At 42.2% G+C, this 66,277-nt stretch overlaps 2 protein-coding genes across 10 annotated transcripts in view; both read right to left on the bottom strand.

Moving 5' to 3' along the window:
* The window catches only part of KIF3A (kinesin family member 3A), a 75,681-nt gene extending 72,623 nt beyond the window's left edge, over window positions 1–3,058 (bottom strand). For 2 of the 3 annotated variants that reach the window (XM_069103858.1, XM_069103856.1), the window contains exon 1: window positions 2,272–2,620. In XM_069103858.1, the coding sequence (XP_068959959.1) occupies window positions 2,272–2,616 (345 nt within the window). In that variant the 5' untranslated portion in view covers window positions 2,617–2,620. Of the gene's footprint in view, window positions 1–2,271; window positions 2,621–2,667 lie in introns of those variants that run through there. The other variant, XM_069103857.1, reaches the window with a different exon arrangement.
* Window positions 3,059–22,310: 19,252 nt separating this feature from the next.
* Window positions 22,311–58,381, bottom strand: SEPTIN8 (septin 8). Of its 7 annotated transcripts, XM_069103852.1 has the most exons (11): window positions 58,020–58,381; window positions 45,569–45,790; window positions 44,592–44,706; window positions 42,487–42,682; window positions 40,946–41,132; window positions 39,162–39,323; window positions 38,626–38,722; window positions 37,372–37,540; window positions 36,808–36,940; window positions 36,346–36,536; window positions 22,311–23,639 (listed from the first exon to the last, which is right to left on the bottom strand). In XM_069103852.1, the coding sequence occupies exons 3-11, from the start codon at window positions 44,695–44,697 to the stop codon at window positions 23,516–23,518; spliced, it is 1,365 nt and encodes a 454-aa protein (XP_068959953.1). In that variant the 5' UTR covers window positions 44,698–44,706; window positions 45,569–45,790; window positions 58,020–58,381; the 3' UTR covers window positions 22,311–23,515. The 7 variants fall into 7 exon arrangements, with proteins under 7 accessions (XP_068959953.1, XP_068959952.1, XP_068959951.1 ...); XM_069103851.1 differs by lacking the exon at window positions 45,569–45,790; XM_069103850.1 differs by lacking the exons at window positions 45,569–45,790; window positions 58,020–58,381 and adding an exon at window positions 44,837–44,856 and having other exon boundaries at window positions 40,946–41,126.
* Window positions 58,382–66,277: the final 7,896 nt, after the last annotated feature.

Raw genomic sequence — 66,277 nt, 5'->3', positions numbered from 1 at the left:
TATATATATATATATATATATATATATATATATATATATACACATATATATATACATACTCTCAGAAGTTCTACTACAAAATTTTCTTTATTCATCTCTGAATAAAATTCCTCTCACACTCCTATCAGCAGAAATCTCAAACCTTCTACTCTTTCCACAAGTCTCCAAATCTGCACTTGCCACTCCAAATGAGAACTTCTCTTCCTACTCCTTGAAAAGATGAAGTTCACACATCTAAGCTCCTCCCCATTTCTAAACCTCTACATCACTGCCTGTTCTCTACTTTTCTGTTCTAGTCTTGGAAAGATACATTGCTTCTTCTTGTCATCAGTCTCCTTTACTGGGTCATCAACCTTGTCCCATACCCTACACTAGTGTGTGTGATATCTGTTATACATGCACATATAAAAGTAAATACAAAATATATCTTCCTGATTCTGCACTGCAATAGTTCCTCTCATCTCATCCACAGTAACAAACAATATGTAGCACATTGCTTTTTCTCTTTCATTGAAGGGTTGACATCGAACAACAACTCTGACATTGTCGCAGCTTTCAGGCTTCTCTGATTTATTGATCTAATAACCAAAATAAGACCAAAAAAATCAGCTCTCCATTCATTAAATCATGCTTCCCTAAAACCACTGGATCATCCCAGATAGTTCTCCATTTAGTTTCACATTATGCAAATTCCACTCCCAGGCCAAAACTCCACAGTGGCCCAGGTTTCCTACAGGCAAGTTACAGCAGCTTGCTGCCAGGCCAAGGTGTCAGGGATCCTTGATTCAGTCTCTGGGCTACTAGGCCTCAGGCACTGAAGCACCTCTGGCTGCTGTGGCTGAAGAGACAGAGGGGCTACATGGGTCTCCAGGAAAGTATAGGGAGGTCTGAGGAAGGGTCTATTTATATTAAGTGAGAACTGACTGTAGTTGGGACCTTACAGGCCATCTAGTTCAATTCTCTCATTTTACAGATGAGAAAACAGAGGCCCAGAGAAATCAAATAACTTGTCCAAGGTCATACAGGTAAATGATAGAGACAGTCACTGAATTAAGATTCTGCGACTCCAAGTTTTGTTCTACAAGCTCAATGCTCTAATGCATCTTGCTTCCTCCACCTTCTCCCACAGCAAATACTGCAAATTTCAAAAAGCATGTGGAATTAGATTCCTTAGTTTCCTCCACTTATTAACCCCTTATTAAGAATTCAGGTTTTTTCTCATGCCATGCATATAAAGCAGAAGAGTTATTCCATATTATACAATATCCATAAGTCATTTTCGTGGCCCCCCCCTCCTAGAAAATTGTAAATGTTCTATTTCAGGAAAAACCAAGAGTACTCTTAAAATTAAGGAAAAACAATAATTGTTCACATTAAAATAGAGCATTAATGTCTTCAAAGTGCTTGATATACAGTTTCTCAATTAGGACTACACTAAAATTCTTGGTTACTGAATTTTTAGGAATCAAGAGCCTGCAGTGAGCAGAATTTCATTCCTCCAGCTGAATCAAGCTATATATGATTAAAGCTGATGCAGCATCTATCCTAAACTGAACACTTTTACTATGTTGTGAAATACCAAGTTGCAGAAGGTACAATGAAAAGAATCCTGCAAGCTACCAGAGTTTTAACCCTAGTTATGCCACTGACGAGCTGTGTGATCTTAGACAAATCACTACACCTCTAGCTTCCTCATCAGTAAAATGAGAGGAGTGGACTTCCCAACTAGTGATCTATGAGACGAAAATCATAGGAAATTTAAACAGTACCATTCTATGACATACTCTTTTAGCAAATAACTGATTGGAAGTTAAAGAACAATAATAACTACAGTTCCTTAGATAAAGGAGCAATAACAATCTTAAAGGGAACGGGGACTTAAGTAATTTGGGGCCATGGCAGCATCTGGATCATCTTACTCCACATAATACAATGAAATCCTCAAAGAAGGTACACTGGTTCTTAAAGTCAGACGGCAGCAGAAAGTGGCTTTGACCTCGAGATTCTGGGAACGTCCAGGCCCTTCCCTAATGGAGGGCTGGGCCGGGTTCCTCCCCGCCCCCCTCCGCCCAGCCCAGCCCGGCACCACCACCCGGGGGTGACCAGGGTCATCTCCAGCATCCCTAAGGGCAGGAGGACTGGATGGGAAACCTTGGGGCGGGACGACAAAGAGGCCGAGGCCAGAGCCGGCCCTACTCCAGGTTGCGAGCCCAACCGAACCTCCCTTCCTCAAGAAAGCCGGGCTGGGTTCGCCCTACCCTGAGGAGGCACCTGGGCTGGGCTGGGCCTGTCCCATCTACGATGGAAGCTGCAGCTGGACCTGGGGATGGGGCTCTTTCGTCCTTCCCGGAGGAGCCCCCCAAGGAAGCGGCTGCTGCGGCAGCAACCGCCGCCGCCCCGCCCGGCCCTCTCCCATCCTTCCCGGAGGACGTTCTTGAGGAAGATGCCGCTGGGGCCGGGTCTCTCCCGGCCCTCCCAGAGGGGTCCCCGGAGAAAGCCGCCTCCGAGGCCCAGGCCTGGGCAGGGGCAGGGGCCGGGGCCTGGGCAGGGGCCGGGGCTTGGCAAGGACCTTGGCCGCCCCTCCCTGGGAAGGCCCTCCCCGCTCGGTGGCTCCATGGCAACGGCCGGGGCCGCCGGACGGGGCGGGGCGAGGATTCGGCTTCTTACCGGCATCTTGGCTCCGACTGAGCCGCGCGGGGTGGCCGGTTCCAACGCCCCTCCGCGCAGCTGAGCGAGACCTCAAGCTCCCGGGCAGAGTCCGGTCCCAGGCGCTCCTCCCTCCGCTGCCAGGCCACAGGCTGCCGAGGCGAGGCGGTGGCCAGGACGCGCGTGCGCAGTCTAGGCTTCCTTCTCCCCGCCAGACCTTCCCACGTCCCTCTGCATGCACCTGCGCATCCGGCTCTCGCTCTCTCTCCTTCTCCTTCTTTATCTTTCCTTTCCTTTTTTAACAAATAAAAATATAAAATAAAGGACCTCCCTCCTCCCCAGACATTCCCCCACCGGCTGGTCTCCTAGGACGCCCCGCGTCGTCCTGCACCCGAGGCGCGGTGCGTCTTTGCCGCCACCTGGTGGGCGCTGGCCTGTGGCCGGGTGGGCGGGGTCCCCGTGCGCGTGGGGGGCGGGGCCGCGAGAGCCTCCCGGGGTGTCCGTCTGTGCCGCGGTGCCGCAGCCTCCCCTGCGCCCTTCTCGGGGGTCTCTGTCGCCTTTTGGTCGGTTCTAGCCACGGCCGGGAGGACGGACCGGCGGGCAGAAGAGAGGAGGGCCGGGACGGGGGTGTGGTCCCGGGGACTTGAGGTCCTGTGGGACCGACAGCCCCAAGAAGCCCGAAGAGCCTGAGGAGAGATGGGGCGGCCAGGGGAGGGACAGCTCCGGTGGGTGCGGCCGGAGGAGACCCGGGTCTGACGAAGCCCTCGGGAGTGGGTGGGGTGAGCGGGGAGGCCTTCCTGGACCCGCGGAGAGGGCGCTCTAAGGACTGCCCTGAAGGGGGCGCCCCACACACCCCCCTCTCCCCTCCCCCACTGCACCCTTTCCCCCACTTCAGCCTTCCCTTCTCCAGCATAGGCCCTACCTGCCCAGCAGCCCGGTCTTCCTTGGACTGCACAGCTACCCTCCTGTTTCTGCATAGCGGAGGAGAAAATTGGGGGTCAAAATGGAGCCTCTCCCTAAGAAACCCCTAGAATTTCAGGGTTCGTGCTTGGTTTTGTGGCTTGTGCCAAGGTTGCAAGACTCCCCAGTGCTGGAGGTTCCTGAAAGAGCTCCCTCAAGTCAGTTCACACCGCAGTAGCGTCTGGCTTTATTCCATTTAAAAATTTTTATTACTATATTTTTATTTTATTGCTTTTTTATTCTGAACTTAAAACACCGAAAAAAGAGAACGTTTACACGTCAGAACACTGAGATTTTCACCTATCTCCTTGGGTTGTTCTCAGGATAAAATGAGATAATTTTTGTAAAGCTCTAAGGTTATATAAATACTAGTTATTATTATTATGCAGCTCGGTCTCATAATGCTTGCATCCCAGTTGCTCTTGCTGACTCCAGACACAGAGCCCTGCAGGCTACATTTGGCCTAGGTCTGGTTGTTGTAGGAGACTGCTGCTTTGTCAACCTGCACTGACACTGACTTTGCTGGCAGCCTCCTTTCCTATTGCCGGTGAGTCTCAGGCTGACTTTATGCACTTCTGGAGAACATGCCATTTGTCCTAGTTTCTGTTTGAATTAACTGATTATTATTCACCTTTTTTAGGTTTTACAAGAGTAAGTATAGGGGAGCTGATCTGCCTGCCACCTATTCAAGGCAACCATCTTGGATGGAAGCCTTATTCCATTTTAAGTAATAAGAGATCAGAAAACGTGTTTTACTGTGGGTAACACTCTACTATAATAATTAGCTTGTTTTAAGCTTAGGAGGCTGTACAATGGTCCCTAAGGTTTCCTTTTCTGAAGCTTTAGGGAGTTTATTTTTGATGAAAAAATTTAGGTTCATTCATACACATAGACAGAGGTTGGCATCTCTGCATCACCTTACACTCATATCTATTTCTAGTTAGTCTCTAGCCCCTTTGTAATTGAGACAAATCTCAATTTACTGAAAACATTTGGGTAGCAAAACTGCAGGTTATATTATGATGTCTATAGATAGAAAGGCTTTGGGAGGGGAAGCTAGGGAAAGAGTCAATATTCTCAGCCTGCATCCTCCTCTCCTAAAGATACCCATAGAACTGATATCTCCTCTGTCTGCTACTGTTGTCTTCCCTTTGGTTCTTGCTTGCTCTGACGTCTTGAATCCAGACACAGAATCTCTTCCTTTTCCCATTCTGAGATAGTTGCTTCCTTACATACAAATGGCTGACCCAAGACTCTAACCTAATAGCTTTATGTCAAGGAGGTGTACATTCTCACTGCTCACATTCAGTTCTGATTTATTCAGTGAAGAAGTATTTTGAATGACTCAAAGTACTAAAGCCAAATAGAATGGTTTCAACCCACCCTTACACATGAAATCCTTCATCTATTTCCAACCTCCCTTTCCCATTGTCATCCAGTTAAAGGTATATACCCTACATAATTAAAGTGAAGAAAGGAGTGTGTAGGAGCAAAGGCTGAATTCACTTTTGTCAGTGGTAGCTTTCTATTATTTAAAGGCCAGGTTTCAGTTTGGCACTACAGTAGAAGCTTGGGGACTGAGGATAAACTGACACTGGATGATGTGTACTAAAAACCAAGTTAGTACTTGAATACAGTATCCTTTATTGAAACATGGGTTCATAAATCAGATGATTCCAAACCACACTTCCTTAAATGATAAAATATTTATACATGGAACTGATAGTGCAAAGGTTTATATCCCTGAATTTAAAGAGGGTAATATTTTACACTTTTTCATATAGTGAAGAAGCAGCCTATAAACCCTTAATCTGGTTTAAAAGAATAGGTTTATTGAGCCAAGATTATAAACTGATTCTCTTAGCATCTTAAGATCATAGATTTAGAGCTAGAAGAGTTCTTAGAAGTGGTCTAGTCTTATGCTCTCATTTTACAGATAAGGAAATTGAGAATCAACAGCTTTCCCAAGATCACATAGGTAGTACCAGAATCAGAATTTGAACCCAGGTCTTCCGTGCAAGGAAGCAGAACTCAGCAATGTGCTCCATCGAACACTGGAAGCCAAAGCTGGAGACAGGGCCAACTCACAGCCTGGCCTCCAGAATCAGAGAATGTACAAGAAGTCCAAGACCTTCAAACTGTTCTTTCTACTGTAATCTGATCAATGACCAGGTGAATTAGGTGACCAACTTCCCAGTCATTTCCACACAATTCTGCTAGAACTCCTACCATCATGCTCAAATTCCCTCACTGGAACTTTGGACTCTATCCCTGGGACACAGATTCTGATATTTGAACTTTTGACTTACCTTGCCCAGAACCAGGGGTCTATAACACATCCTAGTCATCATAACATCAAGGTGTACCTCCTCAAGCCTCCCCCCTTTCTAGTTCCCTTTTATGGATTACATTAGAATGCAAACTCCTTGAGGGCAGAGACTGACTTGCTAGCATGTATTTACATCCCCTAAACTTAGCACAATGATTGACCACCAATTAAGTGTTTAATTAATATGGGCCGCTAGTGGTGCAGTAGATAGAGAGCCAGGCCTGGAGGCAGGAATACTCATTTTCAGGAGTTCAAATCTTGCCTCAGATACTAGCTGTGAGGCCCTGGGCAAAGTCACTTAACCCTGTTTGCCCCAGTATCCTCATTTGTAAAATGAGTTGGAAAAGAAAATGACAAGCCACTCCAGTATATTTGCCAAGAAAGTCCCACATGGGGTCACAAAGTTGGACATGACTCAACAACTATCTATCAAATATGCAATGCCATCTCTCCATCTCACTAGAACGCACCTCTTGTGGATTACAGAACATTACTCAGACTTTTACTTCTTGGGTTGTTATTTGTTTTTGGTTTTGTCTAGATCGATCATAGACCTAGAGCTAGAGGAAACCTTGAAGTCCTGCTAGTCCGGCCCCATTATTTTAAAGATAAGGAAATAGAGGTCCAGGGTAAATAAGTGATTTGCCCAAGGTCATGTGGGAAGGAAACATCAGAGGCATGTTTTGAACCCATCTTGACTGTAATGATTTTTAAATTCTTATTGGCCTCAGTGAAGATTTGAAGGGTGATTCTTGTTCTTCAGAATTTACTTGAACATAAGGGCAGTTTTCCCTCATATTCTCTTATGTTTTTTTCCTCTTTTCCACCTTCCCCCTCCAATATATTTTTATATAGAAGGGGATAAAGAAAGAGAAAGAATCTGTTCACCTCTCACAATCTATAATTGGAGTGTTCTGTTCCTACTCCTCTATTCCTCCTATCTCTATTAATCTGGTCTCCAACTCTATTTCTAATATTTTCTTCATTTCTTTTTTTATCACCATTTATGATCAATTCTCTGAAGTTGAAGTTTTGTTTGTTCATGATTATTCCCTCTGCAATTCTGTTTTCCTTAAACTCCCCTCTCTCATTTTCCCACCTATTTTACTCTTGGGTTAATATATTTTCCACACTAAATTTCTGTAGTAAGTCTGAATGTTCAGCCCATTTTTATATGCTTCAGATAGAGGTATGAGATGCTTATTTCCCCACACCTTCCTCCAAGTTTGTATTCTCTTCACACTCCCCACTTACATGAAATAAGTTGTTCTTCCTTCTTCCCCATTTCTTCCATAGCATGTTTTCCCCCTTCCTTTTTACTTATTTTTTTTAAAAACAACAAAATCAAACAAACCCCAGATCCAGGCCCAGTGTTTATCTTATTTCCCACATTCTGTGACTTTTGAAGACATTAGAATTCTGAAGGGACTCTTATTGCTTCTTTTTCCAATATAATCAAAGTACTTCCATCATTTATCTCCTTCTAATTATTAAATGTATTTACTTTTCTGGATTATCTGGACTCTTGTGTTTGCATTTCCAAGTTTTTACTCAGCATCTCTATTCTATTAAAAATCCATATTTTCCCTTATAGGATCATACTTAGTTTTGCAGTGTTGTTATTCTAAGCTGCGGGATGTGTTATTCTGAGATTTTCTCTTCTTTAATTACTGCTAAATTTCATATGGCAGCTAGGTGGCGCAGTGGATAAAGTGCCAGGTCTGCAGTAAGAAAAACCTGAATTTCAAAACCAACCTCAAATACTTACTAGCTGTGTGACCATGGGCAAGTCACTTAATCCTGTTTGCTTCAGTTTCCTCATCTGTTAAATGAACTGGAAGAAGAAATGGTGAACCACTCTAGTAATCTTTGCCAAAAAAACCCAAAAGGGGTCATGAAGAGTTAGACTCAACTGAAAAAATGACTAAACAAGAAGTCATGGGTGGGTCTGACTATGGTTCATTGTCCCTTGAACTCTTTCCTTCTGGCTGCTTGTATTATTTTTTCTTTAATTAGGAAACTCTTGATTTGGGCTATGATAGTCCTATGTGGTTTCAGTTTGACATTTCAGACAGTGATTGGTAGATTTTTTATTTTTCACTCTGCTTCTAATGGCTCTAGGTGATTTTCTTCTATGATTTCTCGAAATATGGGTTCCAGATTTATGTTTGTTCATGGTTTTCAAGGATTCCTTAAGGATATTCCTCAAGGATACTTAAGTTATCTCTCCTCAACCTGTTTTCTTGGGTCAGTTATTTATGATAATAAACATCTTACATTTTCTGTTTTTTCGTACTTTTGCCTTTGCTATAATATTCCTTGCTGTCATGGAATAATCAATTTATATTTATTACATTCTATTCTTTAGGAAAGAAGTTGGTACTGTTCTATTCTATTGCCATGACAGGTCCAGCTGAGATGCTTTCCAGAGAAGTTGCAGTTCTTGGGCTTCTGGCACAGCCTTTATCTAAAGGCCAGGCAATGAATTGGCCCCATCTCTTGCTTTGACTTCTAGTGTTCTATGGGGCACACTGTTAAGCTTTACTTCCCTTAACAGTTATCTGTAGGGGGCTGGTCTGTCATTACTTCAGTTCTGACAGGCAAGAGCTAAGATCTGGCTTTAGGTTCCATTATTAGACCTGGCACTGACTTATAACACTACTCTTATTCAAAGCCCTGGTACATTTCAGGGCTGTTTATGGAAACTCATGGGAATTAGCACTGGCTACCCTTCCTCTACTAGATTCCTGCCATGTTATTGGAATTGGAGAAGATTATCTGACTCAACCCTATCTCTGCCTCAGCTACTTCTGAGTTTACTTGAACTAGTGCTGGCTTACCTGGTTAGCCTCTACCCTCATCTGGCCACATGTGTGCAATTTTGGACCAGATGGAAGAACTTCTAAATTTTTTGAAATTTCTTTATAATTGGTTTTTCTGGGGCCATTTTCAGATATTTGTTGGGGTTCCTATGGGAGATCTGGGCTTCTCTATAACTTTTCACATCAAGTCTTAACTCCAGTCATCTTAACCCCGCTTATCTCTTTTTAACCATGATTATTTTTACTGTTGCTTTGTTTGATATCATTATTACCAACCCTGCTTTTTTGTATTTGCCTAAGTCATGATAAATTCTACCCTGGCCCATCATTTTTGTTTCAAGTATTTTTATTGCAAACAACATATTGTTGGATTCTGTTTGTAATTCATTCTTCTGCCTTCCTCTCTTTGTTCACACATAAATATGAGTTCATTCCATTTATGGTTAAGATTGTTATTCGTGTTCTTCCCCTTTCTAGTATCCTATTATAATTTTTCTTCTTTTTGCTCTCTTTATAAAGAAAAAGCTCAGGAAAGATAGGGAATGGAATCAGTACTAGCAACTTGTAGCTGGAGTACCTGGATCATACTTCCCTGACCTTCCTCTTTTTGATCAGATCAATGGGTCCCTTACTTTTTCTCCTTTAAATCACCAGCTTTCTGAAGTTGAAGTTTGTTTTACTTAATAATCTTCCTTCCCATTCTTTACTTTCTCTCTTAGTCACCTCCCTTCTCCTTGTCCACGTCAATTTCCATGTTGATTTGAGTGTATTTCTACACTAGAACTCTGTGTATGTTCAACACTCCTCAGCTACTAAACATTTATTACATTCCTACTCTATGCCAGGCACTGGGCTGGAGATACAAAAAGAGGCAAAAGACAGTCCCTACAAGGAGCTCACAATCTAATGGGGCGGGGGACACAAGCAAACAAATATGTACAAACAAGCTATATAGAGGAAGAATAGGAAATAAAAGAGGGAAGGCACTTAAAATTAAGAGGGATCAGGAAAATTTTCTGTAGAAGATAGGATTTTCATTAGGTCTTAAAAGAATACAGGGAAGTCAGTAGATAGGAATGAGAAAGGAGAGCATCATAGGCATGGGGGACAGTCAGAGAAAATGCCTGAAGCTAAGAGGTGGAATGTCTTATTTGTGGAAGAGCAAGGAGGCTGGTGTCACTGGATCAAAGTATACGTGGAAAGGAATAAGGTATAAAAAGACTGAAAAAGTGGAAGGGTCTCTAGGTCAAGGGTGAGGAACCTGCAGCCTCGAGGCCACAGATTTGTTCTGTGAAATTAGAATGCAGTCAAAGGGCTGCACTTGAGGACCTAGAAGGTCACATGTGGCCTTGAGTCTGCAGGTTCCCCATCCCTGGTCTAGGTTGCCAAACAGATGATTTTGTATTTGATCCTGGATGTGACAGGGAACCATTGGAGCTTATTGAATAGGGGGACAGTATGGTTTTAGGACACACCTGTGTTTTAGGAAAATCACTTTGGTGGCTGAATAAAGAATGAATTAGAGTGGGGAGAGACTTGAGTCAGGCAAACCCAGCAGGTAGTCGCAATAGTCTAAGGGCAAAGTGATGGGGACATCCACCAGGCTGATAGCAGTCAGTATCAGAGGGAGAGAAGGATTCTATTAGAGAGATGCTGCAAGGGTGAAGTTGACTGGCCTTGGCCACAGATTGGATTTGAGGGAAGAGAGAGATAGGAATGAGGGATGAAGGATGACACCTGGGTTGTAGGTCTGAGGGTAGTGTTGCCCTCAGCAACAACAGGGAAGTTAGGAGTAGGGGGTGGGGTGTTAGGGGAAAAGATAATGAATTCAGTTTTTTTATATGTTAAGTTTAAGATATCTACTGAACATCTAGTTCCAGATGTCCAAAAAGTAGTTGCAGATATGATATTCAAGGTCAGCAGAGAGATTAGGGCATGATAGATAGATCTGAGAATCATCACTTCCTGTAGCCTTTCCATGCTTCCCCATATTCATCACATTCATCATTTCTTACAGCACATTAGGATTCCATTACATTCATGTACCACAATTTGTTTAGCCATTTTCTAATCAGTGGGCTTTTACCTTGTTTCTAGTTATTTGCTACCATTAGCAGTGCTGCTATACATATCTTGGTGTATATGGAACATTTAATATTGTCAGTGATCTCCCTGGGATATATATCTAATAGAGGAATCACTGGGTCAGAGGGTATGCGCATTTTGGTGATTTTTTTGGCATAATTTCAAATTGCTTTCCAAAATGGTTGTACTGATTCACAATTCCACCAATAACACATTAGTGTACCTATCTTTATAAAACCTCTACAACCTTCATTATTTCAGACTTTTGTCATATTTTTACAGTTTACTAGGCAAGAGGTAAAGTGTCAGGGTTGTTTTGATTTTTATTCTTCTTACTATTAATGATGTGAAGCATTCTTTCATATGGTTGTTAATAGTTTGCAATTTTTATTCTGAGTACTATTTGTTCATGTTCTTGGACTACTTACCAGGTAATTTCCCAAAGGTCTTTGCCACCATTATCAATCATATCCAGGAGAGGATCCAAATCAAAGAGGGATTCCCTATGGGTGATGAAATACTCCAAATGCAAGACTTACACAAACTGATGCTGAATGAAGTGAGCAGAACGACAAGAACATTGTACACGTAACAGCAACATTATACGATGGCCAGCTTTGATAGACTTAGCTCTTCTCAGCGATGCAATGACCTGAGACAACTCCAAAAGACTCATAATGGAAAATGCTATCTACATGCAGGGAAAGAATTATGGAGTCTGAATGTAAATTGAAGAATAGCATTTTCACTTTTTTTGTTTTTTGTTTTTCATGACTTTTCCCTTTTGTTCTGTTTCTTCTTTCACAACCTGACTAGTATAGAAATATGTTTAACATGATTGCACATGTATAGCCTATATCAGTTTGTTTACCATCTTGGGGATGGGGGGAAGGAGAGAGAAAAAATTTGGGACTCAAAATCTTATAAAAGTGAATGTTGGAAACTATATTTACATGTAATTGGGAAAAATAAAATACTATTAAGTAGGAAAAAGAAGGCTGTTTTATTATGTGTAATATCTAAGAATGATGGGTATTACTGTATTTATAATGTAATATCTGATTATTTTTCTTTATAATGTTCTTGGTTGTATATGGCTGTACATGATAAATGAAAGGCAGAATGTATTGGGTAGATAAACTTGTATGTAAAAGGTTGCTGGCCTCTGTGGTTGTTGGCCTTGAAACCCATCTGATTCAAGACTGACTTTACTTATGGAAATGAGCCCTAGCTGAAAACCATCTAAGAGAGGAAGCTCAATAGTTGAGAACCATGACTTTACTATGGCATATGAATGGTATTCTTGTTGGAATGTGATGGATTTTCTTTTTATAAAAATAAATGTCAAATTTAATGAAGAATAATTGCAAATGGACAATGAGCTAAGCTCTTAATTGAATTGAATAAATTTTAAAAATTTAACTTAAAAAAATTTTTAACTTGGCAAATACCAGTTAAATAGCATTTCCATATATAAGAAAGAGAGGGTTATACATGAAACTGTGATTCTAGTTACCTTGATTTTCCTTTAATAATACATTCAACATGTAACTTTAAAAACTATCATAATTCTCTTATTTCCTTCTGATTCTCTTCTGTATACTTAAAAAATCCTTCAATGACCCTCTTTTCTTTCTTTCTTTTTTATTTATGATAACCTTATATATAGTTCCTCTTTCTCACCTCTCCTCACCTCTCCAAAAAATGAAGGAAGAAAAAAATTTAAAAACCCTTGTAATTGATATGTAGTTAAGCAAAACAAATTCCCACATTGGCAAAGTCTGAGTCCATTAATCCTGTCAGGAGGTAAGTACGATGATTTCCCATCAATCATCTAGAATTGTGATTGGTTATTGTATTGATAAGAGTTCTTAGATCTTTTAAGGCTATTTTTCTTTTTAATACTATCATTATTGTATAAAGTGTTCTCTGGGTTCTGTTTACTTTGCTCTGAATGAAGTGATGCTAGTCTTTCCAGGTAGCAAAATAATGTTCCATTACATTCATATACCACAATTTGTTCATCACCTTTAAGAAATTGTACAGTGTTTTTAATGATGCCAAGCAATTCTCTGAATTGGGGTCTCGTCTTTAAAAAAAAATTTTTTTTACAACAAATGAAAATCCATTTTTTTCTCTCCCACCTGTCTTCCTTCCCATTAAAAAAGAAAAAAAAATTCTTATTACAAATACGTATAGGCAAACAAAACAAATTCCCACATTAGGCACGTCCAAAAAAAAATGTGTCTCAATCTGTATATAGTCCATAACCTCTCTGTTAAGAAGTATGTAGCAGGGGCGGCCAGGTGGCTCAGCAAGTAAGAGCACAGGCTCCAGTGTCAGGATGACCTGGATCAAATCCGGGCTCAGATACTCAGCACCACACCCAGAAATAACTGGCCGTGTAACCTTGAGCAAGTTACTTAACCCCGATTGCTTTTAAAAAAAAAGTATGTAGCATATGTCATCATAAGTCTTTTGCAATTGTGACTGGTCACTGGGTTGATTGGAGTACTTAAGTTTTTCCAAGTTATTTGTCTTTATGATGTTGTTATTGTATAAACTATTCTAGTTCTGCTTACTTCATTCTGTATCAGTTCATATAAGTCTTCCCAGGTTTCTCTGAAATCCTTCCCTTTATCACTTCTTACAAGCACAATAGTATTCTGTTACGTTCATATATTATTACTTGTTCAGCCATTCCCCAATTAATGGGCACCCCTTTAGTTTCTCATTCTTTATCACCACAAATAGAGATGCTATGAATATTTTTTCTACATATGGGTCCTTTTCCTCTTTCACTGATCTCTTTGGAGTATAGACCTAGTAATAGTATCACTAGGCCAAAGGGTATTCAGTTGAATAACTTTTTGGATATAGTTCCAATGGGTTTTCCAGAATGGCTATACCAGTTAGCATCTCCACCAACAGTGCATGAATGTAAATATTTTCCTACAACTTCTCCAGCACTTGTCATTTTCTTTTTTGTCAACAATGACAATTTGATAGCTGTGAGATGATGCTTTAGAATTGCTTTAATTTCTCTACTGCTGATTAAAAGCACAGGAATCAAATATGCAGCCAATAGTCATATGTAAGCCACAACACTCTTGAATTAGGCCTGAATAAAATTAAATTATAGCTCCTGTCTGATTTTAATGTGTTGATTCATTTATATATATATATAATATGCATGTGTGTTTTTATCCATGTGTCCCAAAAGGTTCCTTAAGTACTGTTTAATGGTTCCATTTCTATGAGCTTATCACCACTGATTTAGAGCATTTTTTCATATAGTTATTGATATTCTAGATTTCTTCCTCTGCAAGTTGCTAGTTCAAATCCTTTGACCATTTATCAATTGGGGAATGACTTATTCTCAGAAATTTCAGTTTCCTATGTATCTCAGAAACTCATTGCAGAGATTCCCCGTCTCCCCGCCCCCTTCCCCATTTACCTGCTTCTCCTCTAACTTTAGCTACATTGGTCTTGTTTGTGCAAGACTCTTAAATTTCATGTTTAAAAAATGGTCTCTTTTGACATCTCTATCCCTTGTTTGGTCATGAACTCTTTCCCTATTCATAGATCAGATAGGCAATTTCTTCCTTGCTCTTCCAACTTGTTTATATCACTCTTTATGTCTAAAATCATTCCTCATTTGTAACTTATTTTGGCATATAGTGTTAGATATTGGTCTGCCAGATTGCTTTCTAGTTTTCCTGGCTTAATTCAATAACTGGGATCTTAGGGATTATCAAACACTATGCCACCAAGCTCATTTGTGTCTGAATAACTAATCTGCGTAACTAATCTATTCCATTTTTAATCTCTTGCTTAAGCAGTATCTATTTTGATGATTGCTGAAAATGTAGCATAGCTTGAGATGTGCTAACTTACCTTCTTTCCTTTTTTTTTAATTAATTCCCATAAGATGAACTTTTGTTCTTCCATATGAGTTTTATTATTTTTCTAGCTCTATAAAGTAATCCTTTGGTAGTTTGATTGGGTATGATACTAAATAAGTAAATTCATTGAGTTAGTATTATTTATTTAGATCTGCCTTTATTTGTGTGATGAACGTTTTGTTCCTGTGTATGTTTTCTGTATATAGTTCTGTAAGCGTTGTGGCAGAGTCCTAGACTCCCAAATATTTTATACATTCTGTAGTTATTTTAAATGGAATTTCTCTATCTCTTACTTTTGGTTTTCATAAATACAAAAATGCCAATTGTTTGGGTTTACTATATATCCTGCAATTTTGCTGACATAAATTTTTTCAAATTATCATCCTTTGACTTCAAATTCAGTGATCTTCTGCACCAAATCTTCTGTACTACTGCACCAAATGTATGAAAGCTCTCTTAGAGCTCTTAGGCAATGTTTCTTAGTAGACAGTACCAGACTTGGGGTCAGGGAGACATAGGGTCAAATCCCACTTAAACTCAGTTTGAATTCTGCCCCATCAAACCCAATAAGTAGACAAATTCTGTCCAGCCACATGAAAGAAAGGGAGAGGTTGAGATGGGGATGGTGATATGTGGAGAAATAGTTAGTTATGGTCTTTTATCATTTCCCTCTTATCTTAACTCTGGACTCTGTTGTGCCTCACATACCAGTTCATAACTATAAGATCACTTCAGCTCTGGAACTCATACTCATTTGTAAGCCCTGCCTGCCCCTGGGGCCCCTCCCTCAGCCATCTCCCACCAGTCTGTAGAGTTCCAACATGCTGCAAGGTACCCTCCCCCCACTCCCAGCTTCCTTTTGTACATTGATTTCCCCTTTCCTTACAATTAGATTGCAAATTCCTTGAGGACAGGGACTTTCTTTTCCATATTTGTATCCTCTGTACTTAACTTAGCCTGGCACATAGTTTTCTCTTAATAAATGTTTATTGACTGAGTGGTGCATTGTTTTGTCATCTTTAATGAAATTGTTTTTATGATTTGTCCTTTGACCCACCCATTCTTTTGGATCAAGTAATTTAGTCTCCAATTAGTTTTTAGTAATTTCTTCAGTAGCCCTTCAATGAATATTATTTCATTGCATTGTAGTCCATAAAAGATGCATTTAACATTTCTCCTTATTCTTCATTTATTTGTGAAGTCATTTTGACTAAACACAAGATCAGTTTTTGTAAAGTTGGCATGCACAGCTGAGAAGTATGTATGCTACTTTCAATTCTCATTCAATAATTTCAAGTGATCTATCATATTTAACTTTTCTAAAATTCTGTTCAGGTCTTTTTACTTTATCTTTTTTTGGAGGGGATAAGGCAAGGCAATTGGGGTTAAGTGACATATCCAAGGTCACATAGCTAGTAAGTATGTCAGGTGTCTGAGGCTGGATTTGAACTCAGGTCCTCCCAACTCCAGGGCCAGTGCTCTATTCACTGCACCACCTAGCTGCCCCTACTTCATTTACCTTTTGGTTAGATTTATCTTGGTCTAAAATAAGCCCAAAAGGGATACTTGATTTAGACATAAAGGACAATATCATAAGCAAATTAGTGAAGCATCCAAGAAATTACCTGTCGGATATATGAATCAGGGAAGGGTTCACGACCAAACAAGAGGTAGAGAGGTTCACAGGAGGTAAAATGGATATTTTTGATTACATAAAATTAAAGTTTTTGCACAAACAAAACCAATGCATCTAAAATGAGAAGAAAAGCAGTAAACTGAGGGGAAAATTTTTTACAGCAAATTTCTTTAATTAAGGTCTTATTTTTAATATATAAGGAACTGAATCAAATTTGCTCCCCCCAAAAATCCCATGCTCCAATTGATAAATGGTCAAAGGAGAGGCAATTTTCAGAGGAAAAAAATCCAAGCTATAAATAGCCATATGAAAAAATGCTCTAAATTACTAGTAATGAGAGAAATGCAAATTAAAACAACTCTCACGTACCACCTCACACCAATCAGATTGTCTAAGATGACAAAAATGAGAAATGTCAAGTGTTAGAGGAGCAATGGGAAAACAGGTACACTAATGCACTATAACTAGTCCAACCATTCTGGAAAGCAATTTGGAAACATGCCCCAAAACTTATTAAACTGTACATATTCATTGACCCAGTGATTTTGTTACTAGATCTACACCCCAAAGAGATCAAAGAAAGAGGAAAAGGACCCATATGTGCAAAAAAATATTTATAGTTGCTCTTTGTGTAGTGGCAAAGAATTGGAAATTAAATGGATACTCATCAATTAGAGAATGGTTGAACAAGTTATGGCATATGAACTTGATGGAATACTATTATGCTATGAGAAATGATGGCAAAGGTTTCAGGAAAGCCTGGGAAGACTTGTATAAACTGATGCAAAGTGAAATGAGCAGAACCAAGAGAACAATTTATAAAATAGAAATATTGTGAAGATAATCAACTTCGAAAGACTGCTCTAATCAACACAGTGACCAAGGACTCATGATGAAACATGCTCTTTACCTTCAGAGCACATGGACTAAGAGTCCAAATTAAAGCATATTTTCTTTCTTTTTTTTTTAGACATGGCTAATGAAGGGATTTGACTGTACATATCTGTAATGGGTTTTGTTTTTCTTTCTTTCTCAGAAGAAGGAAAGAAAGGAGTTAGAGAATTTGAAACTGAAAATAAAATTAAGCAAAAAACAACAACAACAAAACAGAAGGACTAGAATTCAGATTCTAAGTAAGTATAATGCCCTTTAAAAATTATCATGGTCTGAGGAGGGTAAATTAAGGCTTTCCACTATTTTAGTTTTACTATTTCTCCCTGAAACTCATTTAACTTTTCCTTTAAGTTTTCAGATGCTATGCCATTTAGTTTGTATAAATTTAATATTGATATTTATTATCTATGGTACTTTTCAGCAAAATGAATTTTCCCTGATTATCTTTTAAGTCTATTTTTCCTGTTGCTTTGAGATCATAATTGCTACCCTTGCTTTTTTTTTTCTTCAGCTGTAGCATAATAGATTTTTTTTTCTAACCTCTTATTTGAACTGTGTTCATTTTTCTATTTTCAAATGCATTTCTTATCATGTTTCTGGAGTTTGCTTTCTAATACATACTACTATTCTCTTCCATTTTATGGGTGATTTTATTCCATTCACATTCAGCTATGTTTGATGATTGTATATTGTTTCCAATGCTATTCTTTTATTCTTTGTTTTCTATCCCCACTTTATAAAGGGTGGTAAAGGAAGAGCTGCTCAACACCAGTGCTCTCGATTTAATGCAATCTGCTCCCTAAACCCTCCCCCCTCTGGCTTACCTGGAGCCCAATCACAAGTTCTTATCCTTTCTTTTCAACTCCTCTTTGTGTTCTATCCTCCTCAGTTTGTCTTGCTTGATTTCCTTCCTCTTATTCTGTCCTTTCTTCCTTCTCTCTTTTTCCTCCTGAGAGAAATTTATTTCTGAACCTAACTGTGTGTTTGTGTATTTTTTCCTCCTTTTGCCAGTACAGATGAAAATGAGATGCAAGTGGCACTTGCTCCCCCCTTTCTTCCTTGTTTATATGGTCTGCAAATACCTGCACATCCTGATTATGAGATAATTTCCCCCACTGGTCCTGTTCCTACCCTCCCCTATCTGCGTTCCTCGTCCCCTCCCTTTCTTCAAGATCATCCAAACATAACAAAACCACCTCCAGCTCTTCTGTCATTCAACTTCCTCTATAATGCCTGATGCTAATAGGGTTCTGAGGGGACATGTATCATTTCCCCATATAATAATATAAACAGTTTATCTTTGTTTAGTCCCTAATGATATCTTGCTTATGATTGTTTACTTTTCAATGTTTTTCTTGACTCCTATTTTTATTTTATAATTTTAAAGTTTCTACATAACTCTTGTCGTTTCATCAAGAATGCTTGAAATTCCTCTATTTCATTAAAGATCCATTTCTACCACATACATCTCTTCTCCCCCCACCCCTTTATATATACTTATATATATAAGTATATTATATATATTTATATATTATATTTATAGATATAAATATATATTATATATACTTATAATATATATATTTATATGTATACTTATAATATATATTTATATATATTATACTCAGCTTTGCTGGGTACATTATTCCTGTTAGTGTAAGGATATATTTTTTACCTTTTGGAAAATTGTAGTCTAAGCTCTAGTAGTATAGTAGTAGCTTATGTAGTAGCAGCTTGTGTGGTCCTTACTGTGTCTCCTCAGTACTTGAATTCTTTTTTTTTTCTGTTTGTAGTCTTTTTTTTTTCCTTGACTTGGAAGTTTTGGGTTTTAACTCTAGTGTTACAGGGAGTTTTATTCATGGTTTTCTTTAAAGAAGTGAGTGTTTTTTCTTTATTTTCACTTTGTCCCCAGGTTGTCCTAAGAAACCTAGGCAGCTATCTTGAAACGTCTTGGATTTTTTTTCCTCATGGGTGTAAGTACTAGGCAATACAGTTACTTTTAAATTCTCTCTCCTCAATATTTTCCAGAGCAATTGTTTTTCCTTACACTACCTTACATTTTATTTTTTTTTTCAGTCTTTTGTCCTTGGTTTTTGTTTTTGTTTTGTTTGTTTTTTGCTATCTCGTGGAGTCATTAACTTCTATTTGGTCACCCAATTTTCAAGCAGTTTGTTGCTTGGGTAAGGTTTTGTACTTCTTTTTTCAAACTATTAATTCTCTTAACAATCCTTTCTTTTATAGGGCTCATTTCTTTTCCAATTTTTTACTCCAGAGCTCTCATTTTATTTAAAACTCTTCTTGTATAAGCTCTTATTTTATCTCTTACAAGAATTCTAATTGGACTAGTGTCCAAGTTTGTGTTTTCCTTTGAGGATTTTGCTTATAGATGTTTTGGACTCATTCTCTTTTGTAGGAGTTTGTGAGTTGAGTGTCAAGTGTCACCATAATAGCTTTTTATGATGGGATTCTTTTTTTATTTGCTCATTCTTCCACCTTATCTATGAACTTAGGACCCTTTTTTTTTAAAAGAGGCAATGTATATTTCTAGAAGAAATGTCTAGGCCATGCTTGTGTTCTTTTTGGTCCTATTACTGCTTTCTAGAGATAATGAATCTGTGTTATTCCAGGATCTTAGAGACGTCTCAGGCTGGGGACCTGGAAGCTTTAAGTGCTCTAAAAGTGGTCTGATGCAGGCCAAAGCCTGAGTACTGTTCTCCTGGTCTGAGCTTTGCAAATTCCTGACCTGGGTTTGGGTCTGAGCAACAAAACTGTGGGATTACCTCTGGTTGAAGTTCCAGTAGACTGCTGCTAGACTCAGCCACTATCAGTTAGCTGGAAAGCTTTGCATGTTCAGAGTTCCCTTTGTTCTGAGATTCATGTCCTGGATATTCCACTACAGACCAGGACTTAGAATTCAGATCCTACTCCTGGGGTTTGGACCACAAAGCTAGTCTTCTCTTCTGTATCTGTTCTTTGTTTAGCACATAGCCTAGGACCAGAGATCACTCTTTGCCCTCAAACCTTCCATAGGCACAGGTCCCCTTCTCAGTTTTACATGAGATCTGTGACCCAGAATTGGGCAGTGACAGAGCTGCCAGTTGTCAATTGTTCCTGCTCCCTGAACAAAGTTAGTTCCCCATGTATGGGTCTAGGACCTTTTCTTGTCCTGGTGAACAACCACAGGAAGTAAGTTCCCTCGTTCAGTCCCTATAGTGGAAATGGGGGTTGCTCCTGGCAAGATGCTACATCAGTATCCATCAACCTTTTTATGTTTCTGTATTGAATTAGGCTGGGAAAATTACTTATTTTGATTTTTTTTCTCCCAATGAGGTCTCTGTCTGGCATGTTTTTTATATTGGAATAGTTGTGTAGAAAAACTCAGTTACATTATCTTGCTACTCTGCCATATTATTTGGTCCTTTTTGCTATGAAATTTCAAAACAGGTGATATGTATCATTGCATTACCATAATTTTTTTCACTCCAAATAAATGATTTTGGCATCTGAAGGCAAATATCCTTAGTATTTTTAATGTTAGAAAAAAGAACAAATAAAATGAGAAAAAATATGGAGAACCTACTTTAGGTCCTTTTGGGGGAGAAGACTGAACTCTCTCTGTACCAGGAAGAAGAGCAGAGAGGTGGGGCATCATTTCTAGAAAGATCAACAAGAACATATATATATATGTATATAAATTTTTTTTTTCTTTTTGGAGGGCAATTGGGGTTAAGTGACTTGCCCGGGATCACACGGCTAGTTTTTGTGTTAAGTGTCTGAGGTCAGATTTGAACTCGGGTCCTCATGACTCCAGGGCCGGTGCTCTATTCACTGTGCCACTTAGCAGCCCCAAGAACATATATTTTTTTACACCTGGCTGAAGTTCCAGTAGACCACTGCTAGACTCAGCCACTGTCAGTCAGCTTGAAAGCTCTGCATGTTCAGAGTGACAGAATTTCAGGCTCCTCTTTTTTCTAGGGTTCTTTCCCTGGTTATTTCACTTACATGCTTCAGAATAGGGGGTGAGAAGTCTTTTTGGTCCCAGAAAATACAGGGATTTGAGGCATACTAATTGTCTTTTGCTTCCTCATGTGAAGGGTACAAATGATGGCCTACCAGTATCCCTGCCCTGAGTAATCTAAGGCAAGGAAATTGAAAACCCAGAGTCCCCTTTTTCTCAGGAACCAGTGCTCTTTTGCCTTCTGTCTCTGCTTTGCTCCCTGCACTGTTCACATCTCCACACAAGTTCCAGTCCACCTGCTCTTTCAACATCCCAATCCTCCCTTCCTTTCATATGGCTGGGTAGGATGAGTTTCTGCTGCTGTGTGTGGGTTGTGGGTGTGAGGAGGCAGAATTCAGACTGAGCCTAGGTAGGACTGGAAACCACATCTCCCTGACTCCAAGTCCAGAACTCTATCCACTATGAAACTGCATAAGAGCTCTAAGAAAACTTTCAAACATATGGTATTGTAGAAGATTTGGAGGTAAAGGACCTAGATTTGGATCTTGGCTCTCATACTTACTATTCTCTTGACTTTGGCCACTTAATGTCTGTGTGCCTTATTTCCTCACCTGTAAAATGAAGGGGTTAGACTAGATCACCTCTGATTCTCTTTGGCTCTAAATCTGTGACCCTACAAAACTATGAAGACAATCACTGCAAAGTCAAGATAATTTAATATCTGCTGGAGGTATCCCATAACTTTAAAGGAGATGGTATAGCCAAATTTTGAAGACCTCTATTTGCTGAAAGAAAAGGTAGGACTGGTGTCTCGCCATGAATGACCTGCTATTCAGAACTTTGATTTGGTTCAAAGAGGAAACCAGATGCTGTATGTAGTTGAAGGATTGCATATCTGTCAAAGGGTAGATCTACCCATTAACCAAGACCAATTTTGGTATTTCTTTTTAAGAAAGTTTAAGGATGACTAGGCAGGGGCAAGGGAAAGAAGAAAACAAGTCTAGATATATTAAAAGAACTAGACTCCCTTTGCACATGCATTTAAAAAGGAAATAAAAGCAAATCACGACATCCCCAGTTAGGAATCTGTCTTTTTTTATTTTCATCTCTTTACAAGTAATACCACTCATGATGATATTTATTATGTATCATCATTGTACTCCTACAGAGCTTCTGAGAATTCAGAAGGTCATCCTAGGAAGTCTTCCCTAGGATCTTTTTTTACAGCAGCACAGGTGGACTTCTTATTCCCTGTAGGCAAGGGAATTTGGGGGGTTCTAGGTTGGTTTGTTTGGGTTTAAGCAGCTATTTACCAAGTAAGACTACAGATGCACAACAAAGGGTCTGTCTGCACATGAATTAAACTATCTGCATGTCTTATGAAGAATATAACAGTGGAAAATAGACCTTAAATATACCAATATTCAAAATATTATTCAATCAGAATCCCACTTTTAAAAGATGATTACATTAACTTTACAAATATTTTAGACGGCACTATAATGATAGTTTTTCTCTCATTTTTAAAATACACACTGCAAAAATATTTCTACTTTTCCATTCTAATAATACTGTACATAAAAAGCTATCAGATTGCTATAATTTACACACACATTCTCTCAGCTGTCTTTTTACTCACCCATATGTTTAACCTTTATTCAGGCTTTAGATCATACTGATCTGGCACTTAAAATAAAAAAGGTAGTGGTTTTTGTGTTTGGTTTTTTTTAAAAAAGAGGAATGATAGTCTTCCTTAGGGAAATGATTTGTTAGTAAGGCAAAATTATGCAACATGAATAGAACAGAAAAAGTCTATGACATGATGATGAATGATAAGTTACCAGGAGCAATTTCTTTTCAGGAAAGGGTCACAACCAAGCTAAGAAGTTTCTTGCCATGTGAAAATGACATACATAATTTTTCTTTTAGCTTGACAGCTCCTGTTGCTATTCAGCAATCTTAGCATTTCAGGATTGTGAGTTTATAAGTTTGTTAGAAAGCAGAGATTCCTTAACCATATTTGAATGATTTGTACTCCACTGGGATGGACATCATGCTGTCATCTTTGTGATGGGGGGGAGGGAAGGGGGGCCGGCAACATCTGAATTTCCCTGATGTGAAAAATCTGAACTAGTTTGTACTTTGGGTTGATGATAATGTTTAAAGTAAAGAGTTTGCTGATGTTCTAATTTTTTTTCTTTACTTTTTTAGAAAAAAAATCTCTTCACTCCAGTTCCAGGTTATGGTGCTATCCAACTGTCCCCGTCTACTAAATGAGCTGCCTCAGAGGAATCGCTCCTGCCCCGTCGGATTCTTGACCAGGCAGTTGCAGCAGCACTGAATGGCTTGCCACCAGCTACCGTACTTTAAGGGCTCCACGTTGGACTTTGTGATCATCCCCTTAGAGCTGGAAAGGTAGAAAGCACAGGTAGGAATCAAAATCACTCCAGACCAGCTTCTCCAACAGTTGCTCTATGGCCATCACCCCCCAGTGGCATGCAAGCCTCCTTTGTGTTCTTGAAAGTGTTCATACCACAAAGGTGCTGATGCATCAAGAAAATCCAGCCTAAGTTTTTTCTCCCTGATATAGAACGCTCCTCCTCCAAGGGGCTAGGAGGTCAGACTACAGCATTAAAAACAGCTCCTCTGCTATCATATCATATCCTGGGTCTTTGTTTCTCTCTTGATCATCAAAAGCTCACCTTAGATAAAGGAAGATTGTGGCTGAGAGACTTGCCTAGTTCAGAGTAAGGCATTGCTGGACATGGGGTTAGGTTTGGAATGTAATTCCTAGATTCATTTCTCTACCTCACAGGATGTGACTGTGGGAGCTACAGAACAGGAAAGAGAAAGGAGCCTGACACTTTTAGATTCCCATAAGATGAATGTGTTAAGATGAAATATGCACATTAGGGTGAAGGCCATATTTTATTGATTTTGAAGATGAATGCACTTAAAATGGAAGATTAATTGCTTTGGGGGGGGGGTTAAAGATGAATAAGCTGGTCTAAAATCATACATGTCCAGCAGCCATATGAAACCCTTGGTGATGTGGTATAGCTTTAGTCATGGCTGCTCTATTTCTTTGTAGTTCCGCAGCTAAAAAGGCTTTCTGCCTAGAACCACATGTATATTTAACTTTCCAGTTAGATTTCTGCCCCTATTTCACCAGCTCCTTATTTTATCATTGCCATGAAGGGTAGAATTCATACCCCTAGGGAACAAACTAAATCTGTTAACTTCTAGTTTTGATTGCAGCTCTGAATTCTTCTGTTGGAGCATCTATGTAATATAATATGGAGAAGTCATAAGAAAGCTTTTACCCTGAAACATACTAGAAAATTACAGCTAGGGAAATGGTCATTATCAGGATTTATAGAAAGGAGGCCAATAAAGCCACTGAAAATGCCATTTACCTGCCCCAAGAGACCTTGGGAGGTCCTTGAGTCACTCAAACCTCTCTAAGCCCTAGATTCCTCATCTGTAAAATGGAGATAATAGTATCACAGGATTGTTGGGAAGATCAAATGAACTGTATGTAAAGAAAGAGTTCTGCAAACCTTGTACAGTATTATTTATTACATAGGTCACTTGGTATTATTTTTATATACCTTTTGTTTAGTGTTTTTTTTTGGGGGGGGGGTGAGGAAATCTGAATATAAAGCTAGAAGTCCCACAGAGAACAAAATGACCACAGCCTGTCCTAAAGACAATGAATGGCCTTCTTAAGTAGCTTTTCTATCTAGATTTTGAAGGTCTCTTTGGGGTGACAATTCTTGGCCTTTTGAAGCTGCACCAACACTTTTTCTACTGTTTCCATAGTCAAACTAGATGGTTATAGAATTACTTTAAAAAGAAGTCCCAGTGATTCTAGGAGTGAGAGCTAAGAGAGACCAAAGAGATCAAACCTTAAATACCTCAGCAAATTTGTTCAAATGGGACCAAATCACTATGGATAGATACTGAACACTGTTATCACTTGCTCAGTAGTGATTTGTATCCTCTCTTGTTACTAAGTCTAAGTTACACGTTGTAAACAAGGGAATTATGTAATCACCCTACAAAAACAGAAACAAGTTTTTACTTTGTTACTACTAATTGTGTACAGTTCCTTAGTTTAAAACAATTGCTCTAGCCAACATAAAGGGGCATTATTAAAGGATAAATTAACTGTGTTGGCAGAATTTGAAAAGAATAGCATATAGCACACATTTACCCAAAGGAAAGAAATACTGTTTTTTTCTTTTTCCTTTTTTCCCCCAAATGCTTTTTTAAGCATTTAATACCTTAGCATCATTATTTACTTGTTTTCTCTAGCCAGTGACGTTTTAGTCTTTGTATAAGTAGTGAATGAATTCCAACCAAAATGTTCAGAGGCTGGTAAAGTTCTTGGCTATGAACTCTGTCCTTTTGCACATGTCAACTCTTGAATATCTGAACCAAGAGCCACAGGAGCACCTGGAAGAGGCCAAATTTTAATTGTACCCAAGGAGCTGGCATGCGGGTAGTGACCGTTCATCATCCCCTAGTAGGAAATACATTCTCAAGGGCTGGCCAAGTATCCTCTCTCTTTTTTCTCTTTGCTCCCTAGTTTTATAGTTTTGTATAGTCAAATGTAAATGCATCACAATTTTCTTAGTTGCTCTGTTTGTAAGGTCTGTATGATGCTTTTCTTTAGTTTTACTTCACTGTTTCTAGGAAAACAACTTCTACTCAATGCATACATTTGGTTAATAAGTCTTGGAATGTTAGAGCTGGAATTTACCTCTAGAAATTACCTGGTTTAACACTTATTTATAGATGAAGAAACTGAAGCCTAGAGGCGGGGAAGTGACTGGCCAGTTTAGGGCCAGTTACTAACAGAGGTAGAATAAAAACCTATATCTCCTGATGGCTAATCCAATGTTCTTTCTATTGAATTATGCAGTTCATTACTGAAACAGTCACTTTGTATAAACTTTAAAGGTGATGAAATGTTCCCTGAAGTGATTCATTATTAAGCAATTCAAGGCATACATACACACACATATAGATATATGTATATACAGCATATATTTATGTAAGTTTACATAAATATATAAAAATATAGATTTATATTTTATTTTTGCCTGCCTGGCTGTGATGTATCCATCCAGATATCTCATAGCTTGGCAGAGAAAGCTGGCAATTCTTTCATCTCCTCTTTTAAAAATTGACTATTTTAAGTCATTACTCATCAAACATGCTTTGGTCTCCAACTATCTCCATTAGAGACACTGTGGAGATAAAAACTGCTTGTGACTTCAGTATCACTGTTTGGGATCACAGCCTACCCTCCCCTGCCCATTTCAGTCTCACACTGAGCATTACTGTGAAGTTGAACAAATCACCCTTCCATAACTATCTAGGCAATGAAAGTGATATTGTAGTCTAGGCCTGTACATCTTTGACCCTCTTGATTTAAGGCCAATATCCCAATACATCTGCTCAGGAAGGATGAAAAGGCTTAGTCAAAATGTCTTCCTAGTTAGAAGGCTATATGGTTTGTCTTTGCAGCTAAATGGTTCTTTGGATCAATTGTCTACATTTTAAAACAATGGGTTCAAAACCCAGTGCTTTGGGAGTGACTGTTCCTGCCCTTCTGGTGCCCTCAAACAGTATCCCCACAAAAGGCAAGAATGGAAAGTATTAAATGTTTAGCTTTTTGTCCTGACAATCTGTCTTCTATTCTCTTGAACGGACTCATTTTCTGGAATTCTTGATACAGTCCTATGATGGTTTGACCACAGAAGTACACACTAGGGGGACCTCAGACCATTCATTTATAGCTCTTAGTTAACTTCCTAGTTGTTTTTGCTTCTTGCTGAAGCATCAATGCCAACAAGTCTGATGTGTGTAAATAACAGTAATACTTAGGTATGCCCAAACTGGCCAAGACAAATCATCAGGCAGAGATGGGGAACCTCTATTGGAGTCTGCATTGTATGGAATTGGTCACCACTATCAAACAGTATAATCCAGGTTGATTTGCCAGCTTAATAAATTCTCACTGAAACCAAATTAATAGATGAAACTGAATTATGTAAACAACATAAAGGGGTTGCTGTGTTGCTAACTAAACCTTAGGATTCATGCTCAGAACCACATATTCTGAGACTACAGGGATCAGGAAACCTAGTACTTATGATCTATCTAGATTTCCTCTACTGCACACCTTTCTACCATGACATAACAGAGTAAGTTCTGCTATATAACCTTTAATGAATCTTGCAATTGACTCTTCCCTGACATTCAGTACAGTATACTATAAATTCCAAAGGTAGGGGCACCAGGAAGAATTATACAAAATTAATACTCAGGTTGTAAACAAACCTGCCATGAGAATAAAAAAAAAGGATGTGGAAGTCTTACAATTGTATTGGGAACACATTTTCTGGGAGACTTTATTTGTGGATGGAAAAATGTGACAGCATCTAAGTACCCTATGTGTAGTAAACACTTCCCAGATGTTTTTTTTTAATAGGTATACGCACTGAAAAGGAAGGGTGGCATGGTCAGATGGAAGAATCAGGTATCATGGACCCTTCCCAAAGGGCCTGAATCATAAGTCACCATGCAGACTAATGATGCAAAGTTATATATAGTTCACTATTTTATGACCATCCCTACCAGTCTCTGAAGTCCTACCTCCTTTATGAAATCTTCCCTGACTACTCCATGGAAGAGACTTTTTTTTATGAATCTCTTATTTTTTAAAACTTAATAGTGCTTTATAGTTATTTTTTAAATATATGTATATATTCTTGGAGGGCAGGGTCTGTGTTTTATCCTTTGGTCTTGCCCAGAGGGCTTAGGTACAGGACACAAGAAACGATCAATAAATACTCATGGATTGGTTGATACTCTTTCTTCTCCATTCCCCAGTTCTTTCCTTCACCAAGCAGGAAAATACAAAGACATGCAGCAGGAATTCCCCATCCCTTCTTGTCCTTGAATATCCAACACCTGCTCCTTTCACATGGCCAGGCAAGCACACTATTGTCTAACTCAACACAAATGCCACTGCTCTTGGTTTTTATAGCAAATAAGCATATCTGGTAATGCTGTTAGGTTGGAGAAGTTATTGCCAAAAAAAAAAAAGACACCACAAAACTCAAAAAAAAGAGGTGAAATTTAATAAAAGAAATGAGTACAAGGTGAACAGAAAGGTACAAAAACAGTCAACAAATGAATGTATGAATGAAGCAGTTTGGAAAAGCATGTTAATGTTACAAAATCAGAAAGTCATTCTCCTTACCCAATAACACTCATAACATTTAATGTAGACTCTCATTCACATTTACACAATGCACACACATAGAAAGTCTGCAAAATTCAAATCATCCAAAATCATTTTACATGTAAATTTACTTTACAAAAGACATGATAGGAAAAGCTATGGTGATCCCCAAAAGTATGCTTATAATGGCAACTAAGAGACATATGCAGGTGGAACCCTGGACATTCTTTCCCCACAAATGACCCTTTGGAATGGGCAGTCGTCCTTTATATGTCAAGAAATAAAGAAAGTCAGGTAGATTAGTGTCATACCATAATGGTAGATCGTTAAATAAGACATAGATTTTCAACTCACCTCAATGCACCAAGGACTACTAGTCTGGTTCAGTAAAAAAACAAAACAAAACAAAAAAAAAACAAACACAACTCAAAAACTCAACAACAAAACCCCAAATACAAATAAACATAAGAAAATCAATACATGTATAAGCTTATGCTGACATGTGTGACTTGCTGAGGGGCAGGTATAGATAGGTAAGGCTAATCAGACCAAGATTTAAGGTTTCATGAAACAAAGACAGCCTAGATGAAACCTCACAGTTCACTTTTTTTCTATCAGAAACATCTGGAATCCATGTGCTTGTGGGCAGCCAATCAGGATACAGTTATTTATATCCATTCCCTTGGATATCCACATTCCAGACCTCAATATAGCTGGCCTCAACAAGGGCAGTCAGTAGTTGCTGACTGGTCTTCTGGCTCTTTTTCAAGTTCCAAGATTCACACCCACACTCTATCTAGTAATAAACAGATTGTTCTATTTTCCTACAGAACCTGTGAATGCATTGAGCCACTAGGCCTCCTACTTCTCAACAAATTTAGCTGAGAGAAGCAAGTCATGATGATCTTTTCTCAGCAAACTCTTGAATTGGATCTAAAAAATTAAAGGAAAGAAAAGAAGCCCCACCCTAACATGACTGTCTAATACATACAAATTTAACTTATTTTCTCCTGAGGTCTCTACTTGCACAATAATGTGAATTTAATAAATTCATAAAAATAGCTAATTTCTTCTCTCAAATAATTTGAGAATTAGTATATCCGCCCCATCCCAGGATGAGCTCAGCTCCCAATGCATAGATGCTGCTTCTGAGAACAGATGCAACAAAAGCCAGGCACTGTTCACACCACCCCACAAGTGGAAAACTGTCCTGGATGGGAGCAAGGGGGAACCCAAGAATATGTTCTGGAAACTGTTAAAACAGGCTAGATGAGTGTATGGGGTGGGGGGAAGGGAAGGGGAAATAAAGAGGGAAGAATAAAGACTTTATTTTTCTTTAGAGACCATCCACTAAAAGTTATGCAATAAAACCCACATCTCTGCATTGGCAAAAACAAAACAAAACAAAAACACCATTGCCCAAACAATAAATGGAAGATTCTAAAGGCACCAAGGAGAAAGGACATTTGTTTCCTTTCAGCATAATAACCAACAGCATGTTTGAGTGCCTTGCTCTTTCGGATTTTAATCCCAATCTTTCCAATATCTGGCAAACCAAATTGCACTCTCTCCACAGCTAGCAGAGAAAAAGTTAGTGCTGTGGACAATTCCTGTATTGTTTGTATAAATGAGACATCTTCATAATTTTTCTTCTTCATTTCAGTCAAGAAAACTAAATGATGACTTTAGAAGCAATGTTATATCAAGATATTCTTCTGACTGACTAGTTTCTTCTCTATAGGTGTATATGGAGCAGACTTTGTATCGCAAGTGATAACAAGCATTTTAAAAGACACAGGGCTAATTATTCTTCCATTTTCAGTAAGTACCACTGGTCATATGCTATTATCATCTGCCATTCCATTTACACCAACAGTAGGAAGGACCTGATTTTATGTATCACTTTTGTCAGTAAAGAAATTCCAAGCACTGTCATAATATGAAGTTTATTACCCATCTCTCTGCATATATTTTAATAATACATAAGAAAAGCTTAGAGAATTTTAGTGGTTTGTTTTAATGGGAAGTGTGTTATTTATAAGAAATAATGGGAAGGGATATTACTTGGCTTTATTCGCATCAAGATACAAATTTAGAAGTGTTTAAAAAATTCTTAGGAAAGTTAAACTATGATTAGAAAAATTAAAGCAATTCAAGTGAATCTCACAGCACAGCACATATACCAGACTGTTTGGTTACACCTAGGGCAGGCACCTTGTAAGTAGCCATCTCAACTCTGAACAGTTAAATACAACGTAGCTGGGGTCGTGGGGCTTCATTAAATCGGCACAAACCGCTCCATCAAGAGATGGTGAGACTATAAATGGAAGACCAACCACTGGTTCTGAAAAAAATAAGCCTTGTCAGTGTCAGTTCCAACATCAGATCATTTTTTTGTCTTTGCATGGGGGCGGAGGGGCAGGCGGCCCAGCCTGTGGGGCCTGACAGGCTGCAGCCCCCATGAGGAGTATTCAGCTTTTGCTGTAAACACTGGAGTCTGTACTGGCTCTCAGTTTGTCCTCACACCATGTTATGGGAGAAGGATCACAAGGTGGTAGGTAACTCAAGCAACTTAACACATGAAAGTCTAATGTCCTTTCGACAAGTATATCTGTACGTGCTTTAACTGAAAAATAAAAATAAACAAAAAAAACACACACATTAAAAGATATGCAGACCAAATCAAAGAGAAGCAAAATACGGTAAGACAAGACAGTGAGAAAGAGCAGTCAGCTTGGCATTTGCGACAACTAAATCGGAGAAACAGCTTCAGTCTGTAACACTGTGGGCTGAGCATCATGATCTGATTGGAAATACCTTTGTAAAAATTGATTCATATTTAACAAGCAATTACAATTAGCCAACACCTTTTAATACATTGTCATTAAAAGGATAGCTAGCACTGATATGGGCCTCCCAGCACTCCGTACTCCCCATGAGGAGGAGAGGGATGGCATTTTCCCCAAACCCTGAGCCATCCCCACACCACTGCTCACCACTGCAAACTGACTGAAACTTTCTACTACATCCAGTTAACCATTCAAAAAACAGTAACAAAAATCAACCTGGGCTTCAAAGTTGCAACCCAAATGAAACTGCAAATTAGCTGAGGCAGGAAGGAGCAGGAACCAGCACAAGCTAATTGTGCCCCCAGGAACCACTGATAAGAGTGCTTTCTTTTCCCAACCTTTTCAGAAGGGTTCAGTGACTGACCAGCTAGCCCAGGGATCCTCATCTACCACTCACCTCAGAACCTGGCGTCATGCTAGCTGGGTCTGGCTACCCTAACCCTTGCCCTAGGTCAGCCTTCCTCCCAGGCTCAGAGCCCAGGGCCTGAACCACTTCTGCTGGTTCTCTCAGGTGGTTATTTTTTGGATAAGGTCATATGCTTTTTCTTTGCTGTGCAGGCATTAGTCCCACCCCCAGTCTCTTTTTTTTTTTTAGCAAAGCTAATCCAAGAATCCATACTGATTCCTCCAAGATGGTACCACCCGATCACTCCTCCACTTCTTTCTATGCCAGAAGTAAAATAGCTTCCTTTGATTCCTTGGGATGCTTCACTAACTACAGCCTATGGAAGGAAATAGGTTTCTCTGAGCATCTGCTGCTAGACAAACAGAATGCAGACACGAAGGCTACCATGGTGGTAAGCTTCCAGTAAGCTTCCATGCAAATTAAGTGGTCAGGATAAAAGGCAGAAATGAGGCAACCATGAAAATCATGTGACAGAAGAAAAGCTGGAGGTTCTCCCTCAGAGGGTATGTTTTAAATAAATGTGACCCTGAGCAAAGACAGGGTTTATTTCTCCTGTCAAATAACTTTCTTTTTATTTTTTTTAAAAGCAATTGGGGTTAAGTAACTTGCTCAAGGTTACACGGCCAGTTATTTCTGGGTGTGGTGAAATAACTTTCTTTAAAACAGTTCTCTATACACCTAATGGGAGAGGGAGAGAGAAAGAGACAGAGTTAAGTTCCCCAGGGGGCAAAGCTGATCCCTGAGCACAGGTATCTCTAGGACAACAGGGGCTGTGAGAATGAAATCTTCCCTCTGAAACACTGGACCGGGATCCCCTAAGCCTGTCCTGTCTCCCTGTACCTCTCAGGTTCTATCCTGAAGGCCTTTGATCTTTCTTCTTTCACTGAAGAGGGTTGGAGGATAGAAGAGCAATACAAATAAATAGCAATCATTGACGTTTATGTAGTACGCTCAAGTTTACAAAGGATTTTTACTGCTCTCATCTGAGTCTCAGCACAAATTTGTGATGAAGGTACTAGAGGTACAGGCACTATCATCCCCATTTAAATGAGGAAACAAGCTCAGAGAAGTAGGTGATATGTCTATGGTTACACAGCTACTAAGCAGCAGAGGCAGGATTTGAACCCAGGCCTTCTAGAATCCAAGTTCAGCACTATCCACTGAAACATGTGCCTTCCAGTGAAGAGGTATTTGTCCAGAGGCATACAGAAAGTTTACGAGATTAGAATTTGTGCCTCAAGGGCTCAAACCCTAACCAAGGATACTTTGCTACACTGTCAACAAGGGAAGGCAGAGACAGAAATGTTTCCTAAACACACAGGACAAGCAATGTGCTTTGGAATCTGGAAGGAGTGGATGGCTCTGGGGATCAAAGGGAGGAGAGGAGCTAAGAGGCAAAAGAGAAGACAAGGAAATGTCCATCCCTTATTACTAAAAACAACTGGAAAACGGATCAACAGGCTCATTTGAAGGGCACAGAAGAGGGTTTACAGTCAACTCTCAATTATCTGTAATGTCAAAAGTAGAGCCTGAACAATCCCACAGGTCATCTTCGGGGTAGATAGACTTTCCTAACTATGTCAGAATCCCTGAACTCACACTGACTATAGTGACTCCACCATGGCCCCTTTTCTCTCACTTTTCAAGCTCCTCAAGCAATGGGTGCTCTGCTCTCTCCCTTGATGCCAACCTCCTGACCCATGTCTTCCAGCCTACACAGGTGATGCCACCAGCTCTTCCAGAACTCTGCTTCTGTATTTCCCATTAATGTTCAACATTTCTACCCAGATGTTCTGGTAGCATCTCAAAGTCAAAACGTTCTAAGCTGAGATCATCATCACCTACCCAGAAGCTGTCCTCTTCACCTCCTCTCTTTCTGTTGACGGTATGCCCATCCTTCTAGCCCCACCTCAGAGTCAGCTTTGACCCCTCACTGCACATAACCTATCAGCTGCCAACATATTCATTCTACTTCCAAATATTTTTTATAGCTAGGCTCTCCTCTACTACAACCACGATGGACCTCAACTCTTTTCTCCTAGATACTGGAACAGCCTCCTCATTGCTCTTTCTGCCTCCCATTCAGCCCCCTCCATGCTACCCATCATTCTCACGGGCTGTCTGGATGTCAGTTTTCTATTCAGAAACTTGGAGTGGTTCTCCACTACATAAACTCAGTGCTGGAATTCAAGGTTTTGTACCCTATCTTTCCCAGCCTTTTATCATACTACTCCCCCATCATATACTTTATATAAACTAGATTATGTTCTTTCCCTCCTCCTTTGGTAGTCTCCCATCATGCCTTTGCTTATAATGTTCTCTCCCATCAAGTTGATGAATACCTGTTTGATATTTGGAAAAGATTCTCCCCACAATTGGGAGACTGGCTATTGAAATCCTTTTCATTCAAGGCCTGAGAGGCCATTTCCCACAGAGCCTTCCTGGACCCCAACTGAAAGGGATCTCTCCCTCAAATTTCTCATCATGCTTTGCCTGAACCTCTTCTTTGCTCTCATCTCCACCTCCCTTGTATCACAGTATTTGGAGACAATTCCCCCATCCTCTCCATTAGGCCATATACTCTTTGAGAACAGGGTCTATGTCACATCTTTGTATCACTAGCACAGATCCCTAAAGATAGCAGGTCTTTGATGAAAGTTTAATGTTTTTAGACATTAGTTGATTCTGACATAGTATGCCTGAAGGTTTACAATGTGCTTTATAAATATTACCTCATCTGATTTTTAACAGTTGCTCTATGAGAAAGGCATCCCTACTGATAGCTGAGGAAATGAAAACTCAAAGAAAATTAGCTTGTCTATATTCATATGGCTACTAAGTGTCAGGGGCAGGATTCAAACCCAAGTTTTTCCTTACTTCAAATCTGACCATCTTTTCGTTATACCTACTGAACTGAAAAGACAACTTGGAGGCTTGGGTTGGGACTAGAGTCGTCACAAATGTTTGTTTTGTTTTTTTTAAAAGGGCAATTCATATGCAAATAGGAATCTGAGTTAACTAAAAACTTAATGGCCTAATGTACATTGAATAGTTAGAGTCAGATCCCATAAGTTAGAAAAACCCATAGGAGAAGGATCATTTGGAAGTAGATTAAGAAGAGAAGTCTAAAGTGGTGGTCAATGTCCAGCTTCCCTCACTACCAACATCCTCTGATCCTCCTGATGCCTTAGAGCCAATCCAGAGTTTCTTCTCAGTTTCTTCCCCAACATGGCAGCTACCAAATTTGCAGCAGCCTGGGACAAGGACACAATATCTGCCTCTGAGGACCTCTACCTGCACTTGCCTCACCTCTGAGGCTCCAAAAACCAGAGGAGATAGACATCTATGGTTCCTGGGACCCAGTATAATACCCAGAGGCTGAAACTGCAAATAGCCTTCATCTGTTTCCAACCTCTCCAATAAACCTTTCATTCCAAACCATAAGTGGGGCTGGAGGGTAGGGTTGTGCTGAGACTCCAGATCTGGGTGAAGAAATCTAGTTTATTTAAAACACTGAGCAAAATGATTCAGAGTCATTCCTAGCCTTTTTGGGAACAGGAGTCAAAGATGACTTCGAGGTTCAGTGAATCTGAATATTTTGCTGCTCCGAGGGATCTTCTAACTAGGACCCACCCTTGGTCTTCTATCTCCTGAGGAGTAGTTCTGGCTCATACTCCTCCTTGAGGGGTTCTCTGTCTATCTGTTCCTGATTCTCAAAGTCCCAAAAGCAGGGTCATTACATCCAGCTTCAGAACCATGACTGCATGACTTTTACAATAGCTAGGCAGTAGCTGGGGTATTTAATAAGGTCCTCCTGTCTAGACAAAAATTTCAAACAGTTCCTACTCATACATTTTCCAGCTGATACTGAAATGACATGATTTATATGTCCCTGTGACCATGTGGTTGCCCATCTCCCTGCTACAGATAATCAGTTGCAAGCAGATGTTAGTTAGCAGGATCACAGGATCATAGAATCCTAGGTTTAAGAGCTACAAGGGACCATACAGACAGACCGTCAAGGTCAAATCCTTCCTTTTATAGTGGGAGACCCTGAAGCTCAGGCAGATTTGCCTGAGGGCCCACAGACACCAGATGTATGAGACAGGCCTGCCTTCCTTCCTGACTGTGGGTAGTGCCCTCTCCCCTATGGCACTGTGCTGAGCAGCAGGGCCACTGTGCAGCAGCAGAAACCATGAAATCACCTGGCACCATCTGGAAAACTGCCTGGCTTCAGTTTGTGCCTCCCTTGGGCTGCAGGTATCTCTGTCTTCCATTCTGCTTGTCCCCTCCCTGGGGCAGTTCTTCCACCCACACAGTCTGCATTATACCCCAGAAAAAACAGTTCAGCCTGGGACACCTGGCAGGACCTGACCTCCTTCCTTAAATAATCAGTGAAGAAAAAAGAAAAAGGACAGGGGCAGGCAGGGACCCACTATGATACCACACCAATAGAATGCCTGAATGATGGTTCTGGGCTTGAAGTCAAGGCCATTTACAACCATAGGCCAGAACCAAGGTTTGCCAATGAGGTTATCCTGGTCACTGCAATGGACAGAGAGAAAGCAGGAAAGTGAGTGGGCTCGTGCCAGCCACTTACTTTTTCTTATCTTTGTCCCTTCTCAGTGGTTGCTGTGAGGTGGCCTGTAGGGCTTGGGCCTGCATGGCCTCGACAGCTGCCTTCCTCCGATTGAAGGCGAGTTTCTCCTCTTCCAGCTGCCGTCGCTTTTCTTCCACCTTCCGCTTTTCTTCCTGGTGGGTCCTCTTTAAGGTCTCAAATCTCTCATGAAGCTAGAGGGGAAATCTGCTTATTGAAAGAAATGTCCTCCTCCAAGGTCCTACCTGGTCCCTGAGATGTCCCCTATTCTCCCAGGCTGATTCTTTTGTGGGTCTTAACCCTTGTACCCAATTTCTAGGCCCCTGTGGTGGGTTTCCAAGGATGTAAGAATAAGACAGAAGTCTTTTTGGACTGTCCACCACCTCAACAGAGCATCCTTCCACACTCTCCCAGACCTCAGTCAACTGACATAGTCCACTCAGGAACCTCTGATTTGTCACTTACCTCTTTCTCCTTCTCCTTTAGCTCCAGCTCTGTCTCCTTCACCTTGTTCACAAACATCTGTCTCATCTCCTCTTCTTTTTTCTGCAGCTCACACAGGAACTCCTTCCTCCTAGTTTCATAGGTCTCCTGGAGGCTAAACAGGCCCAGGCATTGACCAGGGAGAGGGGACAAAGGGGAGGGTTACAGAATGATGGCAGATGAATAAAAGGGAGAGTTGTAACAATGAAGAGAAGGGTGGGCAAAGAATGATGTTTACCAGTGATATGGAAGACTAGGTAGCTAGTAAGGAAGCAGGTATAATGTGGTTAGGGTGGAAGGGAGGGAAGGGATTTCAGAAACTCTTTTCTAAGGGTCCCACAACCTGAGACAAAACAAAGACAGACCCAGGAAGTCAGCCAAACTTGATAAAACCTATTCTTCTACTGAATGAAGATGGTCAAACCCACCCCATCCTCCACTGACTGGGGTGATCTAAGCCCATGGTCTCTGAAAAACAGAGGCCTACTAAGAGGGTTTTGTTCCATCATGGGAAAAGGGTCATGCATGGGAAAAGCTAGGTGTCACCTAATAGGCTTGCTTTCTGCAGCTGTGTCCTGGAAGCCCATCTCTTCAAGCTTATGGCGCCGGTACAATTCATAGTGCCTGCTATGTGTCTGTTCTCGGAGGTCCTCCATGTTGACACGGATCAGCATCTCTCGGAGTTTCACAAAGTCACAGTGACTCTCATTCTCCACTGAGGGCATGGGACAGACACAGGCACTCAAAGGGGACAAATGGACAGGCACTCAGAGATTACAGAGCAGACAGATGGGGTACCTGCTGGGTGATCATAGGGCAAACAAATGGGGCATGGATGGGGTTAGAGCCCTATGATGGTACATCCAGTGAGGGAGAAGCTAAAGTTCATAGACTCATAGAAGCTTGGGACTGAAGAATTCCTTAAAGATTGTACAGTCTTCCTCCTCCTGTTTTACAGATGAGCACTCTGGGGCCAAGGGTGACACAATTCACACAAAATCATGCTATGGAGCCCAGCTAGACTAGGGCTCAAATCCACACCCCCAGACACAAACTTCAGCAGTCTTATTTTTGACACCACACTGTTTTTTGTTTTTCCTTCTACATCGTTGTTCAAGTCCTAAGCACACACAAATTAAACTTGTCCACTGCAACTAGACTCTGTCATGTTATTCCCAACTCTGTGAAACTCTTGGATACCCAGTTTAAGAGCATCCAACCAAGATCTGAAGGAAAGCACAGTTTGGGTTTAAACAAAGAATCCATTTTGCAATATGATCGTTTTATCTGATAAGTTTTGTAGTTTTCTCTTCAAATGATTTTTCCTGTCTCTTTCTCCTTCCTAGTCCAAAGTATCTGGTGACTAGACCCTAGTTCTAGTCTAACCTTGAAGTGGAGATAGGTTTTTTAGATATGCATACACACGTGCATTATACACATACACACACACAAACACACATGCATACACACACAAAATACACATGCACACTTCAAATATTCAAGGAGCAAAGAGGCTCTGGGACTGCTGCTCTTTCCAGTCACCAAAATAAAAGAGATCTTTTAAAATATAAATAGTAGTTCTATTTACACATCATTAAAAACAGCTGATATATATATGTATATATACACAGACAAACTTTTAAAATGCCACATGAATACACATGCACCTTACTTTGCAGATATGCTCTTACAAACATGTGAGCAAATTCATTTCTTCTAAACTGAACACTCATCCCCCCAAACCCACATTCCTGGCAGGAAGATGGAGAAGGGTTCCAGAGGTTTGCTACCCTCACTCACCCTGCACAACACCCCAGGGGTACTGTCGAGCTCGAACCAGTTTGTTCCCAACTTTTACCTCATCAGTGCTGCCAACCACAGCAAAGGGCAGATGGGCCTGAAATAGAGATCAATATTACGTGAATTCAGAGCAGACAGATTCCCTGCCTCCCTCAAAAATCCAGCTTCCAGAGTTACAAGGAAGATTACAGATGACATGAGATCTGGGCCTCTTGGCTTTGCGATCCCAGTTAAAAAACAAGAGAGAAAACCCTGGGGTCAGATGTGAATATCTGTCAGGATCCCTTACACCCAGACACTCTAGACCTCAGTTTCTCTCCCTGAAGCTGGAGACAACAAAAACTACATCCTGGAAAGGCTCAGACCCACTCTACACCCGAGGTCCCTACTGATTGTGCATGAATCCTATGTGACCTGCGACCGTGGCTGTGGCCTGGCCTGAAGGACCAAAAGTTTGGCAGTTACGAAGTCTGCCAAGCATCCCGCCCTACCCCTGCAGCAGTCCCCAAGTCTAAGGAGTGCAGGGTCCCACTCACATTCATGACAGCATTGATCTCTGCCACTGCTTCATCATCTGTAGGGAATTGGTAGATCTGGACCCCGTTTCTGTCCAGCTCGCTCATGATCTTGTTCTTGAACTTGTGCAGTTCACTCTTTGAAATGGTATCAGCTTTGGCAATGATGGGGATAATGTTCACCTGGCAGGGAGAGGCGAGTAACAGGTGATTGAGGGGTTCAGAGGAGAGCGCTGGGAGGGGCAGCAAAAAGAACCACTCTCTACAGGTTCCTCTGAGCATTCTGGGATCAGCTGTAATACCATAATTAGGCAGGGAACCGTTGTTGAATAGGTTGGCTCCAGAAATAGGGGGATGCAATGACAAAAACATATCAGATCCCCCCAAGTGCAAAAGAAATAACTGCCACGATTGACAGAAATTGTACTTCTGTGAAATTAACCACCCCTAAACTCAATGAGACCCAAAGACAGAAACAATTGAGTGCAGGCAGGATTCCTCTAGCTGAGAGCGTAAGCCAGCCTTCAGGAACTCCCATGTTCTAAAGGGAATCCCTCGCCAAATGCCCAGGCAACTGCCTTCATAAAAACCCAATATCTCAGAGTAAACAGCATGAGCCACAGAGCAAAGTGGAAACAGAGGTAGATCAGGGGCCAGAGGCCCCAAGTCTGAATCTCTGCTCTGTTCATTGTTATCAGTGTGACCCGAAGGCATTTAGCTGCTCTGGGACTCAGATTTCTCATCCTTAGGACGAGCAGACCCATCTAGATCAGTTATATGGGGTCACAACCCACAGTTCAAGAAGCACTGAAGGGGTCGAAAGTAGAAAAAGTTTAAGAAGCCTGAGGGTCCACTGAGCTCTACCTTGGTGGTCCTGAAGTTTTATTTCTCACATAAGTAAATGGCAGAAGAACCTTCTTTCACCCAGGGCAAAGGGCAAAAGAAGGAGGCTCCACTCCTGGTCTTTCACCCTGAGGACTGACATGCACCCTGTTTCGAACAACCCTTCCCAGATATTTTTTATGTATGTGGGTATGTATATATGTACATGTATGTGTATGTATCTATTAATGTATATGTGTACATATACATGTATATTCTTATTACGGTCAAGGACTCTCATAGTTCTAGTTTTTACACATACACACTGGGATCCTTCTTTATATTCTTTCTCTACCTTTTTTTCAGTGGGGTTGGGGACAAACTGAGGGATATTCATGCATGGATAAAAGGGGAGAGAGAGAGAAAAAGCTGAGAAAAAGGCAGGAAGCAAAGGAGGGACTGTGATGGATTTGGGGGTGTGAGAGGGAGAAAATGAGGAGCTTTCTGATAGAGGTTGTTTCAGACCCACAGAGAATAAAAGAATAGAGCCAGGGAGGGAAAGAGGAGAGCCAGGGAAAGGCAGAAGAAGGTGGTAGATCAACTAAGCATGGAGTCCAGAAGCAGAGAATGGATGGATTGAGAAGCAGCATCAGCTGAGAATGCTTATTAGAAATGGAACTGACTTGGGGAAGGGTCAGTGGAGAAAAGACAAAAGGGCCATTCAGTAGCAGAAACAGGAAATAGGGAAGATGATGAATAGTGGAAAGCACTGTGTGAGCAGCTCAGAAACGGGGCTGACGAAGATGTCGAGAAGGTGCTGTCCCTAAGCCTCACGTCAACGGCAGGTGCTTCAGCTCTGGGAGGACACACGCATGCCTGCAGTCAGCCTCCTGGCGCCAGACCCATGCGGCAGGAGCGGCTGCGTGTTCCCTGCCTGGGGTGGGGGTACTGCAGGGTGGGAACGGGGGAGGAGTGTTTCCCACCTTGCTGTCCAGCTTCTTCATGGTAACCAGGTCCAGGGACTTGAGGGAATGCCCAGTGGGGGTGATGAAATAGAGACAGACATGGATCCTCGTGTCATGATAGTCAAATAGAGAGCGCTGAATCTTTAGCTCTTCCTGCAAGTAGTTTTCAAACTGCGTATCGATGTAGTCAACTATAGGCCTGTAACTACAGACAAACTCCATCAGGCCTAGGGATGGACAGACAAAGAGGCCAGGCCAAATCCTGGTGAAAGGCCCAGGAGCCAAGCTGCCTGTCACTCACTTAGCAGAACTAGGCCTTTCCTTTAAAACCCTTGGGGTGCATTCCTCCAGCAGCAGTGGGACCCAAAGATCTTTCAACCTAGCTCTAAGATGGAAGCCAAAGAGTTCAGGGCCCCTATTTCCCCTGCCACCTCATCAAACCTGTGGGCCCAGGACTTAGCTTGGCTTACAGAGAAAGGAAGGGAACCACTAGACTCTGCCATCAGACAGGCCCAGACCTGAGTTGTGCCATAGGACTAAATAAAGGAGCTTGGCTAGGCTAGGGCTGCTCTGCAGGCTAGGTCCAGTTCAGGTCCTCAATCAATGAGAGAAAAAGTTCTCCTAAGCAGAAGAGGTCAGTCACTTGGATACTCACAGCTAGGGTCTCTTCAGGAAATGTTGAAGGCCGATTCAGATCAGACACCACTTCCTTAGATTACAGGATTTTATAATTATAGATTGAGAACTGGAAGGACCTCAGAGGTCTAGACTAGCACCTCATTTGACATGTGGGGAAACTGAGGCCAGAGAAGCAACACAATGCACCAGTATCACACAGGCAGAAAAGGACGCAGCTTAGATTTTGGTCCTGGCCTCTACCTCCAGTACTTTTTCCACCTTACCAGGATGATGCCTCTCAGGCTCAGCTTTTCCATATGCAAATGATGAGCTTGGATAATAGGAGGCTGAAGACCTGTTTCTACCTCGAAAATTCTATGAATCTCTAAATCTAAGTTTCCCCCCAGCCCCTCACATGAAGCAAACTTCTTTTGTTTTACTTAGCTCAGGACAAATGTCATTGGACTGACAACTCAGGGTCCACGCCTCGTGAAACAAGTGGTTTTCATAAAATGAATTTTATAAGTCAAATCCCAAATGGGTAGTCTACATGGGACGGACTATAAAGGATAATTCCCCACGGAAAAGTCCTCTAAGATGCTAAGATAGGCCATACTGAACCAGTACTAGTCAGGCTGAAAATCTGGTTCCTTCATGTCTGATGGAAAGGACAGAAACAGGTAATTCATTGTAAGTACAATATGGTAAAAGACGCTTTCCCAAATTGTTATCATCCGACTTTGCATGGAAAAAATCCACAGTCTCTGAGCTGGAGAAACTCATATTAACTCCTAGAAAGGCAGAATCGCTAATCAAGGGAATGACAGCAGAGGAGGGCCCCTACAGCTGGGTGGCCAAAGCTTGACCATGGTAGACACTGTTTATTAAAATAGCAGGTGATGAGAACAGGATGGGGCAAAACCAGACATCACACCACTTGCCTCTCATCCTTATTGATTTGGTCTCCAAAACCAACTGCATCCACAATGGTCAACTTGAGGTGCACATTGCTCTCCTGGAGGTCATAAGTACGTGGTCGGAGGCGTACACAAGTCTCATAGTGTCCAGACTCTTCTGTCTCAAAGATTGTGTTGAAGAGTGTGTTCATTAGTGTTGACTTTCCAATGCCTGTTTCCCCTGGGAAAGCATAGAATGCTGTCAGTGGAGAGAAGGGATTTTTGCTCTCCTTCTAACTTCTAAACCAGAGTCTGGAGTTTGGGAAGGTATTGCCCAGACTCTCTTGCCTTCGGGTTCAGGAAACTCTGGCTAAAGCATGAGGGGGGTGGGGAGCAGGCTGGTCAGGTCAGATCAGGACAGAAGCTGACTTGTGGCAGAAGCCACATGCTCAGCTAAACTAAGAATCAGCCTCCCCACTCATTGCTCCCACATGGAGTAACTCCTCCTTCCAGCTTCAGTAAACTTAGGAATATACATTTTTTTTTTAAGTAAAAAGCTAAGAAGACTCAAAATGTGTGACATGTATGATGTAATGTCTGGTATGTGAAGCACTTGCACGATGCCTGTGCACATGTATTTATCTGTATCATATCACTGAGCATCTCCTCCGCAGGCCATACAGCCAGGAACAAAACATGACAATCACTGTCTAGAGACAAGGAGGGAGGCACTTCAACAGGGCTAAGTCCCTAAGGCCACCCTGGTTTCTAGCAGCTTTCTTCCCCACAGCTCAGGGGCTTGTGCATTTATTCTTTTTTTTTTCTTTTTGGAGGGGGAAAGGCAGAGCAATTGGGGTTAAGTGACTTGACCAACGTCACACGGCTAGTAAGCGTTAAGTGCCTGAGGCCACATTTGAACTCAAGTCCTCCTGACTCCAGGGACGGTGCTATTCATTGTGCCACTTAGCCACCCTTGTGCATTTATTCTTAAAGATGAAGGGAAGGAGCAGCTAGGTGGCACAGTGAATGGAGCACCGGCCCTGGAGTCAGGAGGACCTGAGTTCAAATCCAGTCTCAGACACTTGATATTTACTGGCTATGTGACCTTAACCCCAATTGCCCTGCCTTCCCCCTGCCAAAAAAAAAAAAAAAAGATGAAGGGAAGCCATGCTGGATGCTTATCTCCTCCATCTCCACTGAACAGTACCAGGACCATGCTCTTCTCACTCCAAAGAGGACAATGCCCAGTTTGGGAGGCTGAGCCATTCCCTAGGGTCTCTGGATAGATAATACCTCTCATAACCCCAGTCTTCACACTGTGACAGCACAACCCCAACCACATGTATCCATATCCCCATGTATAGAAAGAACTACTCAGACACTGATGGGTTTTTTTTTTGGTTTTATGCTTTTTGGAGGAGGAAAGCAGGGCAACTGGGGTTAAGTGACTTCCCCAAGGTCATATGGCTAGTATGTGTTAAGAGTCTAAGGCCAGATTTGAACTCAGGTCCTCCTGACTCCAGGGTTGGTGCTCTATTCACTGCACCATGTAGCCACCCCTAACGCCACCTAGCTGCCCCTACACTGATGGAGTTATGTTATGAGGCATAGAGGTCCCTCCAGAAGACACCTGACACATCCCACCATTTTAATGCCTCTAGTTTCTCTAGGTCTTCTGGAGTTTCTTTGAAGAATCCTCTGCCAAAGTCAAAACCCTTTCTAACCCATGAATTCCTCTATATGTTGAATTTAAATGTTTTCCCCTGATAACTAAGCCCATCCTGTTCTTGGTCTGTCTTCCAGTTACCTGTACAATAACCTTAATACCAAGAGTTACCAAATCACATCTCCTAGCCCCCCCACCCCCAGACTTCTCTAGGCCAAGGATCATAACTCCTCTCCAGAATTCCTCTGATATCAGAATACCCTGATATCCAGGTTGGTGATTTTGGTCATGTTTTACTGTACCCAAACTCTGGACTTCATATGAACCTGAATTCTGACCCCAGCACTATTCCCCAAATTCTTTTCCTTTTGTGACAGTCATACTAGACAGTCCCAGGGGTGACTGCATCTTCAGTCCCCTAGAGTCACTTCCTCTAACTGAACTTCAAAGACTATTCTCCTGCCAGGTTTTCTCAGAGACTTACCCACACAGAGGATGTTGAAGCTGAAGCCCTGAGATATGGACTTACTGACCAGCTGGTCTGGGAGACTGTCAAAGCCGACATGGCCCCCCAGAGTGAGGAGGCGCATTTCTTCTTTCTGCCAAAAGAGAGAGAAAGGTCAGGGCTAGGAACGACTGGGCAGGAAGACAGGAAAAGAAAGAGTGACAAGTCAACAAAGACAAGAAAAATCACAATAAAATCTGCTTCACAAAGGACTACAACCCTACCCCTGCCTGCACATTCGAGGCTCTTGCCATGAGATCCCCTTCTACATCCAGAAGCCCGGAGGTCACTGTTTTGGATAGAACAAGAACCAGAAGCTGTATTTTGTCCCATGGGGAGAAAGAACAAAGCACAGTACAAATACTATAAGGCACATAAAACAAAGGAGAAAGGGGCTGGGGCCAGGGAAGATAGGTTTATTATTTGTTTGTTTAAGATTCCTTAACTTAAATAAGCTGAACTCCAATTTAGATGGAAGTTTGCTCTCATGGCTCCTGGGTATGGAAAAAAGAATGTACAATCCTCTGAGTGACTGTTCCCAGGCTCAAGAGGTCATGTTTCAGTGACTCTGTCAATGCAAGTGGCCCAAACTACTCCCCTGCCCAATGGAAATTTATTTCTTCCCTGGGAATCTGTCTCCAAAACCACCAGATCTCCTGGTCCCACTACCCTTCTGGCTCTCCTGTCACTTTCCCCATCCTCAGAGATTAATTTATTGGGAAGGGTACTAACAATGGAAGAGAGATCATCAGTGAAAATAAGCCTAGCCATACTTCCTCCAGTACTAGGGAGGAAGCAAATAGAGTAACTACTGATGGTTGTAACTAGAATGAAAATGTCCCCAGGAACTAGTGTCTCTAGGCAACAGCATCAACCTTAGGATTTCAGAACAGGTTTTCTAGAGAGAAAAGAAACAGGAGTATGCTTAGCAGAGGAAAGAAGAAAATCTACAGTACTGGTAGGGGTGTGATAGAGGGAGAAAGAAACTGCACAGCATTTGGCCTTCACAGCATAAAATCATGAGGGCTCTCATCTTATATACTACAGTCTTAGTTTTGTTGTGGTTGTTGGGTTGTTTCAGTCATGTCCAACTCTTCGTGACCCCATTTGGGGTTTTCTTGGCAAAGATACTGGAGGGGTTTGCCATTTCCTTCTCCAAGTCTTAGTTTTATATAGTCCTAAAAAAAAAAAAAAAGAAAAAAGGAAAAGAAGGGGGAAAAATGCCCTCACCCTCTGCCCCTGTTAGTTACAATTCTATTTTTCTCCTGTATCTCATGCTAAATATCTCTTGGGCTCCACCACCACCTCCATTTTAAAATTTCCCATTCTCTCCTCAATATTCTGCAGTCTGGCTTCTGCCTTCCCTCATTTTCCTGAAACCATTTGCCCAAAGGTCACCAATGACTTCCTAATGCTAAGCTCTTAGCCTTCCTTGATCCTTCTGCATTACATGGCATTGTGGTCCTCCCCCTCCCTTCTCGATCACTAAGCCTTCATCCTCCAAATCCAAAAATGTGAATTCCCCAGCTCATCTGATCTCTTCTCTCTCTCTCTACTTTCTTTCTCAGAAAGATCAACCAATCACATCGCTGAACTCCTGTGCTTTTTGACTCCTGAGTCTGTATCACCATCATTTCAAACAGCATTGTCCATGACAAAACCCAACACTCTCCAGCAAAAAAATGGTCCTCTTGTCAATATGTCTGTTAACAGCATCACCATTCTCACACGTATCACTTCCTTTCCATCTCCAAAGCCACCATGTAATCCAGGTCCTCACAGCTCACACCTGTGTCACTGCAATGATCTCCTACCTACTCTCTCTGCCTCCAGAATCACCTTGCTCCCATCTCCACCTGTATGAAAACCAGTTCTCCAAATAAACAACTCAAATCACAAAAATTCCTCCTTGAAAAACCTTGAGTGGGGCAGCCAGGTAGCACAGTGAGTAAGAGCACTGGCCCCAGAGTCGAGATGACCTGGGATCGAATACAGGCTCAGACACTTAGCACCCACCCAGAAACACCTGGCCGTGTAACCTTGAGCAAGTTACTTAACCCCAATTGCTTTAAAAAAAAAAACCTTCAGTGGCTCACAATGAGGACTAAATCTGTAGCTTATCTTTTTTCTTTTAAATGGAGAAACTAAAAATGCCCAGAATTAAAGACGTGTTATGTTTGCACAGATGGCTGCTGTGTTTGTTCATCCTCCTTCTTCCAAGGGTGACACAATCAGGACATGATCTAACGTCCTGTAGCTCAGCCAAAACCCAAGAAGCCAGCTGTACTGAGAATCCTCCCCGCCCCTCTCTGCATCCCTCACTTATCCTCCCCTCCTCCAGCTCCCTTCACTACTCACCTCCCAACCACTGAGCTGTGAATGAAAGAAAAGATAGATGTTTCTGTCCCTGAGTCCTCACTCATAGACCCTGGGTTCAGTTGTAATCACAGAAAGTACTCTTAGAGCCCCCAAATCCTACCCTTGGCATGGTTTCCCAATTCTATAAATGGGTTGGCTGGCACTAGACTTTAGAGACAACACAGCAGTAACATGCTGGCAAGAGGCTGCTGAATCCAAATGGGGATCACCCAGGTGGCACCACAGATAGGAATGGGCTAGGAATCAGGAAGACTCATCTTCATAAGTTTAAATCTGGCCTCAGACATTTACTAGTTGTATGACCCTGTGCAAGTCACTTAACTCTGCCTCAGTTTCCTCATCTGTAAAATGAGCTAGAAAAGGAAATGACAAACCACTCGAGTATCTTTGCCAAGAAACCCCAAGTGGGGTCATAGAGAGTCAGACACAACTGAAACAACTGCACAACAACATACCTAAGTGGTAACATTTAGTTATGCATACCTCAAAGCAGGGCTAAGGACAAGGAATGTTCATTCCAGGCTTAGGGGTCAGTCTATAGCTACAATTAAGAATACTCTATGGTCAAGGGTCAGATCCTTAGCATTATTCTCTAATAGTTGGGCCAATTACCCTTTACATAAGAAACAGCCACCATAAATATCAATAGCTCTTTGTGAAGTAATGCTGGACTACTCTATATACACCAAAGGCTTTGCCAACACAAGTTAGCTTCCCAGGGATTCTGTATACTCTTTGGAGCTGTTGCTGTGGACAAAAGCAAAGTTTTCCCCCTTTCCCAGCCCCTACAACTGTACACATTGCATTAGCAGAAGAGAGAAGTAGTTATAACCCAGATGATTCGGCTTCCTCAACCCACAACTCAAGCTATCCTGCCACCATCCTTTGGGTTTCTTAAGGCTATTTGGTGCCTTGAGCTCCTCTAAGTCCTAATTACTGATTCTCTCTTTTGTTGCTGCAATTATGCAGCATGTCCTAGTCTGATATCTGCTTTTTCTGTCCTTCATATCCCTGACTACTATACACTGAAATCTGGCTATAAGAATAAGGTTTTTGAGGATTTATTTATAAGGACAAAATCCCTGCTACTAGTTACCTATACGACCTTTGACAAATCACTTAAAACCTTTTTAGGCTTTAGTCTCCTCATCTATAAAACAAAGGGGTTGGACTGGTTTCAAAAATTCCTTCCCAGCTCTCTAAATTTATAATCCCATTATGAGCTAAAACATAGAAATTTAGAAATAATGCACAGAGGATAGCTAAGCAGAATTATATATAAAACTACCCAGTTTCAGAATGTCAGTGCCAAAGCTTTCCAACATAATCCTGAACTAAAGTATTAGGCCTAGTTTCGGTCATTACTATCTCCAGGCCTAGAGCTTCCAACAGATGACTGGCAACCTCATAATCCCACTGCACTTCCCTTCAAATTTGGTATTGCCCAACTGGGTGTTGGTAACCAAGGTCTCCACTCCATTTTACAACTCATTCTCAGCTAATAAGGAAGCATCCTGATTGCGTGGTAGGTTTTTTATGTCTCCTCTATTCCCCAAATATCATTAGAAGACTGTCTTTTGCCTCTTTTTGTGTCCCTAGGTGTTTAGCGGCTGACTGATTGACTGATCTAGATATTTCCCCTTTCTCTGCTTAAAGTAGAGAAAGGGATAGAAACAATCACTGAATACAATTAAAGTTCATACCTCGAATTAGACCTTACAAAGTAAACAGAAACCAGCTTTCCTAACACTACATGCTAGAGATTGTGTAGTTAGAGATGCATCACTTACACAAATGTGCACTCAATCTCCTGGCCAGATGTCATAACTCTCTGATTGCCCCAAAGGGTGGCCAAACCAAATGAAGGGGCCTGGTTACCCATCAGGCCTCTCCTCTTCCAATGATAGATACATTGTCCCATCATCTAAGTAGCATCTTCAGTTAATGGAAATTAGTAGCAATCTCTTCTTCTAGAAATTCCTTTGAAGATTCCTTTTATTTACTTAGTTGTGTCCACGCTGTATCTTAATCCAATGGCCTGCCAGAGTCAAGTGTGAGTTCTCTGAGGTCAAGGACTATTTTATTGTTTGCCTTTTTATCATCATGCCTAGCACTGAACAGATACTGAATAGATGTTTGTTGAGTCAGCTGAAGAGCAAAAAAAGAAGGAACAATCACAGTCAGGATCTGTCATACATCTTTTCCTTAATAGGTGTGGTTTCGCTAGCCTGACACACAAGTTAAGAGGAAAATAAGGGCTAGAGAGATTCAACAACTAGCCCAGCAACTCAACAGCAAATTCAGAAATAAACCCCAAGTTTCCAACTGTTTTTTTTAGCCCTTATGCTCCCAAAGTCCAGAGGTTCCCGCAGTCCCTGGATAGCCTGATTAACTTTCCAAACTATTCTCTAGCTGTGGCCCTGCTAATCATCCCACCTAGCCCTGAGCTCAGGAGGAAAGCCTCCAGCCAGCAAACTTACAGACTGAAACGGAACTCTCCCTAGGGTCTGGGAAGAACTCCAAGTGTTTTCCCAGACTGCCTGGACTCTAATCCCAAATTTCCCAAGCCAGGCTAGGTCATTAGAAAAATTAATTCTGGAGTTATCCACCCCAGATTGGAGCCACCCTAGAGAGCACATGGGTCACTGGACATCTAATAAGACTGTAAGGCTCTAATGAGACTTATCACCAGAGTACATGGGAGTCAAAGGCTAGCTAGTTCTAACATTTCCTCAAAGGGCATGAAATGGACTAACTCCCTAACAAGACCATAAAAAATCCCAGGGTAACAAGGGTCAAACTTGCTTCAGCATACTCCTTTGTCTTCTTTACCTTTACTTGGGGACAAACAAATTATCTTGCTGGACGCTACCTCCTTTTCCCTAAGCACTCAAACACAGTTCGTATTTTATTAATTTTCAGCTAAAAAAAACAACAAAAATTCATGTCAGAAAATTTGCAAAGATGTGTGTGTGTGTGTGTGTGTGTGTATAAAATCTTATTGGAACTTCAAAACAACCTGGTGTAAAGATTGTGTTAAAGATACTGTTATTCCCATTTTACAGATAAGGAAACTATGGGTTAATTGACTTGTCCATGGTCCCATAGCTAGGAAGTGACAATGGTGGGATTTGATTCTAGTTCTTCCTAATCTCAAGTCCAGTATTTTACCCACTATTTTCACACTGCCTCCTTTTTTTAAAAGGCATTTTAAGTTGGTTCCATATACACAGCTCTGTTTCCCTACTTTGAGGGTGACTTTGTTGTAAATCGTACAGAGGGTATTCTTTTCAGTCATGGGTTAGGTTAGCCTTTGAGATACCTTCTTACTCTGAGATTCTCTAATCTCTGCTGAATGCCCTCTAATTAGGGGAACTCTTTACTTTCCTAAGCAGCCCCTTCTACTTTGAGATAGCTCTAATTGTTAGAAAGTTTTTCATTACATTGAGCCTAAATCTTCCTCTACACAACTTTCATCCTTGCTCCTAACCATATCATTTAGGCTCAAGTAGAAAATCCAATCCTTCTTCTACATGACAACCCTTCAAATCTTTGAATCAGGTCCCCTCTAAAACTTCTCACATCTAGGCTAAATATGCCCCCAGTTCCCTCAATGAATCCTCAAGTGATAAGGTCTTCAGAGCCCTCACCAATCACTGCCGCCCTCTTAGGGATGACCTCCAGTTTATTAATGTCCTTCCTAAAACTCAGCACCCAAAACCATGCACAATACTCCACATACAGTCTGAGCAGAGCAGAAGCCAGCAGGACAGTCATCTCCCTTGTTCTGGACTCCCTGCCTTCTCTCAATTGAGCTTAGCTTTTCTAGCTGCCACACATCACCACTGACTCAAACTTGTAGTTCACTAAAAGCCCCAATCATTTTCATGTGAACTGCTCACATGTCTCCAGTTCCTCCATGAGACAATGAGGGACCTTGACATGCTCTCACTCCCCATACAGGGTCTTCCCAGAGTGATAAACAGGACTTCTCAGGATATGGTTGTTCAACAAATTAAATTCAGCCACCAAAGATAAAGCTCCTCCCACCTACAAGGCTCTGCTAAGTGCCATTAACAACAATTATGCTGCCTGCTTCCCTTCAGGTTAGAAACTGGTGTGAACATGGTCCATGCTTACACCTCCCCCCCTTAAAGTTTCTCTTTTGGGTTCTCATAGTCCCTGCCTAGCCAAGGTGTCTGTTACCAATAGAATTGTGAAAGAGCCGCTATAATTTTGAGGTTTCGAGGTCTGTGAATAAGTGGCCCAGTCTGGAGCTGGGAAGACAAAGAGGAAGCCCTTAGTCCTATGGGATCAGAAAACCAATATAGTGTTCTCATAGCTCAACAGAAGGGTGGGCTGCCCCAACCACCTCAAAGCCACAGGTCACACTTCAGGCGCCACCACAAGAAGGAAACCCTCGTCTGGCTCTCCATCACTCACATCCAATTTGCCAGCTATGGCAGCCTGAATTCTATCTAACAAAATAGATCTGTCTCTCCCAAGTCCACCATAAAGGGTTTTAGTAACGAATTAATATGGCGGGTATGAAAGAAAATGTGGTACCTTCATGCTCAAGGTACCCCTGCCCACATGAAGCAAGCTTTCCCTCTTTCCCTGATAGCAGGACATAGGGAGGATCTTCTCCTTCAACTCTAGGAAATGATCAAAAGGGCAGGGTCTCCCCCCCTCCACCAAGGTCGTGGGGCATACAATGACACATAAAGAAACCTACTGGATTCCCTGAAGTTTTCTGATTCCCTCCAGGTTTCTGTGATGAGGGGTGGTTCCTCTGCAGCAGTTCTCCATGCCAGGAACACCGTGAGAGGCCAAAGAAACTCAAGAAGTGATGGAGAAGGGGTGTGATGTCATTTTCTCAATGTGCCATACTAACTAGTAGATTAGGATAAGAGGGCAGCAGTCTCAGAGTAAAATGGGTTCACTCCACCTGAGCACCCAATCACCCTCAGGCTTCGGGGCTTCCAGGACTCTCAGTTCAGCCACAGCACCATTAGCCAGGAAGTATGGGTTTTAAACATGCTCTAACATGGGCCCTTAGCTATTCTGACATTCCCAGATGTCTCCTCCCCCACTCAGCTCTGGGCTCCTTCCCAGATCCTGGGTCTAACAAAACCAAGTATAATGAGGTTCCCATCATGATAGGGATCAGCACAGAAAGGACTGAATCTGATGGGGAATGATCATAAAATGGGTTCAGGATGACAGGATCTGGGCTTTGTGATACCCACATTGATGGGAGTTAGGTCTAGTATGATAGAATTAACAGGATAGCACCCAGAATCTGGACACACAATCTACTCTGCAGGGCTGAAATGTGAAATATTTAACTGAGTACTACACAGAACACCAGGAGATTTGTAGCTAGTCTTATATAGTACTCACCTGTACCATAAGGGACTCTTGTACCCATGTTTTTACCCTATTAACAGGGGAAGGGATCTGTGGGGTTCAAAATGGTAGATCTAAAGTCTCTAAGATCTCTGTTTCTGTCACATCACCCTAAAAGCATGAATTAATAAGCTTTCCACAGAGCAGCTCTACACAGCCCAAGGCCTCTGGACTCCTTCTCTGGCGGAAGTACATCAGATCCCCTTCCTCACCCCAAAAACCCCTGAGAACTCAAATGGTTCTAGAGAATAGGGGCAGCTGAGGGGCTCAAAAATGAAAGAAATCTCATCCATGGAGACCTTGAGGAATGAAATATTCAGTCATTTGAGTCATGGGAGTAGTTCTAGAACAGGGCACTTTAGATGCCTTGATTTCCATTAATAACTACAACTATTTGTTTATATTCCTCTGACTGGTCTAATCTGCCTTAGGGAAAGGCCCCAAGGGGACCCATGGGGCAACAAAGGACCAGAGAGGCTGGGAATGCTCAAGGCATTTTAGAGAGAGGGCAGCCCTTGGCCCCTTTCCTCTGGACTTCTGCAGCTGCTCCTTATTCCAACAGACTGGACGTGGGCCATGGAGGAATCTGTTTTAGTTACTACTCAAAACACACAGTTAGCCCCTCGTCCGGAGATCCCAGGCCCAGATTCTCACCTCTGACTGGTCCCTGTCCATCACCATTCCTACATCCAGTGTGACCTGATTTCTCCTTTGCAATATCTTCCCATCCTCATCTCTTCCTTGCTTTCCATTCTTCCTTTTGCCCCACTACGGTAGGTGGGCCCTCACCATTTTATACCTGGATTACCCAAAAGTCTAACAGGCCCCTTCTTCCCAGCCTCCCCTAATCCCCTAATCCATACATTTGCTCCAAGAAGAGCAGGGTTTTTTTAGCTAACCCTTTCATTGCCATTTTCCCAATCAAAAACTTTTAGTGGCTCCCCACTGCCTATCATATCAGGCACAAATACTTCTCTACCTTATTTTCTAGGCCATAATTTGTTTAGCCAGGGAGCCTCACACTCTCATTCTCTGGTCCAGTGTTGGCTCTTATACATGGCTCATTCCTGCCTCACTATTGGTCACTTTGCTTTCCCTGACCAAAATGCCTTCTTTGTTCCTTTTGGTTACCCATCCTTCAAGGCCCAGTTCAGGAGGCAATGTGGAAAGGGTACTGGATCTGCAGTCACAAGTCCTGCCCCGCCCCCTCCCAACAATGCTGGACAACCTTACTTCACCTCTCTGGTCATTGGACTAGACCTTCTCTAAGGGCCCCTCCAGCTCCAATATCCTGATTCTAAGTCTGGCCTCCTTCATGACTCTGTCCCCCTCCCCTCTCTATTGATCTCTTCCTCCTCTAACATCTATTTCATGACCTGTCTCACCTAACAAGAGTTTAAACTCTTTGAGGTCAAGGACTCCTCTTTATCTTTTTTTTTTTGGAGGGGGGAAAGCAAGGCCACTGGGGTAAAGTGACTTGCCCAAGGTCACACAGCTAGTAAGTGTGTCAAGTGTATGAGGCTGGATTTGAACTCAGGTCCTCCCGACTCCAGGGCCAGACCCCTCTTTATCTTATACTCCTACCTCATCTGGGCTGCTGGCTGACTAATAATATCAATAACAACAACAATAATAGCTAGTATTTACATACTTTAACGTTTGAAAACTGTTTTATATATGTCAATTCATTAGAACCTCACAACAACCCTATAAGAGAGGTTCGATTATTATCCCCATTTTACAGATGAGGAAACTGAAGCACTGACTTGCCCAAGGACAGAGTCAGGATTTGAGCTCAGATCATCCCACACTTTATCCAGAACACTGCCTGGCTGCTATGATTAGTCCCATGCTCATTTATAACCAATGCCATCTGTTAATTCTTTCTGAGGGAGCCAGAATGGGGAGCATACTCCAAGTGGGGTAGGACAGAACAGAACACAGTCTTTGCTTTTCTTGGAGCTCGCCCCCTGAAGCACTAGATTCTCCCTTAATAATAACGATCCCTCACATCTGAATGCCACCTTCTGATCCTCATTCGAGTCCTGTGAGATAGGAAGAGCAGGTGTTATTATACCCGTTTGACAGAGAAACTAAAGCACAGTGACCATCTCAGATTATAGTGAGTTTGTAAAACTGAAACCCAACCCCCAGCAGAACAAGGTTTTTGTTTCTAGTGTTGCTTTTTTTTTTAACAGCAATCAATGATTTTGTTTTTGTTTTTTGGTAGGACAAGTGGGAAAACTGACCTTCTCTGTCCCAGATACCACAGGACAGTTTCTCATCACGGATAGGGAGAGTTTGGAAAAAACCAAGGGGGAAAACACTAGAGAGGGAAGACAGTGGGCTACCATAGGCAGAGATAATGGGGAAATAGAGATGGAATTGTGGATCCTCTTTGGTGAAGATGGAGAACAGTCCCCACCTCTCTCCATCCCTTCTCCTTTTCTTCTCCTCCCACTCATAGGCTTCAGAGTGGGAACAGGAACTCCAAGAAAACACTGGTTCTTTGGGAAGTGTTAGGATTACCAGGGCGACAACGGAAGTGGCAGATGGTACTGGGGATAAAGCAGAAATGATGTTGGGGGTGGGGGTGGGAGGAAGGTTGGCTAGGAGAGATGCCAGGCAAGAGGCAAGTCATGCCAAAAAGCAGAACTGTTTCCAATCTCTGAGCTTTCCCACTTGCCCAACTCAAGTTTTCTCTCTTGTCCAGCTCATAATCACAGACAGGTTCTGTGAGACAGGTAAAAACCTAACAGGTTCTGATAGACCTATATCATAAAGTACAAGCTGGTGTGACATGTCCCAAAAAGTCACACTGTGTGAACAGCATAGTACTAGGTCCAAAGAGAGGTGCCAAAAAGACCTCCTTTTTGACCTGTGAGAACTAGAAGAGACGAGGCTGGGCTGATGGGCCAGGCTAAGCAGAAGCAGCTCTATCTCTTCTACTTCTCAGAACAAGAAACACCAGATTCTGATGTTATAAGGAGCCATCAACCCAAAGCCATCTCTACACTAAGGCAAAGAACTGCCCAATAAGGCCCTAAATTACCACATCTTCCATAACAAACACCTCCCAGCCCCAAGGGCAGCATCCAGTCCAGCCTGCCAAGCAGGGTTTCCTGCCCATCTGTAAGGCTAATCACAAAGCTGATTTAGAAGGCAGGTCTGAAGGCCACCAGGCTGACATTTGCAAGAAATGGCCATAAATAACATGGGATTGGGAATGCTCATAAATGCAGTTTGAAGCATTTAAAAAACAGTAATTCAGCTTCCATCAAAGTCCTGTTCCAATGTCTCATTATGGTATGGAGGGAACCCTGGGTTCTCCTATAAGGCTATTCAAGCTTTGAAAGGTCCTAGCAAGCTGCAAGAGCTCTGAATACTGGCCCAGCAATGGCCTACCACAGAGAAACAAGCGTAGCTAAGTTCAGAGAGGCTCACCATCAGGCCAGCTGCAAAGTGATGCACTTTGGGGCCACAGCAGCCCTCTACTAAGTCATAGAGGGCCTATCATTTACACTCACAAAATCACATAGCCTTGCAGCACTGAAGTAATTAACCTATCACAACCAGCCCTTTTAAGTGGACCAGGGAAGATAAGGGGCAGCCAGAGGAGGGTGAAGTGCCTTTTCCAAGATATGTCAGATGAGGCTGGGGTAAGATGTCCATTTCTAGGCCTGGTTCTGTCCATCACTGTCACGGCTCAAGGCAGGCAGGTACCTGCTTCCCACAAGGCTCATTTTAAAAGAGGCCCATTTCATAAGGCAGGGCAATAGAACACAGGTAACTCAGATTTGGGTCATAGCTCTTTGTTATATGACCTTGATTGGGCCACTCCCCTTCTGTAGGCCCTCCCCAACAATTATCTGAATACAAATGGCACTGTCATGATATGAGCTGGGCAATCAGGAGGTCTACATCCTACTCTGGGGTCCTTCACTTACTAGCTGTGTGCTACTGGCCAAGTCACTTCACTCATCCAGGTCTCAGTTTCTTCTACTGTAAAATGTGAGGGGGAAGGAACAAGGCTAGACTAAACTGTATCAAAGGTACTATCCAGCTCTAAAATTCAATGATTCTAAATCCTAAAAAAGTACTTGGAGATCACTTTGCCAACCCACAACCTGGTAAATGACATCTTATTAGTTTTCATTGTGAGGGTGCTAATGACATCACTTACTAGGATGGGAGGGCGTGTCTCTGAACATAAGCCTGGAAGATGGGGTAGAAAATAGGGGATGAGCACAATCTAAATAGTGATTTTTTGGCCTTTCACATACAAAAGGCCAATCTTCATACCCATCATTAACCACATTTATAATGCTCTTACAAGCACAACCTAGTAACCACTGGATACATTTGCATAGATGGGCCTAGTGGGAATTCTGGTCATAGAACAGTTTCAGTTATCACTTTTTAGGCAGACCAATTACATACAAAAACACACATTAGCTCTCATACTACAAAAAAAGCAGTAAATCTATCATTCACAGTTCTAGGTTATCACTTTGTCTCATGGTCTATTCTGTTGATCAAATCTAAACCAGTGTTGGCCCATTAAGAACAGGGATCTACATTCTACATGATTCTACAAAGTCTCCAGTGAATTAAGGAATCTTCTGAGTCAGCCCCACCTGGGCTTTTCACTGTCTCAGACACATTCGGTGTTATACACACTTGATAGACAACAAGGGGAAATTCCTAACAAGGCACTGACATAAATCCAAGTCTGGGTGAATTATAAAAAACCACCTTTACAAGGTTACCTGCTGAGACAGACCAACTCCCCCAGTTCAAAACTGGGAGGGCACCCTGTAACCCTTGTAGACCAAACCTTGATTCATTTTGAATTTGGAATCAACCTGACTAGGGAGAAACTGACACAGACCTAAAAAACAGAGGCCTCCCAAGTAATTCACTGCCATATCTATTTATCCACACCCATCTGTGGATCGCACAGATAGACTCCATCCTTCAGCCCTTCCAGGAGACAGGCAGGGCCAGATCCACCGGAGCCCTTATTACCTGGGTGTTTGCGGCTGCTCTGAGTTAATTTGTTTTGTTGTTGTTGTTGTTTTTGGGGGGGTGTCAATTGAAACCACAGAGGCCTTGATCATATGGTTTTTGCTTCCCACACACCGTGACATAAACATGGGGCGCTTCATCACATGGGCTGAGAAAAACGTCCCAGTGGAAGAGGTGCAGCTAAGGGGTTCTGGGGTCCCTGGGCCCTGTCAGGGTGCCACAAGTCTCTGCCAGTCACTGACTCCAAGGGGCAGAGTGGTCTTTCCACCCATCGTAACCCTTTCGATCAGAGCCCCCTCCCGCGGACCCCGCGCAAGAGTAGTCTCCGGCTGTGCCAGCCAGCGCGCCCCAGGGGCTCGCCCCACCCTGCAGGTCAGGCTCGCGCGCCCTGGACCTGGGCTCCGCAGCTGCCCCGAAGCGGGGCGCCGGCACCAAGCAGAGGTGGCTCGGGAGCCCTGCGGGGGACCAGGCTGGGTGCCGCCCGAGCAGAGCCCCGCGCCCCGGCTTGGACCGGCCCCGCGGAGCTCCCTCCCTCCACTCAAACTTTGCCGCCCCCCGGGAAGCCGCGCACGCCGCCCGCCAGCCCCTCACCGAGCGGCGCTCCAGGTCCGGAGCCGCCATGGACGGGCTCGAGGGAGGCCGGGACACGGGAACCGTGGGATCGGAGCCGGCTCCGAGGCTCGCTCTCCACTCGGGTCGCTGCGGCTGAATGGATCCAATATGGCCACTTCCTGGAAACTCCCCTTGGAGAGGAGAAGAGGTTGCGGGGCCGCCTCCTGCCAGAGCTGCCCGCCCTAGGCTGGGGGACGCCCGTCTCCACTGCGGCTCCGGCCTCGCCTTCTAGCCCAGCCGGAGCCCCGGGCTCTGCTTAGCCCGGGAGCCCACCCTGGGTCCAACAACTGGGCGGCTGCACAGAATGCCGGGACTTGTAGTTCCCGAAATTTGGGGAGGGAAGGAGAGGGGCAGGGCTTGGGAAGAGGGGGGCGGGAAAACCTGTCATCTCCCTTCAAGAATTGGGCTTTCTGGAGCAATGTGCCAGGAGGGGGTTGCGGGTTTGCCGTATGTTTTAGGACTGAGAGATGGCGAAAAGTTTTTAGATCATCTAGTGGAAGCCTCTTATTTTTACAGATGAAGAAACTGAAGTCCGGAGGGAAGTGACTTGCCCAAGGCCACACAAAATAATAAACATCAGAGCAAGATTCAAACCCTGGTGTACATGCCAAATTTGTACACCATTACTGTCTCCCACTTCACATTAGTGTCTTTCTATATGGATCCTCAGGGCTAATTTGAGTTCACACATATGTTGCCCTATGCCTAGTCACAAAAATCAGGGAATTTCAGAATTGGAAGATATCAAAGAGACAATCTAGTCCAACTTGTACCTATACAGGAATTTCCAACACGCCGTTCCCAACAAACAGGAATGAAGACCTTGAGAGGATATCTCAGACTCAGATGCTTTGTCTCATCTCTCTTGATCTTCCTGTGGCTTTGTCCAAAGTGCTGACAACTCCATGTTTCAATAGAAGACTGAACTTCCCAGGAGCTGAACAATCTTCAAATAGCTTGGCCCACATACACGGGTAACATTTAGGTATGACCCACAATGGTTATCTAAAAGTCCAAGGCAGGAAGGGGCCAAAAGCCACTGTAAGACAAACCATTGCAGAACCACAGAGATACAGGCTAAGTTTTCATTTGGGGTTCATGGATTTATGTCCTGCTTGATACCTACCTCTGACACCACACCCGAACTGCAACACTGATGCAACCATAAGAAAGGCAACCATGATGGGAGGAGACTTGAAACCAGGGGGTCTTAGCCTTGAAATGGGAAGTCAGACAGTCAATAATTTTTTTTTTTTATTAAGCACCTACTATGTGCCAGGAACAGCATTGGGGATGCAAAGAAAAATAAAAGGAGAGCCCTGCTCTCAAGGCCCTCACTGTCTAAGAGGGGAGACAACAGGCAAACAACTACATACAGACCAGATATATGCAGATAAATTGGAAACAATACACCAAAGGAAGGTACGAGAATTAAGGGGATCAGGAAAAACTTCCTGTAAAAGGTGCCATTTTATCTGGGGCTTGAAGGAAGCTAGAGAAGCCAGGAGGCAGAGATGGGGAGGGAGAGTATTCCATGGATGGGCACAGCCAGAGAAAAGGCCCAGAGGCAGGAGGTCAAGCAGCTTATTTGAGGAATAGCAAGGAGGCCAGTGTCACTAAGTCTCAGCAAATGGTAAAGAGGGGTTGTAAGTTATAGGAAAGCTGGAAAGATGGGCGGGGAGGAGGGAGGAAGAGGCAAGGGAGGCAATGAAGGGCATTAATTGCCAGAGAAATTTAGATTTTATTTTTGATCCTGGAGGTGACAAGGTACAGGGAAGATGATTCCTAACCTTCAGTTAGCTGAAGAGCTGTCATATTTTGCTTTGAAGAATGAGGATAAGGGAGTAGAAGATCCAGGGAGGCAAATGACTTACTTTTAAGGAAAAATTACCTAATAGAGCTATCTAAAAGTATAACAGGCTGCCTTTAAAGACTGAGTTTCTATTAATGAAGGTCTTTCTGGTAGAGGTTAGACTAGCTGCCTGAGGTCTCTTTCACCTCAAAGATGTTATAATTCTGTGATATTTGTTATTTGTCCTTAGTTTTTGAAGAGGACCAATGACATTATCAGTGATGTCTTGACTTGCTAGTGAGTTGGATTTAAGTGAATCAGAGTTGCTCAAAGTCATCATCAGCCTCAGTCTCTCTTCCAAGAGTCATCAAGGTCCAGTGGCAGGACAAAAGTCAAGACAACTGTCAATGGCCCAGAATGCAGTAGATAACCTTGGCATCTTTGATGCCTGACCAAGCTCTTAAGGGCTCCACAGAGCCTGCTCCAGCTGCCTTCATGGCCACTGGAACAAATTGTTCTTATCCACTCATTCCACCAGCGAAAGTCTTTCCATGTTTGAGGCAAGCTCACTGACAAACCTGAGGCTACCTTCCGTTACCCTCACTCTGACTTAGCCTGTCTGCTGAGAGTTTTACTGGGGTATGGCTGCTGTTCCTGCTATTGCTTCTTGGAGCCACAGGTGAGAGCTGAGTCAATCAGGTGGAAACCAAAGGTAAAATAAGCAGCCCTGAGGAGATCTCAACAAACCCTCACACCAGAGTTGCTTGTCCTCCTGAAACACCTCATACACCACTCTGTGATGTTTAATTGAATTTTAAATTCCATTAATTAGTTATTCAAATACACGTAAGAGATTCTAAGAAGCATACAAAATGAAACAAAGATTATAAATCGTTGTCTTGTTATCTGTACAAGTTCTATTGTTCACCCCATCCCAAAAGATGTTTATATTGACTTTTAACAAAGTCATCTATATCATACTTGTTTTTCTGATCCTTCTTTGATCTTTAGTGCATATATAATACAGTTTTGCTGCCATTATTGTTGTCCTTAGTTGTGGTCAATGAGTGTGTGTGTGTATGTGTATATATATAAATTGTTCTTTCTTCACTCTTCATGACCTGCTTCTCCACCCCACATTGTCCACACAGAAAGATGGTCATATGCTTGATCTTACCACCACCCACAAATGCACCACTTCCAAGTTTATGAACTCTGAAATCCCTTATCTGAACACCTGATGACAGGTGTCATTCCACTTGTCCCTCTGGCTTGCACCCCCAATCCCTGTTTTTTGTCCACACCATGACCTCTATTCCCAGTCCTGCAGTTCTTTCCAAGGCCACATCCAACCCTGTCCTACCTTCACTCTCCTCCCTTCCCAATATGGATCTCTTGGTGAACCAATTCAATTCTCCACTGTCTTCTTCACAAGTCTATTGCCCCCTTATCCTGTCATCCATCTTGAGCTTCATCCCTGGATCACTCCCACCATCCACTACTTTCACTACTATAAATGTGCTCCTGAATGATGCTGTAGAAAATCACAAAACCATGCACATGGGGTCCACTACAAATTTATTTTACATAAGCTAAAGTGGGCCTTCACTGCTGTAAAACAATACCTTAATACCTCCCTAATTAAATGACTATCCTACTAACCACAGTGGTTCCCAACTTTTTCATCCTTCTCCACTTCCCATGGCTCCTTCTCCACATGCCTTCTTAGCCAAAAACTTTGCTTCATATTTTAATGAAAAATGGAAGCTGTTTTGCTTAGATCTCCCTCTTCTTTCCTCATCTCACATTTCACATCACCCAGCTGCCTTCTGCCACTATCTCCTTCTTCACCCATGCCTTACATAATGAGGTAGCCCTTTTCCTTGTAAGGTAAACAAATACTGATGTATACACAAGTGATGCCATTCCATCCTGTTTTCTCTAGTCCTCTCCATCATTCCCACTCTCCCACTTATCTTCAATCTCTCCCTATCTACTACGTTGCTTGTCTCTTCCATTCTCAAAAAACCTTCACTTGACCTATCCATCCCCACTAACTACCATCCTATTATTTCTCCTGTCTTGTATAGCAAAACTATTTGGGAAGGCTGTCTACAATTGGTGCCTTCATGCCTTTTCCTCTACCTCTCCTAACTCTTTAGTTTGGTTTCTGACCTCATCATTCAGTTGAAAAATATTGCTTAATTCCAAATCAAATAGCCCTTTCTCAGTCCTCATCCCTCTCTGCAGCCATTGACACTGTTGGGTACCCTCTTCTCTCTGATACTTTATTCTCTCTAGGTTTTCAGAACACTCTCTCCTTGTTCTTCTTTTACTGTCTGTTCCTTCTCAGTCTCCTTTGTGATTTTTATCCATGTCATGCCAGCTAACCATGGGTGCCGCACAAGGCTCTGTCCTGGCTTCTCTTTTCTACTTTCTATATTTTTCACCTGATGATCTCATCAGCTCACATGGATTCATCATTTCTATGCTCAGGATTCTCAAATACACGAGTCCTGCCTGTCGTCTTGTTATCTTGCCACTGGACCCCAATGACTCTGGAGGACAGAGTGAGGCCGATGACCTTGCACAGCTCTGTCTCACTTAAATATAATTCATTTGCAAGTCAAGACATCCTCCTCCTGGTGTCACTGATCGAGAAGAAGAACAACAATAATCTCTACTGACCTCCAGTTTCATCTTTGCCTGCTTATTGGACACCTTGAACTGAATACCCTATAGACATCTTAACATCGCTACGTCCAAAGATGAATTCATTCTTGTTCCCCCTAAACTCTCCCGTCTTCCTAACTTCCTATCACTGTGGAGGGTAGCACCATCTCCCCAGTCTCCTAGGCTCACAATCTAGGTGTCATCTTTAACTCCCCACTCTCTCACATGAGCCACTTGTAAAGGGCTTGGAACAGTGCCTGGCACATAGTAAACACTTAATAAATGGTGGTTCCTCCCCCTCTCTCCCTCTCCCTCTTGATTTTACCTTTGTAACATCTCTCTTATATGCCCTCTCTTCTGTTACTGCCACCACCATGGTGCAGACCCTCATCACCTCACACCTGGACCATGACAATAACCTGCTGGTTGACTTCCTTTCTATGTGTTTCTCCCTACTCCGGTCCATCCCCCACCTATCTTTCAAAGCAGTCTTCCTAAAGTGCACATCTGACAGGGTCACCCCTCTATTTGCGAAACTCCAGTACTTCCTATCATCTCCAAAATCAAATCTAAAATCCCGTCTGATATTCACGGGCCTCCACCATCATCTTTCCAGTCTTCTCACACATTACAGCCTCCCTACCATGCCCTCTGAACACCCTTCTTGGTGTTCCTTGAGCAAAACTCTCTTTCCAGACTCTGGACTTTCTCATTAGCCATGCTCCACATCTGGAATGCTCTCTCTCTCCTCATCTCTGTCTCCTGGCTTCCTTCAAGTCCCAGCTAAAATCTCCCCTTCTACAAGAAGCTTATCCCAACTCCCCTTAATTCTAGAACCTTCCTTCTGTTGGTTCCAATTTATCCTGTTAATATAGCTTGTTTGTACAGAGTTGTTTGCATAATAACAATAATAAAAAGAGTTAACATTTCAGTGTGCCAGGCATTGTGCTAAGCTAAGTAATAATTATAATTATTATCTAATGTGACCCTCACAAAAACCCTGGGAGACAGGTGCTGTTATCCCCACTTTACAGATGAGGAAGCTGAGGCAAACAGAGGTTCAATAACATGCCCATACCTGAGCGCTTGACTTCCCCAACTAGTAAGTGTCTGAAACTGCATTTGAACTCAGGTTTTCCTACCTCCAGACACAGCCCTCTCTCTACCAGGCCAGTAGCTGCCTTCCATATCCATGTTCCCCCTCTCCCCCCCATCAGATTGTGAGCTATTCAAGGGTAGTGACTGACTTTTGCCTTTATTTACATTCTCAGCACTTAGCACAGTGCCTTGCACATAAAAACTGCGTAATAAATCTTTATTGACTGTTTCCCCTTATTTATTTTCTCCAAGTTTATTATTTCTCTTGAAATAACAATATTCCATTAATTCATCTCCAAGTTTATTATTTTTCTTGAAATAACAATATTCCATTAATTCATGAACCAATGTAGGGAGACAGTGGCTTTTTGTTGGCCAAAATATAACACCAAATAATTAGGATTTGTTGTTGACAGGTATACAGCCACAAAATAAGGTAGTTATCAGTACCAAAACCTTTTGGTTTCAGGCCCAAGACTGAGCACCAGGGGAATCTTGGCACCTCAATGGGTGCCAGTCCAGCAGAGCCTCTGTTGGGCTTTCAGTGTTTTAGGAGATAGTGGGTAGAACCTGCCAGTACAGTACTCTGCTAAGTAGAGTGACCCCCAGGCTAAGACTGGGTCTTTATTGACTCCCATGAGATTGAAGCTTTTTGTCACTTTTGAGCTACCAGAGCATTCCCTGAATATCCCCTTCAACTTAACTGATAATGAAAATTTGAGCTGGGACAAGAGACAACCCAAGGAGACAAGTCAGCTTTTGCCCACCTAAATTCACCTTCCTGCATTTATTAGGCCTACCTGTCACAGGTAAAGTTTTATTGCTATCAAAGCAATCAAGCTTTATTTTGGCCAGGGAAAAGCCTTAATCTTCCTACATCAAACTTCGTTTAGCCATTCCCTAACTAAAAAAATAACAAGTTTTTTCTAGTTTCTTGCTTTTGCAAATAGGGCTGCTAGGTATGTTTTATAAGGGAGTTCCCGGGGAGTGTTCCCCGATTAATGTGATAAGCATACCTCTTTCCCTACGGCATACAGACATGCCCTTTGGTACCTTAAAGGGGTTGATGGAGGATTTTCCTGATCAATGTGATAAGCATGCCTCTCCCCCTATAGAATATGTTAACAGAGCAAAGACAATTTCTGATTGGTTCCTAGTGACTGAGGCTTCTGTTGGGGGGGGGGGTTACTGCCAAGGTAGCGGGTTAGCAGAGGTTCTTAGGAGGATAGAATTGTGGGAGATGCCATCCTTTTGTGCTAGCCTAGTGTGGGTATTAGCCTGTAGAACTGCTCAGCCTTTTTTCAATTTTTCCCTACTCATGGGGCCTACCAACAATACAGTAAGCAAAGCAAACAAAGGAAGCCTGGGTTTGCATGGGAAGATTTTGCTCTTACACAGGAGCACAATCTTTTCCTGGAAGGAGCTGCTTTCTGTCAGCCTTGGGTAAGCAGTACAGCAGACATGTCTATGCAGTCTGAGGGTCCCTGGAAGGGCATATTCCCAAGAGACAGCCAGGGCCACTGCAAGAGTTCCTCAGGAAACACGGCAAAGATAAAACGTGTTTGGACAGTGTTCCTGAGCCCCAACATCATGTGTAGATTTTGATTTCCTCATCTGTGTAATCTTAAAATCTCACCTACCTAGAAAGGAGGTTTCTTGGGCAGCACTAGTCCTGGGTATTGCCTCACCAGTAATCCCAACCTTGAGAGTTCACAGACCTAGGTATCCTCATAGAAGAGAAGGGGAATTCCTAAGTAGTATATCCCCTGGAAGAAGGAGAAGACAGACCATGTGACCTCAGGAGCTACAGAGCAGAGGTAGGGGAATAGAACACACACACACACACACACACACACCGCACACAGAGATACACACCACTATTATTGTGATTCAGAAAGTGCAGGTCCAATGGACAAGGGGTTGCCTGTTCAGAAGCCCTAAAGTGTGTTTGCTAAGAATAGAATGGGATGAGGAGTTATGATAGATTGTAGTCTGCACCAGTGGAGCAAATATCTACCTCGAGATCACAAAGCCATTGAAGAAGCCACATCAGAGATGTAACTATAAGTTTTGGCACCGAGAGTAAACAGCATTGAACATCATGTGACCTTAAATCTGCCATATGTTCCCCCTAAACGACACATATACCCCCAAGGAAGGCATTACAGCAGAGAACACCAGGTTATCAGTCCTCATAGAGGAGATACAAATATAGGGAAAGGCTGCTGGTAAGGGTCAAGAAGGAATTCCTTGCATCATTAGTCACATTTTTTCATATGACTGTTCATAACTTGGATTTCTTCCTTTGAAAACTGCCTATTCTTACCTTTTAACCCTTTATCCATCAGGGGATGGCTCTGAGTTTTAAAATTTTTAACCGATTCTTTATACATCTTGGACAAGAGACCTTTTTCAGAGCAACTTAGTGCAAAGATTTTTTCCCCCAGTTGCTGGTTTTCTTTCTAATTTTAACTGCATTCATTTTGTTTTTGTAAAAAAAAAATATCAATTTTATAAGAAAGACTGTCCATCTCATTTTCTGTGATTCTATCACTTGTTTAGTCGTGAACTCTTCCCCTCTCCAAAGATCTGAAGAGTAATTTCTTCCCTATTCTTCTCATTTTGGTGTCATGAGGAGGGAGGGGGAAGAATCTCTCCTATTTCAGCTATAGGA

The sequence above is a fragment of the Petaurus breviceps genome, unplaced genomic scaffold (genome assembly GCF_028583685.1).
Source record: "Petaurus breviceps papuanus isolate PSGF00001 unplaced genomic scaffold, PetGlider_PUasm1.0 64, whole genome shotgun sequence".
NCBI classification, from domain to species: Eukaryota; Metazoa; Chordata; class Mammalia; order Diprotodontia; family Petauridae; genus Petaurus; species Petaurus breviceps.
Note: the sequence above shows the minus strand (reverse complement) of the source record. Positions and strands in the feature narration are given on the sequence as shown.

Coding starts and splice junctions, on each gene's coding strand:
- SEPTIN8 (XM_069103851.1), bottom strand. CDS start 58,049: ATGGCGGCTCCGGACCTGGAGCGCCGCTCG. Junction 41,133..42,486: donor CAAATCAATAAGGATGAGAG/GCAAGTGGTGTG, acceptor GTTTGTCTGTAG/TTACAGGCCTATAGTTGACT. Junction 23,640..36,345: donor AGGGACAAAGATAAGAAAAA/GTAAGTGGCTGG, acceptor CTACCTTTCCAG/CTCTAAGGGGATGATCACAA.